The sequence below is a fragment of the Neovison vison genome, chromosome 3 (genome assembly GCF_020171115.1).
Source record: "Neovison vison isolate M4711 chromosome 3, ASM_NN_V1, whole genome shotgun sequence".
Taxonomy (NCBI): domain Eukaryota; kingdom Metazoa; phylum Chordata; class Mammalia; order Carnivora; family Mustelidae; genus Neogale; species Neogale vison.
In genome coordinates, this window is record NC_058093.1 from 151,310,909 (window position 1) to 151,382,434 (window position 71,526).

Here is a 71,526-nt window from a genome sequence, read left to right on the forward strand (position 1 = left end):
GGATTCCACACATAAATGAGAACATATGGTATTTGTCTTTCTCTGTCTGACTTATTTCACTTAGCATAATGCCCTTGAGATCCATTCATGTTTTTACAAATGACCCTGTTGTATATTTATTCCACATTTTCTTTATTCATTCATCTATCAATAGACACTTAGCTTGTTTCTATGTCTCAGCTTTGTAAATAGTGTTGAAATGAACACGGGGGTTCAGATATCTTTTCAAGTTAGTGTTTTTGTATTCTTTGGATAAATACCCAGGATTGGTATTGCTGGGTCATAGGGAAGTTCTGCTTTTCATTTTTGGGGGATCCTCCTTTCTGTTTTCCACAGTTTCAATTTCTGCCCACAGAGAACGAAGTTTCCCTTTTCCCCAGGTCCTTGCCAACACTTGGTGTTTTTTGGCTTTGATACTAGCCATTCTGAGAGGAGAAATTATATCTCATTGTGGTTTTGATTTTCATTTTTCTGATTATTAATGATGTAGATCATTCTTTGGTTTTAAACCTTTTTGGCCTTAAATTTCATTTTGCTTCTTTACAAAATTTTTAAAAAGATTTTATTTATTTTGAGAGAGAGTGAAAGAGAGCATGAGCAGAGGGAGAAGCAGACTCCCCACTGAGCAGGGAGCCCGATGCAGGGCTCGATCCCAGGACCCTAGGATCATGACCTAAGCCAAAGGCAGACGCTTAACCGACTGAGCCACCCAGGCACCCATTAAATTTCACTTTTCAAAGACCTAAACTTTCTTTTGGTCCATATTTATTTATTTATCTTATTGGTTTTTTTTTTTTTTTTGTACTTAAACATTTATATCATTCTGTTTTAAATGCTTTTCTTGTGAACAGCAAATTGTGTAGTCTTTTTCAAAAGCACCACCGAGGGTCTCTGTCTTCCAGTGGTTAATTTAATAGTTAACATTTTTTCATTCAATTATTGCTTTATTATGATGGGTTTCTACCTTATATAAATTTTTTGTACTTACTATTTTTTTTTTTTTTGGTGGGGGAGGGACTTTTTCCCCTGCTCCTTTGCTGCTTTCCACTGGAAAGGTGGAATTTTCTTTTAGTTCAAAAATTAAAATTCTTTTTTTTTTTAAGATTTTGTTTATTTATTTGACAGACAGAGATCACAAGCAGGCAGAGAGAGAGGAAGGGAAGCAGGGTCCCCACTGAGCAGAGAGCCCCATGCAGGGCTCGATCCCAGGACCCTGGAATCATGACCTGAGCCAAAGGCAGAGGCTTTAACCCATTGAGCCACCTAGGCGCCCCCCAAAATTAAAAAATTCTAACTTTGTTCTCGTGGTGGTTGCTCTTATCACCCTTCTGTTCCTCCTCGTGGATTTCTTAAACTTGTCAGTTTCTATATAAGCCGAGGACCCTAAAGGCTCTTTTGCCTCTTTTGTCCACCCCCGTCATTTAATACTCCACTCTGGACAGTTACGGGTACTTTCTTCTATTTTGGTCCTAAAGAACAACAAACATTACCACGGTGTTCAACCTCCCTTCTCTTCATGTGTCTCTTGCAATATTTCCTGGATTTGTTCTGTATGGATGCTTCCAAGGGGTGTGTTTTCAGTGTTGAACTCAGAGCAGGTCAATCTTCTGAGCTGTTTTTAATGCCTGAGACTATGCTTGCTGTCCTGGCAGATGCCTCCTGTGTGTGGAATGACATCTACGTGATGTTGCTGAATCGAGTACCCCGTTTTCTGAGCCTCTGGTCTGGAGCCCTATAGTGGTTCCTCCCGCTGCACTGGCCTGGCGGTGGTATGCTGCTAAGCCAGCTGTCTAGGGGTCGGGGGATGTTCAGAGTTGTAGTTTACTGACTTCTGTGGCGGAAATGCTACCTCCCACAGCTGATTTCAAGCCTTAGATGTGGTGGGAGAGACACAGTGGCTTGCACAGCCGACTCCTGGGAACTTGTGGGAACTCTGTCCTCTATTGGTGCCTAATAGAGGTGCTGATGCAGACTTTGGAAATCCTGTGGCTTTCGTACATTTTCACAGGTTGAATTCTTTTATCCCGTCTATTCCCACCTTGCTTGCTATCCTGGGCCAACCCAAGTTGCTGTATACATGAGGATATTGAAATCCTTAGAACAACTGAAGGGATTGATTAGTGGTCACTAAGCAGAATGGTATGTGTGTGGAGGGTTTCCTGCTCTTCATAAACCCAGATTATAACACTTGGGTGGAAAATGCACAGAAAAGTGCTATTTTAATGGTTTGATGTCATCACTTAAGGGTTCTGGGGCAGCTGAGTGAACTGTGAGCAGGAATAGCCATCTGGGGAAATTCCTGGATGCCTGATCTTCAGAGAGCCACAACTCCATGGTCGTTAAAATACAGCCCGAGACCTTCTTGGCCTCAAGGTGTGATCACAAACTCAAAGGTAGCCTCCGGAGTGTGACTCATTCCCCTTTCCCATGTGGGGGATTTGCTTCCAGCAGGAAGTGTTCCGTTTTCCTGGAGAAGTCATAATGGCTAGATTTGATCTGGTAGAGAAAGAGGCAGCCCAGGGCTCTTGGGCTGGCAGAAGATGGCGGGGATCTCAGGGCAGACAGAGGAAAGAAAACATAAATGTAGACACTGGCTTTTTCCAAATAATGGATTTTAATCAAATGTGATTCTTTCCTTAAAGCTGCATTTATAGAGGGTGTTTCTCCTGCCCCTTGCCTTCTTCCCGCATCTTACGTCCTCACCCCATCCAGCTAAATTGAGAGTGTAAGATGGGGGGAGAGTGTCCTACTGAGGAGCTGGGGGAGGATTATTCCCATCCTGTGGAGGAGGGTTGGGAGGGCTGAGCTACGTGGCTTCCCACAGAGGGGTCCTGTGGTTTAGGAGCTCAAAGCTGAAACCAGAGTAACTAAGTAACAGGAGTTACTGGCCATTCAAGAGGGGCTGCATCTGTAATTTGGAGATGCAAAACTAAAAGACTATTCCCTGAAAAGTAAGGTGTGTTGTTAATAACCCGTAATTTTACTCAAACAAAAAACAATGACCGTCATTTCTGTATAATTCCCTTTGCAAGCAAATCAGACCCTCTTCTGATGATTTGTAACCTGTCCTCACCTTTTGTCAGACACTTGCTTGACCATGAAAAACTCCTCAGATGGGTGATGTGTGAACACGGTAGGTGAGCCCCATTTTAAGAAAACCCAGTACCATCTTGCGAACTTAACTGTTTAATACGGGAATGCTGTGAATACTACAAAAGAAGATACATTTGTTTAAAACATGATTTGAATGTTGAAAAAGATCAGGTTTCCTCTTATGACATTTTCAGAAACATTTCTACTATGCAAAGGAAGGCATGTTGGCATTTCCAGTGAATTTAATTTCCTAACACCAAGTCTTCTCGTGACTCAGGAACAAATCTCAGAACATGAACATTTTCTTGCCTCTTCTCCAGGTAAGCCCTCCATCTATTACTGAGAGTAATAACTTGATGGTCATGCTGGTTTTGTCAGTTTATGGGAGAGAGAGAAGAGTTTATGGGGTGGGAGATACAGTCCCTCCCTGTCCTGAAACTAGGAAGTCAAGGCTCAGAGCAGGGATGTGTTCACTCAAGATGGCGGGAGCTCACTAGAGGCAGAGTTGGGGCAGAACCACCCCATCACCTTCCAGGCTGATGCATGTTCCCTGGTACCAGGCATGGCTCCATGACATGCCTGAGTTGGAGGCCCATGCTCCTCTCTGTCTCCTTCTTGATGAGTTCTCTTTAGGGACATGACTTATTTTGCAGAAGAGGGCAAGTCCCATCAAAGGGAGCTCTTCTGAGTGAGCTATGGGTATGAAGTCTAAACTAACTGTATCTTTGATAAGTATTGTACATCTTAGAACTGAGAGGTCCCTAAGTGGTGGCTATACACGTATATCTCTATGTGGGGGAACAAATAGGGTGTAGGATTGCTTGAGGGGAAAATCACAGAACAGACAGAAGGGGTGGTTGCATGGCCTTCAACTTGGGGACCCAGACAACCTGCTGAAGGCTGAATGTACAGTGACACGTTTTGGAAAAGGCAGCCTAGGAGACATCATAGGCCTGGTACTTTGTTATGGTTGATGCTCTTCTGTTTTTCTCCTGGGATAGGTAGTAGATGCGGTTGGCCTCCGGGTAGGTGACTTTGCTGAGCGGAAGCTTGTAGATGGCCGGGTTGTTGGTCGTCAGCAGCAGGAAGGTGAGCGCGGAGAGGCAGAAGGGCCAGGTGCATGGTGGCAGTCCAAACTGAGCAAGGGGTAGGGGTCACACAAGAGAAGCCTGGTTATATCACATGCTTGTGTCTGTTTCATCAGCCTTTACCAACCCCCTATAGCCCTAGGTATAGGACAGGAGGATTTGTGGGCAATGATAGGAAGAATACTTAATTCTTAGCCAATGTAAACACATGTCAGTGCTCTCCACCTGATTGCAACAGGTGGACGAGCATTCTTCAGAATGCAGCCACTGGAACCCTTTTATAATATGGCTTTATGTAGAAATCCTGTTTTGTCTTAGGCTGTCTGGCCAGGCTGTTCCTCTAACTCTAGGAATATGACCATTGTCTGCCTTCTCTCATAGCCCCTTTGAAGGAGTGGCATTGGCAGCCATTTTGTAGTTCATGACCTTTTTCTCTTTGGTCACAGCTGATTGGACTAGAGCAAGTCACTTGACCCAAAGGCAGCTTCCACAGGCAGATGGCCTGGACATTGGATCCTTTTTTGAGAATTGAATTAAGACAGACTGAGCACCTGGTCTGAAAAGACTAGAGAACCAACCAGTACTGGATGGTCACTAGGGTCTGTTTGCACTGCAGAAAGACAGAGGGAGATAGAACAGACATTTGGAAAAGGCAGAGATGTGCCGTCCTTGTCCCAGGGGCTGGAAGTGGAGGGCAGCCATCTCTCTTCTCAAGGGCTCTCCCACTCCCAGCTCCCCTTCTTATGGTGTTGACCTATTTTTTATTCCTCAGATTCCCTGAACCTTTTTGCTATGTTTCCCCAATCTTCCTTGAGATCACTTGAGTGGAGAGCTCGCTGACAAGGAGCCTGCAGACTCAACTATGAGGCAGAACAAATCATGTTCCCCCGACCCCCAACCTCACTTCATTATAAGCAGTAAAGACCTCAGGTAATACCACGTGCCTACAATGTGTGTGTTCAAAGATGGCGCTCCCAGATGGGACTTGGGGAAGAAAAATGGCAGCTAGAATGGCCTAAGAACACTCAGGCATAATGAATTACACCCAATGAGTGTCCCCAAAGCCCTGATCACACTACACAGTGTGTTTAGGGAGGCACCCCCTGAAGCCCCATAGTGGGAAAGGATGAAGTCTAGAGTCCCACAGGCCCAGATCTACATCTCAGCTTCAACCAACTTGTTAAAGGCATTTCAATGGTCTGAGACCTATTTCCTCAAGTCAAGTAGGGAGAACCATGTCTATTCAGAGAGTTGGTACCTCGTGCCTACTAAGGACCCCATAAATAGCCCTCAGCACGTGACCATGACCATCCAGCAGAAGGTGGCACTGTGGAAGACAGGCCACGCGTGCATACGCATGCCAGCCAGAAAGCAGAGGAACGGAGCTCCCAAGTGCTCCCGTCTGTGGAGGGCTTGAAGGGGCTCAGAAATGTCACTCAACATTTTTATATCCCGTTCCTCAAGGAGATTAGAAATTCCTTCAGAGTGAGTAAATAGCCTGCCCTTTTTCGTATCCCGGAGAGTGATCGGCACAGTGTCTTAAACATTATAGGCACACGGAAAGTAACCTCGATTAAAAAAAAAAAAAAAAGCCTGAATCAAGCAGCATAACTTCTAACGCCTCAGCACCACACAGAAGAAAGGGCCAGACATCCTGTAAGTGCCCACGATCAGGAACAACAGCCCCGTGTTTGACATCCCTTTAGGACCTTGCCCAAGGAGGGCATGTGACACCAGGCCACTGGCTGGACACTCAGGTGTAAAGACAGGCACAAAGAGGATGTGAGAGCCGGGGGCGCCCAGAGCCGCCGAGCCCATCCTCCAGGTGCCTGTTACCGTGCGTGCTTCTGGTGGCCGACTGTTCAGCCCCAGCTCTCACGCTCCCCACGGCCACGGCTGGCGCCCTCAGAGTTTCGCTCATTCAGCATTTCCGAGCACTGTCTGTGCCGGGAGTGGAGTAGATGCTAGAGATGAAGATGAGAACACGACCAGCCTTGGCTGGGAAGGAGCGCGCCGGCGGAAGGTGAAAGATGGGAAACGGGTACGCGCTCGTCACCCGGCTGTGTGCCCAGTGTGGCCGGAGAGGCGCGGACACAATCGGGGGCGCAGAGGAGGATTTAGTCCACCAGGGGACATAGGATGGTATCAGAGAAGGCCAATTCTCTTGCTTAGAAAATTCCTTCCTAGGCTAAGTTCAACCTGCCCGGTTTCACTAAGGGTGAAGAAGGGATTCAGACAGGTGTGGCTCTAATGCCCACTGTCGTCCCCAATTTCAGGACTACTGGGACTTTTTCTGGTTGCTTTCATAAGATGTGCCCTTGAACCCTTATCCAAAAGGGGGGGAGGCATTGACTGCGGGCTGAGCCCTGAGCCCTCTGCCCCAGGCTGTGGGCCCTAACCCAGGGTATGTGGGGGCTGGGGCTGGCCAGGCAGCTCCTCCCAAGTGCGACATCACCGCACACCAGGCCTCAGACAAACAGGGCTGCACGTGCTCATAGCCCCCAGCTCTGACTTCTATCAGGTACGGCTATCAGGTACGGCTGGGGGCTTGGATGCTTGTCTTCCCTGAAGGCTACCCTCACGACCCCCTCAGCGCTCAGTTGCCAAGGGATGAACAAAGACATACACTGGCCCATAAGCTAGTCGGGAACTTGATCTAGACACACACACAAAAATTAAATAATAAAGTTTTAAAGCTAGATCTAGAGGATGAGGCCACAGAAAGAATTTGATTTAAGAGATAATGCTTATCCAGTTGTCCTTCTGTGAGAAGCTCCCCTGGCCCAAAGCTAATCTGACTAGACCAACAGTGGACATTTAAACTTCCACAGCCCAGCTCCTCCTGTCTGGCAGGTGCCGAGGCAGGCCGCGTGATCTCAGACGAGAGGGCAGAGCTGGGGAAGGGCTTCTGGAGGAGGGTCTCGCACTGGTTTCAGGGAGTGCTGTGGCACATGATCAGGCCATGTCGACTCACCACAGACAGCACGTTGGCGAGGGCAGCGCCCAGGTAGGCCGCGAACAGTGCTGTGAAGAGAACCAAGAAACGGGCCAGTGACGAGCAGTGTCTCGAGATCAGTCCACACCCCCCCCCCCCGCCAAGACATGGAGGTCATAAATGCTATCTCTCCGAAAAAAATTGAACTTGAGTTAGGATTCTGTGACTTGACAGCTTTGAAATGTCTTCAATTCCAGGCAAATGTCAGCACAGCAAAGACGGCAGATGAACTTTGTTAGGAAGGGCCAGAATGGAGCCGTTATGGTTCTCTTGGGTCCCACCACCTTGCATTCTAGCAAAGGAACATTTAGCAGCATAAACCATACATGAAGATTGTACTCCACGGCCAAAGCACGCGGATCCCAGAACTCCCTGCTGGAATATTTCATCACAAGTTATTAACAGAATATGGATTTCCAGGGAGGAGCAGCACCCTGAAAGCATGAGGAAGACCATGGAGGCCCGCTGCCTCGTCTCCCGGGCTCCGCCTGCAGAGGGCACGGCCAGGCTGGGCAGCTGGGAAGAGCCTGGTGCTGGTCAGAGGTGAAAATGCGCCAGTGGAATTGGGCTTTGCTTCTAAAGCCTGTTTCTCAACTGAAAACATCGCAGTTGTCCCTAGGATATTAACAACAGCAGACTTTTATTAGAGAGTCACTGAGTACCCCTACCCTTCAGCATTCCTGAAACACAAGCATTATTTGAAGATCCCATGATCAGTGTTTGGGTGCTTAAGGTTAATTACCATAACTGATGTAAATCGCCTAATTCTATACATAAAGATTAATTTGTGGAAGTGTTTTGCTCTGTTGGTTAGCTTCAGTTGCCAGCCGGGAGAGCAGCTATGACAGAGACAGCCCACGGACAGCAACCAAACAACTACCATCTCAAAATTCGGTCTTCATACTGGCTGAGCACGTGTGTTCCATGAAAATAATTTTTACTGGGTGAATCATTCAGCAACCATTCAAAAACAGTTTTATATAAAACCTTTTTACCAAGCAAACAATCCTCCCATTTATCTTTGGAGGAGCCACAGAATTTTCAGGGCAGCTTTCCCAGCAGGGACAGGCATGGGTAGGGCGTGCAAGGTGCAGAGGGGTGTGGTGGTGGTCCCTACCGCAGGCGATGGCCAGGACATGCGTCTGCCAGGTCAGGACGTAGAACATGCCTCCAATGGCGATGCAGGCCAGCGTGCTGTTGAAGCCGCACAGGCCGAAGTAGATGGAGTCCAAGGGCGTTGCTATAGTGAGGGCTATGAGAGAAGACAGGCATCGGTGTTGAGTTTGGGGGGTGCATCTCATGGGGCTCACCTGCCGGCCCTGAAAACCACACAGAGCTCAAAGCCCGGACAAGCCATTCTCTTAGGCATTTGTAGAAAAGATCTTATTCAGTGAAAAAAATAACTAAAAAGAGCAATTGGCCATCGGGCCACATGAGTGCTAGTGTGAAGCTGTTATGGGTAGAAGAGAGCTTTCAGAATAAGGACTCTCTGCAGTGCTTCTAAGCGATCCAAAGAAGTTCTTGTCAAAAAAGAGGGCTTTTCCTTCTTCACTGATATCTTAATGTTCTCTACTGGAGTATCATCCATCAAGATAAGACATAAAACCCAAACATGCCTGGAATTGATTAACTTCTCTTAGGCTTTAAATTTATACTAAGGTGTAAATGGCTAACCACCAAAGACTTTCTGTTCTCTGTTCGCTGGAGGGCGGCTTTTGCTCAGAGAAGTATGAGGGCACTGGCACCCGAAGTGGGGAAACAGGATATAATGGAAGGAGCAAAAGTTGGCAGGAATCAGCGCAGGGCAGTAGGAGGGGACGGGTATTGAAGACGTGTCATTGCCTTGGAGCTGACTCCAGATATTAACAACCTTATGGCTTTATTAAGGGGTGGTAGTGACACTAACCTGCTAACATCCCCACGGTGGAGCCGATGGCAGCGTGCAAGCAAATGAGAGGTGACGAGATGAACAGTGCTATGAGGAAGATGCCTCCGGTCCAGGGGTTGTCGCAGCCGTAGACCTGGCCGATGCCTACAGGGATGGCTCTCAGAAGCTGCAGCGACAAAGATCACATGGGGTTGTAGGGTGAGACCAGAGACAGCTGGAACCTTGGCTAGAAAAGAGTTGTGCCAAAGCCTCTACACCAACATTTTGCAACAGATTTCCAAGATACTTGTATCCAGATAGATGAGCCCTAGAAGGAACACAAGCTTTTGTGTTTTAATCTGGAGTTCTTAGAACAATAGGAGTTTATAGGATGTCAAGTTTCCTTTATTGAGGAAACTTAAAATATTTAGAAACCTGACTGTAAGATACTGAACTTACAATATTTAGAAACATGAGGGTAAGATACTGAAGCCCCAGCGAAGAGAAACTAGAAACTTAAAATGAGGGTCTTATTCATTACAAAATTAAGAGATGCCTGATCCAAGTTGGTGTTTAAAAACTCTCTTGTAACTTAAAAAAAAAAAAAAACTAAAATTATGACTAGAAGGCTGAATATGCTATGAAAAAATGGTTGTTCATGTTTCTGACAATAAGCTATCTTGGCTGTGGTCACGTGAGTCTGGCCTGGGTGAGCAGCTGGGTGCACAGGAGAGTACCCGAGGGGGTAGGATCATAGTCTCTGCTCTTCTGGTTGAGAAACCAATGCAGTGATGGCCGACAGATGAGCACCCGGCTGTGTGAATCCCCTCCAGCTCAGGGGACTGGGGCCTATCTGGGGAGGTGAGGGGCTGGCTGAGGCAGGGTCCACGGCCAGCGGACGCTTGCACATGTGCTCTCGAGTTCGAGAAAAGGATCCTGGGCAGGCAGCCTTCCCCAGCAACTGGGGTTGGGTCCCATGGTTTGGAAGGTTGGCCAAAGGCCCTTGAGTTCGGAGGGCCCATAGGGGAGGGGTCTCCTTGCAGGGCACACGGGTTTGTCTCGCCCCTTGGGCTGGGAGCTGAGAAGAAGCAGAGTCCTGGGCCAGGGAGTGCATGTATTCCAGGGAGACAGCTTTTCTCTCAGCCCATTGCCTTCTGGGGAGATGCTGCCCCTGGAGGTGTGCAGAGATAGGAAGACACTGCAGGAGCCTGTGGCTGGCCTAAGGGGTCCTCCAGATGCAATCTCCCATGACCCCAGGAACAGAGACCAAGATGGGGGCTCCGGCATTACCATGCGGGTGTGGACGGCAGGTGGGACAGGTCAATACAGAGCCCGTGGTGGGGGGTGGTGGAGACCAGCTGGTGACACCATCCAGGGAGCCCTCTGGGGGCCAGAAAGCAGAGGAACACGGGGCTTCGACCCTGCTGGGAGCTTTAGACTCTCCTTCCGACATTAACTCGATTTCTTAACACTCAGGGCTCTCATGAGTGATCAGAAAGATAAAACATATTAGTCATTAACATAATCCATTTAATTGGCTAGAGAGTTACTTTTTAAAAGGCAACCACCCAAGACCGAATTTTTCTTTCCTGGACCTTTGGGGTTCTAAAGTATTTGTTCAAGATTCCTTGTTTTTCATTTCTACAAAATGTCTGGATATGTTTTTCACTGAAAATGTGGCATAAAGAACGTATAATGTGTTCATCTTGACTTCTCCAGCACCATGGCCCCATAGCTAGTTAAAGAGATCGTGCCTTTAAAACTGATCGACAGGGTAAAGACCAAGAAACAGGAGCCTATCGAGTAAATTGCCAACATTTTCTCACCTCTGGTTCATGAAGGTCCTCACACACACACACACAAATCAACCAGGATGAGGCCAATGGGATTATTTCTTTTCCTAAGTAACGTTTCTTAGTGCAAACACAGGACCTTTCTACGATGCTATCGTCTACTATGAAATGCTTTAAGAAATGACACATTGTTATTTCTGAAAGTTCTTTCAACAAGCCCAAATGGCTTTGTGGTTAAATGACAGTAAGAAAGTTCCAGGGATGCCTGGGTGGCTCAGTGGTTAAGCCTTCAGCTCAAGTCATGATCCCAGGGTCCTGGGATCGAGTCCTGCATCGGGCTCCTTGCTCAGCCAGGAGCCTGCTCCTCCCTCTGCCTGCTCTGCCTGCTGCTTCCCCTGCTTGTGCTCTCTCTCTCTCTGACAAATAAATAAGATCTTAAAAAAAGAAAAGTTTCAGAGCAAGCCCCCAACCGGGGGGGGGTAGTCTAGTATAATGGAAAGCAAGGAGAACCTCAGCGAAAATGTGTCTTGTTAATTATCTTGGCTAACATGCAGTAGGCCAGCATTATAGACAATATACTTGAAAACATATGAAAAGCTCTGCTATCTAGACGTTTCCTTGCGGAGGAACACCTGTGCTTTACGGTGTCACCATGCTTCAGAGAGCGAATGCAATTCACTCGGGGTGGCAACAGAGACGTCGTTTGCCCACAGGTGGTCGTATGAGGTGTGTGTCTTTCATGATTCAGTGAGGCAGATGGAAGAAAATATATAGCATAAGCTGGAGGAAAATAGGAGAAAAGCATCAAAAAGACTTTTTTGAGAAGGAAGAAGGAAGGGAGCCAGGTGTAATCGTCAGGGGGCCAAAGTGCTGAACTTGACTCTGCACTTCACTGATTGGCTGTGTGACCTCAGGCCTCGGTTTCTGCCTCTGTGCTAGGACCTGTGGGACTGAAACAGACCTGTTAGCTCTTACAGAGAGGAAGGAAAAGGATGGTGGCCGAAGAGAGACCACACGTGAGCCCCTTACACTGTGTGATTGTTAACAGCCATTCCCCGTGGAGGACCCGTAAAGGCCTCCACTTGAATGTTGCCTTTGGACAGATGCTGCCCTTCTGCCTTCCCCGACACCTACCAAGGGCACTTGGACCTCTGACCAGGTGATGTTGGGCGTGGAGGACGCAGGCTGCAGCAGCATCGTGGGGAAGAAGAGGTTGTAGTGGCCGGTGGCCGCCAGGTACAGGGTCACGGCGATGTTGAAGGGCAGCGTGAAGACCGGGAGGTCCCACTTGCTGAAGACGGTGCCCAGGGCACTGGAGAGGATGGGGCTGTGGCAGAAGCACAGGAGACTGTTCAGGAAGCTCCAGCTCTGACGCTAGGCTGAGCAGGAGCGCTTTCCTCAGGAAAAGCAGCCCGCCGGGTACGTTCTTGGAGCCCGGCCCGCCCGGCGACCGTCTTCCCCGGCCTCCCTGGGCCTGGTGCACCGATAGGGTGGACAGGCTCAGCTTCAGAAAGAGGGCTTTCTGGGGCTTTCTGGAGGAAGACTTAAGGCAGAGAGCCACAGAAGCTCCTTGGAAAGTCCGACAGCTCCATTTTCAGGCATGAGGAGAGTGAGGGAGTGACGGGGAGTGGAACGGTTGTCCTCCCTTCCTTCTGTCAACAAATGTTTGCAGAGCAGCTGAGAGCACCGAGCCTCCTGGCCAGAGCGCCCCGTGGCTGATTTCTGGAGGTGAAGGGGAGCCGAGCCCTGGCTCTCTGAGGGCTCAGCCCAGGGCTCCTTCAGTCTACATAGGAGGCTGTCTTGTGCAGGTCAGGGGGTCCCAAGGATGGGGGAAAGCTGGGTAGGGGGCCGCAGAAGGAATGAGAAGTTTTCTAGAGACTGACAGGAGGCTGCGGTAGGGCTCTTCACCTACATATGGGCCTCAGTTCCTTTCTCTGTGCTCTGGCTGAGTAGGACCAGAAACCCTTTTACATCTTAAAAAAAAGCAGAGTGAAGGATGGCGTGTACGGAGATCTTGTCCCCAGACCACCTAGCACAGTGCTGTCACTGTAGGACATGAATCATTATTTCCAGTGGATGTTTCTGATATGCCAGCTAAGCCAATGCCCCCGTAAATCTGAGTTTAGACAGACAGGGAGCTGGGGTGAGAAGGTTGGCAGCCCCAGGAGCAAACTTACCACGACATGGACATCACGATGACGGGGAGCAGAAGCCACCAGTAATAGTTGCCTTTGTCTGAGAACACGGCCATCAACAGCCCCACCAGCACCCCGTTGTAGCCATGGAGTCCTGCCATGATGGCAGACCTAGGGGCACAGAGGAGGGTTGGTGGAGTGGGGTCTACCCAGGGCCTCCGGGGGGGGGGTACTGCCTCCTTGACTTCCCTTCTGACCCAGATTGTTCTCCACTGGGGCCCGTCTGCACACACCTTCCCACAGATGGCCCCCCTGGGAATGGGAAGGGAGGACATCAGCCCTTCGGGTTCCCCTGGGCCATGTGGAGCTGTTACCAAGTAATGAGGGAGTGACTGTTGTCAGTTATGAGTGTCCGTAGCCTGAGGAGTTTCTGAGCTCAGAGGACAGCAGTGAGGGGATGGGAAGGTGGCACAGGGTCCCCGCAGGAAGCGACCTCTGACCTCATTCCCGGACCCTGGGTGTCCCGGAACTTACCTGTCCTGGCTCAGGATGAGGGCTGTCAAAGTAGACACCACAGTGCCCAAGCAGCCCGAGATGGCCCACCAGGGGTTCTGGACGAAGAGGCCGAGCACGATGAGGATGCCGCTGAGGGGGTTGTTCACAAACATCACCTGGGACGTGCCCCGGAGGACCCAGTCGAGGAACTGGAACACCGGGGATTTGTCTGAAAGGTAGCCAGCCAGGGCAGGGAGTCAATGTTGGGGTGCGCCGGGCCTGCGCGGGACCTGGGTAGGTGGCTGGGGGGTGCGGGAAGTTTCGCTTCTGAAGTGGGTTTGCAGGATGCCACGCCCTCCCGTCCCCTGCCACACGGGGTCGGGGGGGGGGTGGTAAACTGAGAACCCAAGAGGGCATGTGAGGCCCAGAAAACTCTTCAGACCCATCACCAGCTGGCTGTGGTCTTCACGTTGGTTTTTTCAAGGAGTGGGGGGATAAGGTACCCTGTGCTAGCCGTCCCCTGTGAGCATTTTCAAGGAGACCATCAGAAAATGCTCTTGCGGCACAGAGGGTGTTTAACCCGTGGGCTGGGCTCTGGGAGGCTTGCGAGAGGGAAGACTTAGTCCTCCTGAGAGTCATCCATAGGGCGGGCATTTTTAATCTAATTTAATTTTTTTTTTAGAATGCCGATTCTAGAATCCCAGGCCTAAACTCCCAGCGGGATACGTGTGAGAGCGCGGCCGCTTGGTCCGGCAATGAGGGCTCGCACACTGCCACGTCCTCACATGCCAAGAGTCTGCGTGTCTGTGGTGACAACAACACTCTCATCCCTTCTGAAAGACCACAGACACGGTCTTTGCCTCAGTGTAACCTACCACGGACCGTGTGCTTCGGGGGACGGTGGGAAGTGACACTCTAGGAGCAGGGTCACGGGCTTCGCTCGCAGGACCTCTACCTTTAAGCCCCTCGCCACACTCCTTCATCTCCCCTGTGATGTAACTGAGGGCTCTGCCGACCCTCTTCCCGCTGGCAGCCACGTGGCTCTGGATCCAGGAGGTCTTGGACGTATTCGCTTCCACCTTGATCTCAGAGCTGTCCTCCATGGTGTCCAGATCCTGTCCGGGAGCAAGACAAGGAGCTCCCACATCCTGTGCTTCCCACGCTTAGAAGCCACGTCTGCGCTTGCTCAGGGACCGAGCTAACGTTTTCATTTGGTCTTTAGTGAATCATCTCTGTGTTTCCATAGACAGGAATAACTTTTATTTTGTCTGAGGTGTTACCGCATGGACTACGGGCAACAACCCCGCAGTACGAGACCCAGTATTTATCCTCATCCTGGGGATGAGGGCTTGGTCCTGAGTGGAACTTCAAGGTCAAGGTCAAACAGTAGAACTGATATTTAACCACAGATCTTTAGGCTCTTTCTTTCAACTGTGACTTCCCCCATACCACATTCTTTCCAGAAGAAATCATTCCCCGCACCTCACCAGCATGTCTGGTCTTCAAATTTTAACTGTCCATAAAATTACACATGTAAAGATTCTGTGTTTGAAAATGGGCACCAGCTTGTTTCCTAAATTCTTGAATGCTAGATTTAGGGGAAGACAGATAATAACTAATTCAAATCAAAGGAATATGAAATTCTATAAAGTAGACTATGAAAAACAGGCACTTTTATCCCAGGTAATAATGTTTCTGGATATATGAATTCAAAAAAACTGCCTACATCAGAGGGCATCTTTTCCAGACGTCCGCTCCCTAATCTGCCGCAGGCTCCGTGGCTCAGAGCCCTGCCCGAATTGGGCCACTCGTGACTCACCAGCAGCTCAACCGTGGGCTTCCGGTACTGATAGGGACAAGGGTCCTTGGTTTGTTTCTCCTGGTGGTCGCCTTTTCCAAACACTGGAGTTGAAGGAAAGCACGTCATCAATTAGGACACCTCTAACCTGGCACATTAGCAGCAAATTTCTTGCAGCTGAGTTGATATATTCAGTATTTCCTATTCCACTTGAGGAAGCCCAGAACTACTGTGTCTTGCAGCCGGAAGGATCCATTTGATTTTTTACTGGTCAAGAACCCATTTAGGTAAAAAATGCACATCTGCCTGTAAACAGGACATTTTACAGGAATTTAGGGAATTCAGAGACTTGACTGACCTTTAGTTAGGAGCCTCTGATTTAGCTCAGTCCCTCTATTTTTTAGATGAGGCAATAGTGCCTTGGGCGTGATCCCCAAATCTAGGGTTCTTTCCTGCACAAACTTGTAAGTATAGAAAGAAATATTCCTAAAGTATTAAGCTGCCTGCACCATGTAAGGTCTGGGTTTGAATCTGACTATGACTCCAACTGGCTGACCTCAGGCTGCTGTGGTCTCTTTTTTTGTATGTATATCTGGGAATTTCTGGTATTTTAGCAGCAATTGCTGGCTGGATTAAATGATGTCCACGTCATGCCTTGAAACAGATTTTGGCATGTTCTGGTAATTCTAGAAAACTCTTGTAAAGTTGCCATAAACATATTTTTGTTATTACCAGATAATTTATTTTTAAAGATGACCAATTTTAGTAGGGTTTTTTTTTTTTAGAATCTTAGCTCTTTGCTTTTTTTTTTTTTTTTTAAGATTTTATTTATTTGACAGAGAGAAATCACAAGTAGGCAGAGAGGCAGGCAGAGAGAGAGAGGGGAGGAAGCAGGCTCCCCGCAGAGCAGAGAGCCCGATGCGGGGCTCGATCCTAAGACCCTGGGATCACAACCCGAGCCGAAGGCAGAGGCTTTAACCACACTGAGCCACCCAGGCGCCCCTTAGTAGGGTTTTAGGCATCTTAAAAGACCTTTGGAAGTTTTGGTCTTGGTGCTTTGGTTCCCTCTTGTGGTCATGTGTGAGGATGGCAGGCTGGGCTCTGAACACCTGGTATTTTTAGACCGAATTGGGCCTTCCCACTGCATTCATGAGGTTTCACAGTACCTACGCACTAGAAGCGTCAACAGCATTGCGCTCCCATTTTTGAAGAGACAGGGGCTGCAAATACCTGTGTGGTTGGGAAGCTACACTATGCAGGACAAATTAATTTTGGAAGCTTTAAAAGAAAGCGCAGAGCAAAGATCCCTCTAGATGCTGAAGCCAGTGTGCGTGGTGTCCCAGTGGACCCGCTGCTTGTGTGTGAAGCTTCCCGTGTCCCAAGCAGTCGTGCTCTCACACTTATCCCCCTGGGAATTTAGGCCTGGGATTCTAGAATCGGCATTCTAAAAAACTGTTAACCTTTTGAGGAAAGCCACACTTTCTTCTTGCCCTGCCGGTGACCTCTGACAAATACAAACCCCTGGGCCAGAGGGTCCCTTAGATGTCTCCATGTCCTCTCCCCTTGTATGATGTTTTCCCACATCCCCAGCCCCATTTCTCTGAGTTGGCCACTTTTGGTGAGAAACGAGGAGGTTTAGATGAGCTGGAGCAAGAACACCAGGGACACATCTTCTGGGAAGCATGGGGTGTTGTAAAAAGGACTCTCACCCGTCCTCCCTTACCTTGTCCCTTGCAGGCTGTGTGACTCTGGGAGAGGCAGTTCCCCTCCCTGAGACTCAAGGGGCAGAATGAGATTACTCCTCTGCCCTGGCTCTTCACGTGGCTACTTTTGCCTCTATTTGGGGAGGACTCCTCGTGCGTCCCTCCTCTGCCCCTGACTCCTCCCTCGCTTCCCCCCCTTGCTCATTTTGGGTCCCTCATGGCCTGTGGGAGCCGCCTCCCTTCCATGGCTCTCCAGCTGTTTCCTTGGCCTTGACATCTTGACCACTGTGGGCGAGAAATTTCACCTCTAGTCTTGTAAGTGGACTGGTGGTTTGTGGTTGGGCAAAAATTAGAATCTCATGGGGAGCTTTGGAATACCCTTATGCCCACCCACGCTGCCCCCCAGATGAATTAGATTAGTGTCTCCAAGGATGGGATGCAGGTGATTCCAATACATAGTCAAAATTAGAGACCTCCTGAGTTGGCTGCTTGTCCCAGTTCCAGCATCACACCCTCCAACCAGGCCATGGCTATGGTCAGAGGTTGGGTGTGATAAGAATGAGCCTGGCTCTTGTGGCTCTCCCTAACGCCCTAGGAAGTAGGGTACTGTAGGTACTGTAGGTACTGCTACTGTCCCCATTCTAGAGATGAGTAAATTGAGGACCTGGGAGTGAAGGGAAGGCAGCACCCACCTTTGCTCCTCCTCCGAATGGACGACCACTCAATGTGGAACACGCTCCTGGGCTTGGGGGGCCCGGCCTCCGAGCCCTCATGGGCCTTGGGGCTTGCTGTGGCTGGCTGCTCCTTACCGCCACCTAGCCAAGGGCAGAGCAAGACAGGTTAGTGCCTGCCCAGGTGCCCACCTGCTGAGAGCCAAGCAGGCAGAGTGGGGAAAAGTCACAAGCAGAAGCTGGAAAGGCAGGAGCTTCGGCTCTGAAGCAGCAGGTGGGAATCGCATTTGTGTCTGTGTCAAGCCTCCAGCTTCCCCATCCCCCATCATGCCGCCACTGGTAAAACTTGCACTTCCTTTCCCCCCAGAAACTGTCACAGACACGTATACATGTCAAGAGAAAGATGAGCCCTATTTCTCCAGCCGAGAACTACTCGAAGACCTACTCAGCTGGCCCTGGCCAGTGTGGATGGCGGACCCTCGTTGGCCACCGTTCCTGTGCGTCAGCCTGTGCCCTGTCCTCCGTTTGGGGCAGGGAGTGTGTGTGCTGGGGGTCCTCGATGCTGGCTGCACGTTAGAACCACTGGGTGTGTTAAAAGATGCCCAAACCCTATCCCAGACCAATTAAAAACATACAAGTTTTTAAATGCCCGTCATATTTAAAAGACGGCTCTGACAGGCACCTTGTACTGAGACCCACTGACCCAGGTTCTTGCCACTCAAGATGTGGCCCCGGGACTGGGGGCACCAGGCTCATCTGGGAGCGTGTCACTAATGCAGAGTCTCAGGTTCCAGCCAGGCCGACGGAATCGGAGCTCGTATTTCAACCAGATTCCCCCAGGGCATGTTACCGTTTGAGCGGCCCCCATCTGTGGAGGTAAGGGTCCTCCTGGGGCTGTGATCAGCTATAGTACGCTCTCTGCTGGCCTTTATCATTTCAGATTTCCACACGTGGGGAGAGCACAGCGCATATCCCTCGGGACAGGGTTTCTCAAGGCAGGGCCCGAGAATGACGGTATCCAGTCATCTTGGTGGTTCGCTGCCGCGCGCGATCCGTGTTCACCCCATGTCGGTCAGCTGGAGTATGTGGTGGTCCCCCAGGTACGCAGGTTTAACACTTCCGACTCGGGGCTCTAGTTACTCCGGAGCTCGAGGATCTAGCGGCTGCCTGGAGCCGTGGATAGGAATTACACTTGGGCCTTGCTGCCTGCACGAACTGGAAAACTGAGGTTCAGAATGGTTTCTGGAGCTTCCTAGATCCTGCCTGTGCGGAGGCACTGGGCCATCGCTCCCTCGGCTGGAGGAGCTCCCTGATCCCGAGCTTCAGAGACACCTGGAACACCAGCCTGCCCGCAGACTGCCCTGCAGATGGGTTTTGTGCCGGGGACAGGGACTGAGGGGGTGGCACGCATCATCCGACACGGCGGGATATTCTGAGGGAACGCCAGTCCCAAGCGCGCTTCTGCCAGCTAGCAGGGCACCTCTGCTGGCCCGTCGCTTCTCGTTTCTCACACGCCGAGTGTCAGCTGCCCCAGCCACCCCTGGGCAGAGCGACATTCTGACGTTAGCCTCCTAGACTGAGAACTGCACAGAACTCCAAGATCACAGTCTACCTCCTGTGTCCTGAGAAATCAACCGAGTCACGGCTTAGGAATCATGGCACAGCTGGGACTTGCTCCCAGGTCTCCTGACACCTGATCTGAGGCTCTGGAAATGGTGGCAGGAGGACTGGCTGTCCTTTCATGCTCTGGACCATCACTGTTAGCATCCCAGATGGGCTCCCTGCTCCAGGCCCGGGAAAGTGGGGGCAGGGCCCACAGTACTGTGTATTCCTTGGGTCGATGTCCCAGCCACAAATAGCAAAAGCAAAAAGTATTTTTCTTTCCCTTGAACACTTTTTTGGGTCTTTCTTTGGGGAGGTGGCATAAAGAGGGTCTGACATGGGGTCGGTCCCAGATCTCCTGTGGGTATGACTGAAGTGGAGGACAGCAGCCTCACCCGACATGCTGGGCCACGAGTTGAGAAGGAAAAGTGGGAACAGCTGCCACCAAGGACACGAAATAAATTCACAAATTTCCCGTTTTTGAAAATACTTAAAGCAAGGATGCTAGCCGTTTACCGCTACCTTTGGGACAGATTCTTAGGACTTTCCTAATGGAGAAAAGGCGATTTCAAGACTATCATGAACACATCTGTCAAATGTTCTAGAAATAAATATTCCACTGGCGTGGTGGGGAAAAAAGAAAGCGGCAGTAACTCTGGCCAGGAACCAGAGTCACTCATTTCCGCAGGCTGTTTTCACTGCCAGGCATGGCTCTCAGAAAGAAATACACAGACCCCCGTCGGCAGCCCTTGCAAACTCAATCTACAGAATGATGGTGGATATTTTGGAGGGATACCCTCTATTTCTTCCTCATCTGGTTATGAAGATGAGGCAATGCTTGCAAAAGGCTCTGGAAAACAATTTTGCTGGGCTCACATGTCAGATCCTTTTCCAGTGAGGCCACTGCCCTCGGATGGCACATGGCCCACCGCAGCAAGCAGGAGGGCTCACTGTCCCAGTGCACAACTGCCTTCACTGACTCTAAGCATGCCAAGTGTCAATTACGTGTTCTTGTCTGTCACCTTCACAGGACGGTGAGGCCCTTGGCAGCCCGGGTTATTATACCCCATTATCTTGGCTTCCCCAGCACCCAGCATAAGCCTGGTATTCTGTAGACACTCAGAAGTATTTGCTGAATAAATTAATGAGGAATAATTATACTACACACTTTAGTTTCTGAATGGTATAAGGAACAGTCATTGGCTATTTCAGGGTCTGAGCTATTTTTAAGAATAATACATCTCATTGTCATTGTTAAATGCTTGATAAATATTGACATAAAGGTGAGAGCCTTTCATTGGTTGACAAAGGTAATGGCTGAGTCGAGTAGGGTTTTGCGGTTCACAGGATAAGAGCTGATTATTTTCAGTGGCACTTGGATAAAAGAAAGGGAGTTTACAGATGGTGATACAATGCTGGGCCATCTGTGACCGACCAACCAGAAACCCAGGAATCCTGCAAGAGTGGCTGGGAGAACTCAGTTAATGAGACAGAAGAAAACAGACCACTGAAGACAGAGATCTTGCTCCATGGGCTACGGGAACTACATATTACAAGGTCTGTTCTGTGTGGCCACTAATCCCTAAGCACTTTGGAGGTGGGGCTGGGTGTTCTACAGTCCAAGAGTAATTTTGTTCATTATAACTTAATTCCTTGGTTTCCTTCAACTTCTCTCCCCCTAACATCATGGCACACCTGGAAAACAGTGTGTGGCATGGTGCAGTGAACAGGTAATGTTGTTTATGGCCAGAGCGCCTGCTCCCATGGACTTAGGGCCCACCAGGCCCCCCTGGCTCCTTAGAAGGCCAGTGAGGGCTCTGTGAGTCCAGCTTGGAGTGCTCTGTGGCCCATCGTTGGAAAGGCTCTGTCCTTGGTAGCCCATGGGTAGACTTAATGGCTGAGGAACTCCTTGGCCTGCCTGTGGGGTGTAGGAGTCATGATCTCCTTCTCTGATGAGCCTTATTAAGTAACCCAATGCATGTGGCTTCCCACTGCCATTTCAGGGGCATGGTCCTTGCTGTTGAGGACTGCCACCACCCTGTGTTTTTAAAGGCAGGGGTCCAGCGCCTTTCTTCCCACTGACTCACAGAAAGAAAGCCCAGTTACAAGGCACAGTATCTGCTCAGAAATGCGGCTCCTGGAGAATTGGGTCCCATCGTACTCCTGCCTCTTCTGAGGTCAAACATACAGAAATAGTCAACTGTTCAAATCCCAGGGGTTAAAATAGATTTTGTAGAGGGTCCCACCTGCCAAATACAATTTTGAAACCTAGTCCATTTTCTTTGAAAGAAACTAAACAAACCAAACCATGTATGACATCGTTCAGAAGAGGAAAACTGACCTAGTCCATCTTACTGAAAACCGTTCTTTACTTGGACAGGCCCATGCTTAAATCCTTTCTGTAAGCGGTCTTTCTCAGGTTTTGAACAGATGTAACTGTCTCTTGCAGGTGGTTCAATGCCATCCATACACCGCTTGCAACGTCCAACATATGGAGCATCTGGAACCCACTATTAAGACCCATTTGTCATCCCTCCCCCCAAAAGAGTTGCCTCCCCCAAACCCCACTCCAAACCTACTTGTGTATCATTACATTTGTGACACCCAATAAAAGGCCAAGGAAAGTTCTGGGCCATTGTACACTAGCTCCTTCTCTGGTAGCATATTTCCGTATTCCCTTTCCCTACATCCTCTTCCCTGCCCCTTTCCTCTCCATTATCTATGGCAAACATAGCTAATTAGTGATAGCCTCAGACTCCTTCTTAACCCACTGCTCAGACAACCAATACTAATTAGATAGAGTTAGCATTTGAAAGTACACTTGAAAGTATCCCACCCTTTAGCCTTAAAGGAAGGTGTAGTCACTGTACACATTTGAGAGAAGGGATGTATCAAGGTCAAGGTGTAGCTTTCCAGCAGACACCAGGCCACAGGACCTTCAAGCCTCACGGGATAGCCTTTTCTCAGCAAGTTCACCAAAGATCCTTTGGTGCCAGTTTTGGAGGAGATCACATATCACACAAGGTTATCCAAGGAGATCACATACTATGAAAGGTCTTTCTCTGATCAGATAACTTCAATATCTTGGAATGTTCCAGAAACATCTACTCTCTGTAGCTACACAGAATATGTCTACAGTAATCCAAGTTGGCTGTGTAAGAGAGGGGCGCCAAAGAGAAAGGTTGTTAAGCTGGGAGGTTAAGATGTTTGTAGATGCTCAGATAGTTTAGTTCTACTGGCACGTCTGAGGAAGGGGTACAGGACCTGAGAGGAAAGGCGAAGATGCCTGGACCAGGTACCTCCACCTTGAAAGCAGCAGGTAATGATCCCTAGGAAGAAAGTTTTCAAATTCACTGCATTAGCCTCCCACAGGTCAACTCCACATGGTGCTGCCTTGGGAGCCATCCTGATGTCAGAGTTGTGGGTTACAAAGTTGTGGAAAGGATGACAAATAGTGTGAAGACTGACCCAGAGAGAAGCTAGCATGGTAAGGGGATTTGAGGGCTGATGGATTAAGTTGGTTCCATCATCAGGTGAACAAGAAGAGCTCAGAGCTGTAAGTTAGGACCCCTGGACTTCTGTCCAGGCTCTTTTTCACCTGGACAAGTCCTTGGACAAACCATGGCTTCCTTATCTACACGGTAAGGGCTTTGAACTGTATCTATTTAAGATACTGTATCTATTTATTTGGATCTATTTAAGATGTATCTGTTTAAGGTTAGATATTATGATAGAGATATAGATATATATAACGTATTAAGATACATTAAAATGTATCTATTTAAGAACTGTATATATTTAAGATGATCTCTTCCAACTAGAAGCTTCCAGAATCTAAATTCACTTTGGAGTTCTTAGTAATGCTCCCTGTTTTAGGATGAGCTTCCCCAGACACCACAGTGCAGCAGAAGAAACAGAAAAACATCAGCCTTTCTTTTTTCTCTTCCTCTGAAAAGCCAGGTGGTCCATTGGCTGCGGGGAGTGAGGGGGCTCTGTGGTTCAGGTCTCCCCCGCAAGACCTCTTACCTGGGTTCCTTCTGATTTCCTGGAGGAAATCCACAGGGCTGGCTGGAGGAATCTAGATCATCGGGATGTAGGAAGAAGCTTCTTTCCAATTAGGTGGCGTTTCTGATCCTCAACTCTGGATGTCGGACTGATCCCTAATCCCAAAGCCCTTCACTTCCTGGAGCTGTCCTGTCCATCTTCTTGCTGTAGGTTCACTTTGCATTCCCTGACCCTATGCCTGGCACACGTCTTCCAGTTGAGAAAGGGTATCATGGAGGAAGAGGGAGAGGAAAGGCATATGTTCTTTCTGTGGCTTGTTCTCACTCTGGCCTTCCTGACAGAAGATTCTTTCTACACTCCCTGAGGAAGACTGGCTCTGGCTACCATGGTTCCCCCACCTGGTTTGATCAGCAGGTTTCCTTTAAAGGGCCAGAGCCAGAGATCCTGTAGTAGGAGCTTCCCTGTCCTCCCTCAGTTACTCTTCTCATTAGAAATTCGCTCCAGCACTTGCCTTTAAAGCATCATCTAAGTGTTGTCTCCTCAGGGGGCCAATTTGCCTTTCAACCTCAATAAACTCCCTTAATTCCCTATATACACAGGGCACAGACTGGGGAACCCTTTTGCCATCTCCAAGGAAATTTCTGCACAGCCCGATACTAGATGCTGTCTTTCTGATTCTGTGGAAATTTTCAGACCTTTCCTCCTTCTCACTTATGCTGACAGAGGTCCTGAGGACTCACCACTGGATCCTCTCCGAGCAAGAAGGTCATGACCTAACCACTGCCTACAGAAAGGACTTGAGGTTTATATATTAGGAAAGGTGACCCTCCCATATCTCATGGGGCTGTGGGGTCCGGGGGGCTGGACCAGTTTGAGGAGGGGGGGCAATCTAAACATGTTTTGTTTGGCTTTGTGGTATGAGGGGTCAAGCATCACTCCCCCGCCTCCAGTCCATCCCAGGTTTGTGTACTTTCCCCCATACACACATGCATGCACACATACACATCACGCATTCATTGATGGGGTGTGAGGCAGCCTACCCAGGTTTAGAAACAAAACCTCACATTGAGGAAATTAGCTACACCTGAGTAGACAATCTCCCTACTGACGTCAAAGGCCCCCTTCCTACCATGCCAGGTGTTTCCGAACTGCCAAAGAGGGGACCTGATCACAGAGGTCCCTCTGAAGAAGGAAAGCAAACAACCAGGGGTGGAACTGGGGGGCCCCACATTCCAGGGACAGGTGGAGCTGAGTAGAGGTCAGTCCCCTGCACAGGGTCCTTACTTTGGTATTGCGAGTTCAGGGCCCATGGATGTCTGCCAACCACACTTTTCCTTGTCCCCCAGCAGGCAGCTCTTGGATCAGTTCTGTATGCCCTACCCCTTACCCTCTTGCCCTGGTCTTTCCTGAGGGTTCCTGAACTTCTTGTGGTGTGTTTCATCCAGCCCCCAATCATCCATCTTCCCTGGGAGTGACAGGAAAGATGCCATCATGGAACCAGTTTGAAAAGACTGGAAATAAGTCTCCCTGACAAGTTCATATGCAGCCCAGGAGCCAAAGTAGACAAGTAGAGTGTCTGTGATACACACCAAGGGTGGGGCAAGCACGTGTTGTCCTGGAAGAGAGAAGATCAAGATGGAATCTTGTCCCAGGTGAGTCTCACTGAAGGCTGCAGCTCATATAACAATGGCTCCCCAAGACATCGGTCTATGCCTACAGATTATTTCCTTGAAGGCTCAGTCAGAATTCACTTCAGAAATGAGTTTTATTCACAGCCTCCTGGTTCCCTTCAACTTCACATTACCAGTCTTATAGAAGGAGGAGGGCTGCATTGACCACTGGGGAGGTGAGATTTCTCCAGAATTGGTTAGAGTTCAGGTGGAGTAAGTGCATGCTGGGCTAGATGTTCTCCAAAGAGCTATGACGTCCTTTACTTCTGTTCCAGCAGCCTGATCAGCGGTATGAGGGGGCTGAGGACCCCTATTTATCAATTTATAGGGGGCAAGAAACACTTTTCCAGCAATCCCTCATCTCCCTCCTTGGGGCCTTGCAATTTTAGTTTCATTAGGGACAGAAATGTTCCCTATGGGTTCTTCTATCTTCTCTGAATGGCAAGAGGTGTGAAAAGCCAGGCAAGTTAAAAAAAAAAAAACTCACATAAAAAGTGAATGCTTTTCAAGTTGCCAAATGAGAATGTGGTTTATTGAGTAGAAATCACACCCTCACTGAAACTGCCAACTCCTACCTAGTTTAGATTATAGTTGTCCCCAGACCCTCACAACCTTTACGACCCAAGGAAACAAAGCTTGGACTCATGTAAGAAGCACAAACAAACTGGGGCACATGGGTTTAATGTAACCACAAATAAAGGCCATGAAGGTTTGAGTTTCCAAATGGGCAGATCTTAAGAAAACTGACCCAAAGAAGAACTCCCTGAGAGGGGAGCGTGATAGAGGAGAGCTGTTCAAAGACAAGGCATGGTTGAGTGATGTTGGCACCTCAGGCCAACTTGTGTGGACAAGTATGTTGAAAATTTTGGTAAACTGTAAGAAAAGCTGTAAAGACAAGAGTGGTATGCTCTTACTACATTTGAGCTCCATGTTATTAACTTTTTTGCCACTTCCGTGATGCCTCCTTCCCATTCCTCTGTAGGGATTCAGGGCCAGAGTATCAGTGAAACTAATGTTGGAAGAGAGAGGCCTGCTGGTCAGCTGGTCTACCCCCGGCCAGAGCGAGCATTCCCAGCAGGCCTCTAGCCCTTGTCCCTGCACTGTCAGAACAGGGGACTCAGGGTCTCACAGGACTGTTTCTCAGTCAACTTCCATTATAGAAATGTGCTCTTCTCCACGGATTCCAAGTCTACCTGCTTATCAGTCCCACTTAGTTACTCTTGCTCTATCCTCCGAAGTACTACTGAGTAAGCTGACTTCTTCCACATGCTTACTCCACACAGAAGACGGCATTTATGGCTACCTTTCTTTCTCCAAGCCAAATATAACAGTGTCATCATCTTTCCTGATGAAACAAAGGGGCTTCAGACCTCATTCACCCAGCTTGGCCTCATCTAGCATGTCCTCCATTGCCAAAGACTCTTTCAAGGTATGCTACCCATTTTTTCTCTTTGTACTTTCCCCTCCTTTTTCATCTAACCTATTCTCGGAAATGACTCCTACAACTTAAGATGCAAATGATTGATCATGCTTACTGTGTTACCTTCCCAGCACTGTTTACATTTTAACAGGTTCAAAGCCTTGAACTGAAGGGATGGCTGGGAATGTTTGGGTGTCAGGTAACGGCAAGATAGAGGATAAGAGACAAGGTACAGAAATTTTCCTGGGACCCTTAATGTCATGCTTGATACTTTTCCTAAACTGAAGACCAATCCAACCAGATAATTCACTCAAAATAATGAAACTGGTGCTGTGAACTTCCATGGTTCAGGCAATCTGTGCTGTTACCCCCTTCTTCACCTCAGGTGAGACTACTGGCCAGATGAATTCCCATAAAATGAATTCCTTGAAGGCAGGAACTGAGCTGATTCTTTCCTGGCCAAGCAGAATCCTGAGTAACATGTTAACAGTTCCTCATACATGTCTTCTAGATGAATGAGTGAATGAGGTCAGACAATAAGGCAAAGTTTCCAAGGGGCTGGCTCATGAAAATTGGCAAGTGGCCTTGGGCACAACAAAAGAATAATATAAACAGACATGGAGATTCAAGATTCAAAATCCCAAAGATTTTCTGAAATGAAACACATGATTTTTGAACTAAAAAATTCAAGTTATCTCTTGAATTGAAGAAAAGAAAGGTTACTGTTGGGATCTGAATTGGTGGCCTGGAAGATCAAATGGAGGAAGTATCTTAAAGCAAAGCAAAAACACAAATGGTAAAAATTGTGAAGGAAGCAAGCAACTTGGAGCAGAGGTCGAGGAGACTGAGTATGTGGATAACAGGCATTCCAGAGACAGAAGAAGGACAAGATGGAGGGAGAGCAATAATCAGACAAATGTTAGAAGAAAAGCTACTGAGGTGAAGAAAAACTTGAGTTTGCAGACTGAAAGGCAGGACTGCTGAGACAAGACACACATTTAGGCTTGACTTAATAAAATTCCTGAAATCCACTGGAGAACATCTTATGATCTCTTAGAAAGAAAGAATATTCTATTTATAAAGGAAAAAGAATGCGATTGACATCAGTAATTTGTAACACCTGGAAGCCAGAGAATGGAAGGACAATGACTACAAACAGCTGAGGCAAAGTCTGTGGCCCAGGGATACTCCCCTGGCCAAAATGTCATTAACTTGCAAGGGAGAAACTTTGTGGATGTTCAGAGTCAGAGAATATGTCCCCCATATTCTGTCATATAGTATTTGAACAAAATACTCAATACTCAAACAAGAATCTAAACAAGTACTAAATGAATCAGAACAAAGACCATGAAATAAGGGAAGGTGAAGAATAAAGGAAATGGTGATGAAAGGTAACACATCCACTCTACATAGTAAACTCCAAATGAACAATGATAAAATTACCGGGAATCTGGAGCACAGGGGCCCCATAAGGATTTTGGCAAAAAATAAGAGGCAAGGGGAAAAAATTAAAAAATGATAAATAATATCAGCAAGATCCAGGGGTGGGTGAAACTGGAGAAGTGAGTTGTGATAGAAGTAAAAGTGGGGGTTGTGGGAAGGAGAAGAGTGAATGTAGTATATAAGGCCTTTAGTTCCTCAGGGTGGGAAAGGAGCTTCAGAGAAATGGGAACTCTTGTCACAGTAAACTATTGACATCTTGTTTTTATATGATAGAGAAACATACTTTTGATCATGAGCATTGGGAGAGAAGCTGGAACAACTAGTGAAAGGGAAAAGAATGGTAGACTTCCAAAATAAACAAAGGGAAGAAGAAAAGAGGTAGTAGCATGATCATACTTGCAAAATGAAGAAAGTCAAAAGCCAAAGTAGTAATAGCTGATACATAGTAAAAAATAAAGCAAGGCGGAAGAAGTAAAACTAGCATATTGAAGGTTACACTAAAGAGAAAGTGGCTAAATTACCTATTCAATTACAGAAACACTAAGATTAGTTTAAATATAAAACATTGCAAAATGCTATTCTTTTTTTTTTTTAAAGATTTATTTATTTATTTATTTGACAGAGAGAGATCACAAGTAGGCAGAGAGAGAGAGAGAGGAGGAAGCAGGTTCCCTGCTGAGCAGAGAGCCCGATGCGGGACTCGATCCCAGGACCCTGAGACCATGACCTGAGTGGCTCAGTGGGTTAAGCCACTGCCTTCGGCAAAATGCTATTCTTAAGAAAGATAGTTAAAAGAAAATGATAAAGGTTGAAACAAAGGGTTAAGAAAACATTAGGAAGAAAGTAGGTATGGCAACATTAAGACCAGATAAGTTGGAATGAGGTTAAAAGCATGAACAAGGATAAAATAGGTAGCATGTAATAGTAAAAAATAACATTAATGAAAATCAATGATAGTCATTGAATAGGCACCAAACAATATAACTGATACATATATGAGACAAATGTTACAGAAATGCAAGAGAGTTTCATGAAACTCTACATTTATAGTTGTTGTTTTTTTGTTTTTTTGTTTTTTGTTTTTGTTTTTGGTATGCTCCATGCTGGGCCCAGTGTGGCACTTGAACTCATGACCCTGAGACCAAGATCTGGGCTGAGATCGACAGACATTTAACCAAACTGAGTCACCCAGATGCCCCATAATTGAATTTTAATAAACCCTTTTCAGAATTAAGATCCCACAGACAAAAAAATAAATAAGCACATAGAAGAATTGAATAAGGCAATTAACAAATCAATTTAATATGTATTTCCTTCAAACCAAAAGTTTGCACTTTGCATTTCCAAAATTGACCAAGTACTTGTCTACAAAGAAGAATTCATATAATTCTAAAATAAAGGTTTTACAGGCCATCCTCTCTGCTCATAATAAAACTAGATATAGAGAGTTAAAAATATAAAAGATCCCAAGTGCTAGAAACTAAGAAATCACTCTTAAATAATTTTGGGGTCAAAGAGGAATCAAGACTAAAATTATAAACTGTTCAAAACTGATCAAAGCAGAATACTTTATTCCCAAACCTATAGCACACAGCTATAGCTATACTCAGAGGAAAATTAATGGCCTTAAAATGCCTTTGTTGTTAAAGGAGAAAAATCTAAAATGAAGAAACTTTACATCAATTTTAAACATGAGGAAAAAGGAACATTTAAATTTGAGAAAACATGAAAAAAAAAACAGAAAAATAAATCAATAAAATAGAACACAAACCAGAATTGTAGATAGCCAGTAAAATGGATGAACCCATCACAAACTTGATTAAGGAAAAGAGAGAGCCAAATTCCATGAATAACAGTAGGGTAACAATGTTTTAAATCTAAAGAAAATGGATTATTCCCTAGGAAACATACTGAAGTTTGACCAAGAAGTTAGAAAACTTGACTATGTCAGTTAACATAGTAGAGATTGAAATATGAGTCCCGATTGATGATTTGAAAGTACAGCAGGACAGCATCACTTCACGGCCGACAGCAGAACTCATCCATGGAGGAAAGCAGATGGAAATGAGTGGGGGGAGATGATGAGGTCAGAGGGAAGAAATGAGAAGATCTGGGGAGGGGACTGTGGAGAGAGGGAGAGGATGGTGTGATAGGGACAATTTCAGACAGTACCTCCTCTACTGCGCCCTGCTGCCAACATATTCCTACTCTCTTTAATGACTATGTTCAGCCATATTTATGTTCAGCTACCATTTGTACAACCAGGAGCTGCTATCCAGAATCTGGGGGGAATCACAGCAAAACAGCCGGGATGTGTACCCCAAAGCTCTTCTCCTTTCTTTCCTGGTGGCTCACTCCTGTGCAACCTCATGTTGGTGGTGTCTCTCTGGTTAAGATTCCTGCCCCTACATATCTATCCTACTCATCAGTGGGATGGGAAGGCTCTGGTGAAGGCAGGACAGGGTCACTCCAGGGAGCTCTCCAAACTGCCTACCACTATTTGGGCTACTTCAGAGGACATCTGGGCATCTGTCCATGGCCCATGGGCAGGGTGAGCTGTACAGGGCTGACTTTTCTTAGACGGGTGGGGATTTTCATTTCCGCCCCACCCTTGTCCATGCCCACAAGAGAGATGCTGCATCTGCCTGCCAGATTGGCTTAATAAGATTTGTTCTGCTGCAGAAGGAGCTTGTTTGACCACATTTGGGAAATACCATCGATTTTCTGCTTCTTAGCCCCAAAAGATGTTTTTTAAAAATACTTCCTTACTCCTGGACAACATCTCTTGGCAAGTGAATTCAGTGATTGACAATACTTCATCCAGGCAGTTCTTTCTTATTTCGAATTAGTAGATGTTTTCCTATTTTTACGTAAATATCTGGCCATCTTGATCATAATGCATTATAGAATTTCTAAGGCCCTGTGGTTTTTCCAGACTTGCTGGACATGCTTTTTCCTTTTCCTGAATCACTTAGCTTTTATCCATTTTTCTTCCCATGAATTTGGCAGCTGGCAATGCAGTTAACCTTTAATTTCTACAGGGATGGAAGTGGGAACTTGGGAGAAAAAAAGCAACCCAGACACCTGTGACCAAAGTGGGACCTTGTTAATGACAGAGACGTGGGGTGGGAGAGAAAGGCAGAAGAGAGGAATCTTGTCCAAGTGAACGGAAAGGACTTTTTATATCCAGTTTTCCTGTCCTGGAAATCCAATATAAAGCATGGTTAAAATCCAGCTTCTGGGTGCCTTGGTGGCTCAGTCAGTTAAATGTCTGCCTTTAGCTCAGGTCATGATCCCAGTTCCTATCAGATCTACTTCTTGGGGTGGAGAGTCTCATGGGCTTAAAGGAAAGGAAAGTAGACTTCTGGGCACAGTTTGTCCGTAATGAATGAATGGGGCATCTAGTTCTGTTAACTCTTATTAGAATATCTGGCGGGGGGGCATCCCCTCCCTTTTGGGTAATTGAGCCCTGTCTGGAAGGGCTGACATCCCTGTTCTCCGCAGACCACCTGCCCTTCACACTCCCCTCTAAGCCTGGGGTCTAGGAGCCTCCCTGCACACTGTGTCTGCGCACTGAGCTCAGTTTTTCCTTCCTCTCATGGTGGTGCAGCTGCCCGCAGAGGTGGAAGCAGAGGGAGGGCACTGGGTTCCCAGACACTGCTGGGGAAGGAGGGCCTGGTTGGAAATGGCGGCACCAGGTCAAGGAACCTTGGAGCAGATCTTCCTGATTCTAGTCATACTAATCTCTCCTTCCTAAAAATCTTCCACTGTTGTAAAGAACTTGGCAGCGTCCTTTGGACCTGTCCTCTGCCCACCAGCTCCGAACCGTTACTGTGGCAGGCATCTGTGTCTGGCACTGGCACACCTGGGCTTGTGGGCCGAATCTAGTTCCTTGTTTCATCAAGTCTTGGAACACAACCATGCTCATTCACGTATATGTCATCTAAGGCTGTTTTATGCTACAATGACGCAGTGGAGTCTTTGCTGAAGACACTGTAAGGCCTCCAGAACCCCATATATTTACTTTTTGACCCTTTCTAAAAAAAGTTTGCTGAACCCTCATATACATATAAATGGAGACTGAATGTAAGTTAATGACTGTAATTGGGAAGTCAAGTCATGAACTTCATGGATAATTGTCCTTCTACTCAGGTTAACCATTTGTTTCAAGTATCACAGAACCTCATAAAGCTTCCAACACCCACAGGCAAATAGGACAATGAGATACACTTCTCCAGCTTTTCACACGCTGAGCTCAGATACTTTTCTCAACTGGGATCTCTGCACAAAGTTGCTGGTTTGACTTATACTGAGAAATGCTTATCCTTCATATTTTTATCCTTTATAATAAAAGTCATATATGGGATTCTCATTTTTATGAATTGTTTCCTACTATGAGATATCATCTTGCCGCTACTCTGACCACTGAATATTCGAGACTGCCTATTTACACAGTCCCAGTGCTCTGTCCCTGTTCTGATTTTAAAACTCTTATTAGTGTAAAATTCTTCTCTCTTATGTGACGCTGGGTATCCTCATCGGCCACTAAGTACCTTCAATTCTTGGCTTGTATCCCCTGAATTCCCCTGTATCCCCTGAATTCCCAACCATTCTGGGTCTGCTTGGGAACCCCTCAGCAAGTTCAGTGTTACAGCATCCATTATTCAGCTAAACATGCCATGAAGACCATCTTCCCAAAAGACTAAGGAGAAATGTTTTTGTTTGAAGACAATGACATTGATGAAAGTACACGCCTTACTTCTAACTCCACAAGCTCACGCCAACTTCCTCTAACGTTGTACGTGGATAGTTACGGCCACTTGGGCAGAGAGAGAAAATCAGCACGAGGGAAAGGGAGGTACAGGTGTGTTTGATTCTAACAGGTGCCAGGAGAGCCATGGAAGGGGAGTGCTGCAGCCGGCTGACCCAGAGCTGAGACCACAGGGAGCAGAGACTAGGTGCAGGCAAAGAGCGTTTCTGCCTAGAAGTGGGCTAGTCACCGCTGGGGGACTTCTCCTCTTCACTGCTCTTCACTTTTAGGTAGTAGATGCGGTTGGCCTCTGGGTAGGTGACTTTGCTGAGTGGGAGCTTATAGATGGCCGGGTTGTTGGTCGTCAGGAGCAGGAAGGTGAGGGTGGACAGGCAGAAGGCCCAGGTGCCCGGTGGCACACCAACCTAGAAGAAGAAATGCTAGGGTCTGAAAATGGTCCTAGGCTCCAGGAGCCCTGAGGGAGAAGGGTGTATAGGATGTGAGGATGGGGATCCTTCTTCCCTAGTGATGACATTGGATTTTGGGTTCATAACATCTGAGGAGTTGGTCTAGGAGTTTGAGATGTTGGTACCTTAGGACACAGTCAGAATCTTCCAATGATGGAGCTGAAAATCAGCCTGGGGATCATTTCCCACATCTGGCCACACACAAACACCTCCATCCGTCCATCTAGGTTCTCCACCGCTGGCTGTATCATTCTCTGGTGCACACACAGCCAACCCCAACATACCTCAGAGGCACAGGCGTGCAATTGCCAGTCCTTCTCTGGACAAACCTGGATAAACCTTGACAGAGGCATTGGGTGGGTACTAGCCACCATAACGACTCAGGGTTCTTCCAGAAACTGCAAATGTCCTAAAGCCCTGGCTGGGAAGGGACATGTTTGGGAGAATCCAAACTTACCACCGACATGATGTTGGAGAGGGCTGCTCCCATGTATGCACAGAATAGGGCTGTGGAAAAACAAGGACCACAGAGTCAGCTTCCCAGGGTCTGCCCTCACGCCTCCCCAAAGGTAGGGGTCCCGTTCTGTCTTCAGCAACCTCGACAGCACACCCTGATATCTGGCATAGCTGCACAACATGGTTATGGTAGTTATCTATGTGGGTAGGTGTGGCCAATCTCCCGCCAGCCCGTTTGTTCCCAGGGCTGCGATGAAATCCTTCTAGCCCTTCCCCACTTCCATGGGGAGTCCGCACTTCCATGCATAGTGTCAGGGGTCAGTAAGCATCTTTTGCTTGTCCAAACTGACACTGGGGATGGTCTGGGCCCAGCTGGGTGGCCGGATTATTATCTGTCTCAGGGTTGAGGGGTCAGATTATGTGAGCCCCCAACAAGTCCCCTCCCATCCAAGATTCTGAGCAGCTATGATAGACCTTGTTGGACCTGCACCAAGTCTCACCAAGGCTGGACCTTACTGGTCCGTGATCTTGCCTTCAGGAGCCAGGCATCTGAGTTCACCTTAGGATGTGGGTCCTAGGACAGTGAGGGGAGCTCATCCACACCCCCGTGCCTTTGGACAACCTCCTTCTGCCCCTTCACCTTTGTTCTTTCTGTTCCTCTGTCCAGAACACCTTCTCCGCACCCCCTCTCCCCTGTACCTCCCCAATTCCCGTCCTGGAAGTGTTGAGATAAACCCCATCCTCCCCCCGAAGCCTTCCCAGATGGTTCTAGCCACAAGAATCTGCCACTTCTCTGAAGGCCAAAGGCAGTTACGGTCTTAGCCTCAAAATATCTGGCACTTTTGACTTGACAAATATTTACCAAGCCTACTGTCTCCCTGCTGGCTGCTGAGGGGAATACAAGGGACATGGACGTCATTTACAGGCTCCACACATGAGAGAGGAGAAAAACAAACAAACAAAAATGTTCTGCCCTTTACTTGTCTCTAGTTTTGCTTGTTAAAGTCCTGCTGTTTCCAGAGAATATAAGCAACTTCAGGGTGGGAAGATGGGGGCTGGGGTTTGAATCTTGCTTCTGCCCTTAATAGATGTGTTCCATGCCAAGTTCACAAGCCCTTCTGGGCTTCATTCCCTCTGCCATAAAATGGGCCGACAATCTATGCCTGGTAGTGACCTTGGGAGGACTGAGCTCCCATGTGGTGCTGGGGTGCAGCTATAATAAGACCCCTAGCCCATTTCCCTTGGGACAGCACGCTGTTTACTCCATGGGAATCAAGCTCCCACAGTCCGATTTTCTGCAACCTCCCTGCTCCCAAGCACATCATCTCACTGGGTCTTTCCAACAATCCTTTCAGATGCCACAGCCTTAACAGTGGTGTGATTACTTCTCTTCTGCTGGATGTGGCTTCATGAGGATGTGGTCACCATTGCATCTTCTGTGTCTAGCCTCGGGCCTGGCACTTAGTGGTGCTCTGTAATGGGTTGTGTGATGAAAATATATTACACCAGGACACTGACACTAGCACATGAGGAAATGCACGTGTGATCTCCTTGTAAACTTCCAACACTGTTGTAATAGCAGTAAGCATGGTTGTGGCTCTATATGACAGAAGAGGAACCTCAAGGACCCTGGTATTGGGACCCAAGCCACAGGTCCTTGTATCCCTGCTGTTGAGTTCCGATTCGTGGCTCCATGGGTTTCACATAACCAAGTAGGGAGGGAAGGAAGGAACAGCAGAGTGACATGGCTGCCATCTTTCCCCAGATACCCACCACAGACGAGGGCCAGCAGGTGGGTCTGCCAGGTGAGCGCATAGAACATGCCCCCGATGGCGATGCAGGACAGGACACAGTTGTAGCTCCAGAGTCCCATGTAGATCGTCTTGAAGGGCGTGGCCACCGTCAGGGCTGTGGGACAAGGTGTGTTGTTTCTAGCCAGTTCCTAGTCCCAGCACAAAGGCCACCTCATGGGTGGTGTCAGGTCTCAGGGTGGCCTCATCTTGCCATTATCCCCATCCTCCTCCCTCCTCCCATCAAAGAAGCCTCTACAAATGGCATCTGGTCTTCAGGAACCAGCAACCAGAAGACAGCAGTGGTTTCCAACCTGTGTTTTGGAGATTTCATACAGAGGTATGACTACTTCCAAGGTGAGGGGAGATGAAAGTGTTGGGATTCTAGGGCCTTCCCCACTCCTTTGGACACAGGAACTGCATTTTTAGCAAGAAAGCTTTCAGTTGAGAAAGGTCTGCTTCAAACAATTGGGGAAAAGTATGTATGTACACACATAGGCACAAGGAGATAGAGAAATATTACAGTGAGAGGGTAGGAGGCAAACAACAGGTGAATCAGGTAAAGAATGTATGGGGTGCTTTGTGTACCATTCTTTTTGTAATTTTTTTTTAAAGATTTTATTTATTTATTTGATAGAGAGAGATCACAAGTAAATGGAGAGGCAGGCAGAGAGAGATTGAGAGAGAGAGAGAGATGGAAGCAGGCTCCCCGCTGAGCAGAGAGCCCGATGCGGGACTTGATCCCAGGACCCTGAGATCATGACCTGAGCCGAAGGCAGCAGCTTAACCCACTGAGCCACCCAGGCACCCTTCTTTTTGTAATTTTTTGATAAGTTTGAAGTTTTCAAAGAATTTTTTTAAGTTCTGCTTCCAAGATGTTTTTGACAAATATTGGAATGAGTCCACTGGATCCTGGTCCCATACGCCTAATGCCCATTTCTGGGGCTCTGCTGTCCATCTAGCCATATATAGGTGCGTGTACATACATATACATACATGTAGAAATAGTAAGTCACATTTGTCAGATAGCAACACAAATTTTGAGAAATTATTTTCCTTTAGTGTCCTTGACATTTCGAAGAGTTGGGCCATTTATACCCCTTGGTCTGCTACTGCTCTCCTCCTCTCTGAGCTCCCCTCCTGCCAGCCACCAGCTCCCAGGGGCTCAGTAGCAGCCAATCAGGTCTTCGGCCGCTTGTGTCTCTCTACATATCCTGCTGTGGCAGTCTGCTCCCTTTGGAGACTCAAGAAAGGGAAGAACACATCCCTACCCTTGACAGTGTTCACAAACGTCGGTGAAGATCATAGATCTAGAACATTTGCCACATGCAGGGATGGAATGGCCTCAGGAAGATTACCCCAAAGCCCTCCCTGCAGAAAGGGGACCGTGTCCTACCTGCCAGCAACCCCACGATGGAGCCAATGGCGGCATGCAGGCAGATGAGTGGCGAGGAGATGAACAGAGCCACCAGGAACACGCCGCCCGTCCAGGGATTGTCGCAGCCGTACACCTGGCCGACTCCGACGGGGATGGCTTGTAGCAGCTGCAAAATCAACAGAATCGGGTCACTGGAGCGTGGGCACAAGCTGCAAAGACCAGTCTTTGGGGTCAGGACGGAGCCATTCCTGGTGGGGCTAATGGGATGGAACCGGCCTGGGGCAGCGCCGGGACACCCACCGGTAAGAGAACTTGGAAGGAAGGACGCCAGCTGGAACAAATCACTCTGCACTTCACCACCTAGCAGGCATCTGGCATCCCCCATGCGAAGCCAGGCAGGGCCCCCCAACACAGGTGCTTCTGAGGGACACATGGCTTCTGCCCTGAGGGGAGAAACTTTGAGGGGACCAGAGGGCACCTCCTCTCTAGACTGCCATTGGGGGTTTCGGGGCACTAAGATATTTCCACTAGACTTTCTGAAATCTTACAAGTATTCCAGGAATATTGAAAACATTTTTAGGTCATTTTGATGATTGCCTTAATCTAAGGTCTCCCAGCTCACTGACAGCCAAGGCCAGGCTAAAGCCTCTGAACTTGACCCATAGTCTACGGTGGTTGCTGTAGGCTCAGTGCTACCTCGGGTGTTGTGGGGTTTTGGGAAGGAGGAGGGACTTCCCCTGCTCCAGGAGCCTCTAGCACTGCAGAAAGGAACATGTGCAACTTTGGAAAACAGAACAAAGCCAACATCCCTGAGCCTGAGTCCTCTGCTGGGGGGGTGCGGTCAATGGAGATGGTTAGCTTGACAGCCTGGTGGCCCTTTTCTGCACATGCTGAACCATCCCCATCCGACAGAGGAGGGGAAGAAGAAAAGGAGGGAGACTGGCGGACGAGGCAGGGCGCTGGCCTGGGAGCCGCCTTCAGGGGCCTCTGCAGGAGCTCACGGCTTGATGGCGAATGTGTCACTTCTTCCTGCAGGGCTCTGGTGTCTGCCTATCTAATGGGAGGACGCTGCCTTAGCAGATGATCTTCCAGCTTTAAAATTCTGCCGTCTCCACTCCATTACTAGGTGATGTGACCTCTTTGAGGGCGGGGCTTCTTTATGGCTGGGTGCATGCTAGCCTCATATATGTGTACTGAGTGGCCCAGGGGTTTCTAAACCTGGCTGTGTGGTGGAATCATCTGGAGATTTTTTTTTTTTTTAACATATAATGCATTATTTGCGCCGGGGGTACAGGTCTGTGAATCATCAGGCTTATACATTTCACACTCAACATTGCACGTACCCTCCCCAGTGTCCCTCACCCAGCCACCCTAACCCTCCCTCCCCCCAACAACCCTCAGTTTGTTTTCTGAGATTAAGAGTCTCTTATCACCTAGAGATGTTTAAAAAAAAAAAAAATGATGCCTGGCTCCTCCCCAACATTGTGACTTAATCGGTATGGGCCTGACCAAGGCCTCAGGAGATTATCATGGGCAGTGAGTTTGGGGACCCCCGGGTTAGTTCCACATGACCTACTGTAGGTGCTGGGAATTCATTGGACCTCTCCCTTTGGGTGAAATTTTGGACTCTGTAACAATCTGACTTAATTCTGGAGTCAGTCTGATTTCTTTAGAGGATCGTGTTTTGAGCTTTTAAGCTTTACCCATCCTTGTCTCCAGATGGGTGGCCTTTCAGTCACCAAGCCCCATTTGGCCAGAGCTTATAGCCCTGGGCCGGCATGACAGCATGGGGGTGCGGCTTACTTAAGGGAGCCCCGAGAATGCTTTGTGCAAGTTCAGGGAACAGCTTCCGGCGGGGAAGGGGTTAGAAGTCTACTCAGTAACTGCTCTATGAATTCCCCACGTCTGAGGAACGCAAGAGGGGGTTCCAGCTCCCCCCTTCCCCCTGGGAACACAGGTTTGAAAGGCAAGCAGTCAAGAATGAGAGGAATGAGGGACAAGTAGCCTCTGAATGGAGCCTGGGTTCAGAAAGCTGCTTCCTCTGCCGGATGCCGGGATCCGTATTTTAGCTTGGTGAACTGTGGCCCCGGGGCTGCCTCCCTCCCCTCCACCTGCTTTCCAACCCTCTGGGGTGAAGGTGTGAAGGGCAGTCGGGTGTGCATGGAAATGTACTGAGCACCGGCCTCCTTCCTACTTCCTACCCTGGACGCTTCTCCTGTAAAGACGACAGTTTGGATGAACAAAAAGGAAGTCATTCTCGTCATTATTTTAAAGAGAAGGAGGGAAGGGGTGTTGGGCTGTGGATGGTTTGGAAGAAAAGGAGCCGGGGGTCAGAGCAGTGGTGTGATGGGGAGCTTGGATGGTGAGCTTGGATGGATTTGTGGATTTGTAGATGACGTGGATTTGTTGGCCTGCCACTTTCTAGTTACGGTGAAGATGAACAAGAGGCCCCTCTTGTCTGTGGCTCTCCCCCATCAGCAGTCTCCTTGCTGCCGGACTGCGGAGCCTCACAGTGGTGGGGTGGGGCGCCGGGGCCCTTCCCTTTGGCAGCGCCACTTGGAGCCCACCTCGGAGTCCACCTTGGAGACACAGCAGGTCTGTGTCTCTAAGGCAGTGTGCCTAACTGTCGGACGAGGACCACTGACGATCCTATCAGAGTTAGGGTTTTGCCCCTGCTCCCATCCCTGCTGTTTTCCACTGGAGAGGCTGGGCTTTCCTTTGAAAGCCGGCTCCGTGCTCTGGCCCCAGACAAAACTTTACAAAGACAACATCTTTAAAAAAGGTTTTGCGTGGTTGGCAGCAGCATCTGTACCAGGGGCCTGGGAGCCTTTCCTGTCCCGAGAGGCCGCGGGTCAGAATGTAGCCCAGAGCCGCGCTCCCCGCCCTGCCCTAGAAGCTGTGGTCCTGGAGCTGAGCGCCCTGGGGGGTTTCAGTACATCTAGACTACAGTCAGTACATCTGGACAACAGGCTCGGCCGGGTGGTGAGGGCTCCGAAATCAGGCTGTCCCAACAGTACTGAGGACATGGGGTATGTCTGCAAGCATTCAAAAGGCAACCATGGAAAAGATATTCTGAATGACTCTAGAACATCAAGCCAGAACCAATGGGGGAAAGATGGAGGGGGCTGGATTTTGGGGGAAGGTAGAGAACACCCCAGCACTTAGTAAAGACACCAATGAAGGCCGGACTGCACGGGGAAGCAGAGGGTTCCCCTCACTGTGGGGGCTCCGGCCGAGGTGCCCGCACTGCCTGGGACAAGGCAGGTGGCAGTTCACAGCCTGGGCTCTGCAGCAGGCTGCCTGGGTTTTACGCTCGGGCACAAGCTGCGGTTTGACCCTGGGCCACGAATTGGCTCTGTGCCTCTGTTTTCTCATCTGGGAATGGGGATAATGACAGTACTTACAGTACTGGGCTATCATGAGGGCTGGTTAGATGAGTTCAGAAGCCGAGGGTTTGGAACAGTGTCCGGGAAGTAATAAACCTGCCCTCGTGTGCGCCCTTAGCGTTCTCTATTGTGCATCCACAAGGCCAAAAGTTACAATTCTATATCTTTAATCTTATGTTAGATTTTTGTTACATCTCTTTATCCCCAGTGTCTAGACATCAGTAGAATAAATAAATATGTACATTTACGATAGGTGGATGTAAAGCAGAGTTTCTCAACTTCAGTATTATGGCATTTGGGGCTGCGCAGTTCTTCGTCGTGGGAAGAGCTGTACGTAGCAGGACATTTGACTGCATCCCTGGCTTCTACCTGCTCGATACCGGGAGCACCCCTCCCCCCAGTTTACACAGTTTAAAAAAGTATCTGCAGACGTTTGCCCTGCTCAGGAGGAAAAATCAGCCCTGCTTGAGAGCCACCGAGATGGAAAGTACGTGAAAATTCATCCCCATCTTCTACGGATAATATCTTTAAAATCCTAATTTTAAATACTCATTTTGGTGTCTTGCCCCTCCCCTCAGCCATTTAGTATTTTTCCCCGAACCCCACTGCTGCATAGCATCAACTCGGCACTCGTCTGTGCACTTGTTCACTGTCTGTGTCCCCGCGGGGAGTGTGCACTGCAAAAGGGCAGAGAGGCTGTTGTTCTTTTACTCCCCGTGTACTCCTCATGTCTGATAATGTGCCGGCACATATCGGGTCTTCAGTGAGGGTTTGGTGACAGAGTATAGGGAGCTGGCATGGCCCTTCCCTGTCCTGCCCTTGTCCAGGGCCGTCATTTGGAGCTGCATCTGGAGAAGCGGAGAGCCTGGGTAATCCACAGGCTGGTTACGGAGAAGCTGTATGATGGAAGCCGCTGGGGAACTTACCAAGGGCATCTCCATCTCTGTCCAGGTGATGTTGGGCACTGAAGACATGGGCTCCACCAGCGTCGTGGGGAAGAAGAGGTTGTAGTGGCCAGTGGCTGCCAGGTACAGAGTCACCGCCATGTTGAAGGGCAGCGTGAAGACCGGGAGGTCCCACCTGCTGAAGATGGAATTCAAGGCACTGGAAAGAAGTGGGCTGAAGACGAGAGGGACAAAGGTTAATCTGTGCTCATCCTATCCTTAGGTTTATACCGTCTTGTTGGGTCTGGCCACAGTGCCACCCATTGTCCCCTCTCCTTGGCATGGCCATTCCCCACTCCTTTGAGACTCTAGTGGTCCAACTCATCTGGAACTGGGAATAAAGTGTTTGATTTAAGGTGACTCTTTGAGAAGCAAAATTTTAAAGTGTTATAATTTGTTTTGAATAGAAACATTTATAAATTAAATATCTCCTTGTTTCTTAAATCAAGAAAACCAAACAAAATGTCATTCTTAGAAATACCATGGATTGCCTTTGGATCATCAGGATGGACAACAGCTACTCTCTTGGGCTGTGATAACATTGTAGAAGTCTGTCCTTGTGGGAGGCAGCTGCTACGGCACGTACAGGTCATGTGCGGGCGTGGATTCAGCTCAGATGTTCTGAGCTACTCTGGAAGCCACCCCATGAAGACAGAACCTTTGGTCGTTTGTGTCCTCTCTCTTCTTGGCCTCTTCCTTGGGAAGATCATGCATTTTGGAGGCAGACAGAGCTGGGTCCAAATCCTAACTATTACACTTACCAAGTGAGCAGCACCAGGCAGTGAAGCTCCCTGAGCTGTACTTTCCTTGAAGGGACCAGCCACCGGAGACCCCTAACCCCCCGTATCTTCCACACTCAGCGAGCTGCTGGACCAGACATGAAGGAGTCACGTGATCTGGCTGACTGGTTTCCCTTCACGACCATGAGTCTCCAATGGGCGTTTAAGACTGCTTGAAAACCCCACCACACAGCTCTAGCAAATGAACCCTCCCGCTTGCTGAGACAAATATTTCACATTTTCTCCTTTTTCCTCAAAACTTCACTGCTTCCCTTTAGTTTCAGCTGAGCATCTTGCTTTACTTCTTTGAAGGAACAGAAATGATGAGACGGGAAATGCTTCAATTTCCCAACCACGAGCTCCACACACTCCAATGGCCTGGCTCCCACACCTTCTTCCTCTCTGCCTTTGGCACATCATGAGAGTGTCCCTCCTTTATTTTGCCAATATATTTCAGGATCCAATCCGTCTTCAAGACTTCAGTACTGCAGCTTCAGTCTCTCCTCTTTCTCTGGATCATTCTCGTAAGTCTAGAGCAGGCTTTAGTATCTTCTACCTGTAAACATTCTCCTCCTCTAACCCTCCTCCTTTAGTATCTTCTACCTGTAAACATTCTCCTCCTCTAACATTCTCCTCCTCTAACCTCCTCTCCTCCTCTGGATGTCCCCTCCAGAGAGTTTGCCCCATTTCTCCACCGCCCTTCACAGCAGTTACTGCTCAAAAGATTGCTGTGTCCCATCTTTCTACCCCCTTTCTTTTCTGAACCCACTCCAATCCTGTGTATGTTCTCCCCATGCCACAGAAGTGGCTCTGGTCCAGTTCACCAATGACATCTATCCTGCCAAATCCATGGCCATTCCCTGCTCCTGTCATTTGACAGCTGGACACTCCCGATGGGATTGAAACACCTTCTGTTTGTGCTACCACGACTCTGCCCTTTCTTAGCTTGCTTCATGCTTCTCCAGCCACTCCTCATGACCTCTTCTCTGTGATTATTCCCCTCCTCTGCCAAAGGGCATCCAAATATTAGAAGATCCATCCTGTGGCTCTGCTTTGGGTCTTCTCTTTCTTAATTTTTGCTGGAGGATATCCTTGACTCCCATGGACAAAATATCTTCTGTATGCTTCTGCCCTCCAAATCTTGACCATATCACAAAGTTCTGGATTTGTACAACTACTTCGTAGATGTTGCGTAGAACATCTCCGTAGATGTTTGTAGATGTTACTTCATCAACATCTCTCCCTGGAAGTCTACAGCCTAATATATCCAAAAGGACTCTTGATCTGTGACGTTTCCCACAACCAACCTATTTCTCTCTGTGTCTTGTCCATCAAGCCAGGTGCTTAGGCAGACTGAAGGAGTACAGTGAATCTTCTTTGCTTTCCTACCCCCATACTCCGTAGCCTCCCAGCGAGTCCTACTGCTCACACGTTCCTTAAAATACACTCTAAGCCCAACCATTTCTCCCCACATTCCTGTGTATCACCCTTGTCCAGACCATTCTCAATTCTCTGTGGGTTACTGACGTTGCGGCCAGCATCCACTCTTGTTCCTGTTAAAATCCTTTCTCCACATGGCATGAGTGATTTATTTAGATTTAAGTCATATCCTATCACATCTCTTTTTAAAACCCCTTTAACTGCCGCCCCATGATCTTGTTTCCTGAACACGGGCACTCCTCCAGTTGCGGTCTGCATCAGATCTTCAGAGGGCAGCTGCCTTTTATCATTTAGGTGAAATCACCCCCGTTCCCTCTACATAGTGGCCTTCCCTCACGTCTGGAATCACTGGACTCACTCTCTGTCCCGCTCACCCTGTTTTGCTTCCCTCACGGCACTAATCAAATCTTGACAAGATCTTTTTAATTAATTACTTGGGGACGTTATTTCTATCTTTGTCAAGAAGAACATAGGTTCCAAGAGGATGGAGACCATCTCTTGTTCACAAGTATCTCCAGCATCTAGAATAGTCCCTGCACATAGCAGGCACTCAGCAAATATTTGTTGGCTAAATCTGGAAAATGGCACTACTGATACCTACCTAATGGGCTGGATTTTGTGTTCTACGTGACTAGATTAGCGAACACACTGGAATCACTGCACAGAGTTGGGTGCTGGATGCTTTTTTGTCTGTTAAGTTGGGGCATAGGGGTGGGGTGGGGCACTGTAGAGAGACGGCCACCGGGGACAGAGTGCCTGTAGAACTTGCTCAGAGTTTTCATCTGTGTTGTTCTAACCCAAATGTGTGCGAATGAAGACAAGGTCTGCTACCCCGGACATAGGGGCAGGTGGGGGCATTGAAACCCCCACAGAGATGACTACTTTTTGTTCCAGTGGCTTCAGAAAGATAAACCCTAAGAAGAAACATAAATTGCCCAGAATGCTTAATGTAACTCATTTACAAGCACTGCTAAAAAGTAATAACTCAGTACTTAAAACTAAATTAAACTAACTGGTTTTAGTAACTTTAGGAACCAAGGAAAGCCATGGACTTCTTAGAGACGTTAAAAATTAGTCAGCCTGTCTCGGAGCCGCAGGGTACAAACTGGAGGATGCGGGTCCCTTCAGGCTCCTGCCCTCTGGGGCTGACAGGCCTTCGAGTCAACCCAGCCTCAGGCACCACAGACCAGCGGAGAAGGGATGCGGGTGAGCTAAGGCCTAGCCCGCCCAGGCTCCCCATGAATACTGGTTCCCAAGACCCTTCCTCCTTTTTTATTCCTTTGCAAAATGACATGATTGCACAGCAGGATCTTAACTAATGCTTCTCGTTCAAAGATTCTGTGCTTTCATTACAGACATTCTGCTCCAAGAGTGATTCTGTCCCAGGTGAGTTTTTAGCTTTTCTGTCTTGGTCAGGCCACGGTTTAGATGATTCCCGTGTAGCCTGGAGGCTCTGGGTTCATCCTCAAAAACTTTGTAAAAGTATGACCTGGGGCCAGTTACTTAACCTCTTCATGTCTTAATCTTCCCTCCTGTAAACTGGGGACAATAGTAACCTTACCTGGCTTAGCTCTGTGCCTGGCTTGTAGGAAATCTGCAATAAATGTTAGCCTTTATTATTAAAACTATCATTCAAGGAAGATTATTAGCACCATAAAAAACCTGTGCTCATTGCTGCTTTAAAGGGTTCCTGTTATTCCAGAATAAAAAAATGATCTGCTGTATCGCAGTCACATTCGTGGATCTTCACTGTGTCCTGTGGGACAAGCCAGTCTGACGATGAAGCCCTGGGTTCCAGGGGGTCCAGGTCCCCGTCCAGGGGAAGACGTAAGCACCTCAGGGCCCCGTGGGTCTGTGAGCAGAAGGAATGAGGTGTCTCACCAGGTCATGGCCGTGAAGGTCACAGGAAACAGAAGCCACCAGTAATAGTCCCACTTCTCGGAGAACACGGCCAGGAGCAGTCCTACCAGCATCCCGTTGTACCCGTGGAGGCCGGAGGCGATGGCAGACCTGGGTGGAGGGGGAAGAGACAGTTTGCCTTTTAATTTGGTGGTGCTTGTAGGGCCCCCTTGGGACTCCCAGGAAAAAGTCAGCTTACTCCTGATTCTGGGCAGTCTCGTGGCTGCCAGCACCTTCCTACACTTGGTCTTAACGAAAAGGCCGAGAAGCGATTGCCAGCACCTTCCTAGATATGCCTCTCCCCACAGCCCCGATTACCCTTGCTGTTCTAGAATTAAGTCTTCTCACTGTGTCTGAGTTCGCCTCCTAGCTTCTCAGGGGGGTCTCGGACTGCTAAGTACAGTGGGGGATCTAACAGAAACCTGAGGTATGACACTGGGGATGGTGTGTGTGTGTGTGTGTGTGTGTGTGTGTGTACAGGAGACAGTGAGAGGGGAGGAAGAGAAAGAGGAAGAGAGAGTGCATTCTGACTGCAGACTGCATTGTGTGAGCTGTACTTGTGACCTGCCCTCCCTCCAAGGACGACAGTGTGTCCCAGAGTGGAGGAGCTGAGCCCGCTGGGGATGTGTCCGTGCCACTCCCCTCTGCAGGGCAGGGAGAGGCCCAGAGGAGGGGAGAAGCCGAGCCCAAGTCTATTCTCTCTTCGTTTCATCAGGGAAGTCTATGTGCACCTAAGCCTCTCTCCTGGATGCTAACGAACACTGCCCTCGATCCTCACTATAGCTCTGCTGGCTGGGAGAAGGGAGTGGGGTGACCGAGGGACCAGGCAAATCACTGCAAGACACCTGTCTGAGCTTGAGCCTTGTCTCTATCCTTGACTGGAAGTTGCCCGCTGGAGCTCGTCTGTCTGACAGCATTGTAATAACAGACACCAGTGTCTGTCTGGTGCACAGAGGGCTCTAGGCCCTGCCTAGTCGTGGAATGCACGTATGTGAATGCTAGAGTGAGTTCTTCACCGAGTGACCATGTGTGCCCAGCAGAGGCGTCTGGAAGCAGGAGCTCCCTGAGAGGGAGGGAGGGAGCTCTGGCGAGAGGAGGGCTCCTGCTGGGCAGAGGCCATGGCTTAGGTCTGGAAGGAAGGGAGCTTTCAGCTCTGCAGGGGCCAGGAGATCAGCTCAGCCGGATGAGGGAGAGTGTGAGCAGCTGGAGGGCGGGAGGGGACGTCATTACGGAGTTGCCAACAAGAAAAGCCGAACACATGGCACTTGTGGGGGGACATTGCATGGGACATGGGACAGTAGGTGGCCTGCTCCTGAGGCTATGAACATATGGAGCAGCTGGAGACGGGCGGGGGTTGGGAGGGAAGACCACTGGAGCTCAGAATGTCCCCGGGACTAGAAAATCTATCTGAAAAGCAGAAACTCATGTTTGGGAAAAATACTTATTTTTAGATGTGTTTGCATTTATCTACATTTTCCCATTTCTGTTTAGTGTTAGAATTTAGTACTTTTTTGGTTTTAATACCAGTTGCTTCAGGCAAACTGAGCAAAGACACCTGGCCCCTCCTGGGAGCTGGCCTGTAGCCCTAGGGACAGAGTGTAGGGGGAATAGTGAAAACAAGGGAGTCCAGGGGAGACAAAATCAGGGCCACATCCAAGGGCTCCCTCTGCAGCTGCCCCTCCCTGGAGATGTCCCCCCTCAGAACACTCCTCTACCAAGGCTTTGGTGGCTTCTGGGTTTGGTTGTCAAAAATGAAACCATTACCTCATGTCCCACTCTGACCATCAAAAATATTAAGGTAGGTTTAACCCCAAAGACAAAAAGGTCTTCATTAGGACCACGTTCCATCAGGACAGTGAGGCATTAGTGTTGCTGACCTTGATGAGTTCCTCTCTCTGAAGTGCAGTGTCTGGGCTAGTGGGGATAATGTAGCAGGGATAAGGGGAGACAAGGGGCTAATGCAGGAGGTGGGGAGTAGGACCGGGGAGGAAGTAGGGAAGGTCATGGGAATGGGGGTAGGGGAGTAGGGCCGGTGGTGAGGGGCCGTGGTGGTTATGATTGGAACACGCAGCGGTGTCAGTGCTTTCTTGGTGAAGGCAGGGTTCCTTGGAAGGATGTGCATGTGAATACAGAGGAGGGCACCTGGACCTTTGACCTGATGGTGTAGAACACGGTGCTGACCTATCAGCAACTAAGCTGGGGTCTTTTCTAGGCACTGTAGTAGAATACGGAGCAGTCAAAAGGGACTTCCTGTCCTGAATGTGCTTAGAACATTGCCAGCGAGAGAAGCCTCAGAAAGCAATTAGAGAACCATCCCATATAGTTATTGAGGTATGTTCTGGGCTTGTTCAGTGAGAAAGGAGGGTTCAGAGAGCACTGAGGTAATCAGGGGTGGCTCCCTATAGGAGGGGGGCTTGAAAGGATGGCAGGATTAGATAGGCAGAAGCGAAAGTGCTTGACTGGGAAGAGTGGGATGCTGAGTGGGAGATGTTGGGGGACCCAGCGGAGAAAGCTTTGGAAACCAAACTGGCACACAGTTGTCTTAGGGAAAAGTCTGGGAGGATTAGGCAGGCATGGTGGGTGTCTCCGCTGCAATCCTGAGGTCCATGAAGCAGCTCTTTGAATGGCCTGGCAAGTTGACCAGTAGATTATGGTTGGGAAGAAGGTCAGAGAATCAGACTGTCAACACAGGAAGGGACTCTGGCTCCTTAAAGGTGAGATAATAAGTCGCAGCTCTCACCGATGAGGACAATGGGGCCAGGAGGGGAAGCCCTAGCCCAAGGTCACATAGCGGAAGAGGCAGTGGGTTGGACAGAGTTCAAGTGAGTTTTACCAAACGGTGATGAAGCAGTGAGACAGGAGTTAATCCTGTCTGGGGCCCAGTTCTGTGCGAGCTGCCCGTGACATGATAAGGAGGAATAGGGAAACTACTGGTTGAAAAAGAAACACGAAACTCTGGCTGGAGCCCATTTTTTATGTCACACACCAGATCTTCACCCCAAAGAATTCAGCCTCTCAGCATCCAATTTGGAACGGCCTCCTGGCTTGCTGGAATCAGCGTGGTCCCCCAAGGCCACCCGAGAGGTGCATGAATGGCTTCTCAGGGGAGACAGGTTGACCCACAGATTTGCCTTGGTGGCATCTAGATGTCGGGGGGGCCTGAAGGAGGTGTGGTGATGGTCACCCCACAGTCTCCTCTGATTACATCCCACTCTCTGGGTTTACCAGGGAGCCTGTGGCCTTGCTGTTCCTGCTGTCTATGTGACGGGGCGAGCACTCACCTCAGCCTGGAAGATGCAGATCATGGGTCCCCGCTCGAGCCCTGCCACCCACTGACTGGCACCCTGGGTAAGCGCCTGGCCTCTCCCAGTGTCGTTCTCTTACTCGTGAAGTGTGGACCCACTGCCTTGGGCAGTGGCAGTGAGAATCACATGAAACAAGGCATGACAGTGCTTCTCAATCTTTTTGACAGAAACCCACAGTAAGGAGGGAATATATTTGGTAGCATGACCTAGTTCTCTCTCTCTGTGCCCCTCCATACTTCCCCCCAAACACAACATGTCCCACATTAATGGAACAAAAATTTTGCAAAATATTTACTACATAGGAAAAACTATTTTAATTTATTCTATTTTTTTAATTTTTTAAAATTTCTTTTCAGTGTACCAGAATTCATTGTTTATGCACCACACCCAGTGCTCCATGCAATCCGTGCCCTCCATGCAATCCGTGCCCTCCTTAATACCCACCACCAGGCTCACCCAACCTCCCAACCCCCACCCCCTCTGTTTTTCAGAGTCCATAGTCTCTCATGGTTCATCTCCCCCTCCGATTTCAATGACTGTAATTTTTAAAAATGCTGTTGACAATTAATTCATGATCCACAAATGAATGCATGACCCCCAGATTGAAAAACACTAAGAATGCGGGCAATCCCAAACGTCTATGATCGTCAGGAGTACCCAGAAGGATATTGTTAAAAACACTCCTTCCCAGACCCAGGGAGTGGGACTTTCTGAGGGAACAGAAGTGGTTGGCTGAAGAAGACAACATTTCTTAACAGTCAGTCCAGGTGATTCCAGGCATCAGGAACGTTTGGGAATATTGGAACAGCGTGGGACACAGTCTTGAGGAAATGCTCCCCTTATATTAAATGCTACTTGTTCTTGTTCCTGAATTTTGTGGCCACCAGTATGGGGGTGGCGGGCGGTGCTGCCTCCTGCCTCCACTCTGCGCTCTCTCTTCTCCCTCCCTCCTCTCTCCCAGATCCCATGTTTGCAGCTCAAAGGTTGCCCTCTCTCATCCCCTACCAACACTCAGAGAGAGACGTCTATCTTTTCTGAGCTCTCCAGCATAGGGTCTCTTATTATTCTGGGACATTTCTTGCCTCAACTAGACTGTAGGCTCCATGAGGGAAGAGCCTCTTAAGTGTTGCTCTGCATCTGCCTTCCGGGGAATGTTTCCAGAAGGATCTACAGTCAAAAGAATTCTAGTGCTGTCACTTACTTTAAGCAGAGGAGTAGTTTAATTCTACAGAGAACTCCAGTGACTGGTTCAAAGTTGATCTTTGGGAGACTTTGGGCTGGCTAGTAGGATAAGGTTGGCTAATCACTCACGTAAACACTTCTCTCTCTGTCCACCTCAAGACCCTGCGACCACCGGGTCAGGGACCTACCTGTCCTGGTTCAAGGCGAGGGCAGTTAAGGTTGAGACCACTGCCCCTAGGCCCCCAGTAATCGTCCACCAGGGATTCTGGATCAGGAGTCCTATGAAGATGATGAGTCCGCTGAGAGGGTTGTTGACAAACATCACCTGGGCAGCCCCCCTCAGGACCCAGTCCGTGAACTGGATGCTCAGAGGCTTATCTGAAAGACAGCGGCAGAGCCATCAGCAGGGGCCAGCCTGTGCTTCCCTGCTGGACCACTGGCTGGCGCGGCAACCAAGGCAAACGGGGATGCACGGGGCCAGGACACTTCCTCTCCTTCGGCCTGGCACCCAGCCCAAGTCTCTGAGTGGCGAGGCAATCAGTCCACAGTGGGTGTTAGTTTTTGCCATACAGACTGAGGCACCGTGCTGAGACCAATTTAACGCCGTTCCAGCCATCAGCTTGGTTGGCAAGGAAGCCTCGGGAGCATTCCAAGGGAAATTTATTGGTCCAAAGGAAGGGGTGAGGTGGGAAGGAAACTCTCTTTTTGTGTTGTGCCGTATGGCTCAGTTGAGAGCTGTATCTGAGCAGCAAAGAAAGGAGTCTGGAGGAAAGGAGCTGGGAAGGAAATGCTTTTAGTCCGGCGCTGCAACTGCATTGAGCTAGGACTGGGCCAGGGGCAGGGGAGAAGCCAGGCCTGGAAGAGGGGACATATATTCTACCTCACTCTCTCGTTCGGTTTCCAGGACAGCCTCTACAGGTGTGGGTGAGGAGGATAGGGGTGCTTATTGCAGTCTTTAGTTGAGGGGCACTAGGACAAGAAAGACATTGAAAGGAAAGAATGAATCTTGGAACACGGGGGAAGGCCACGTCCATATCTTCTCGGCACACGGTAAATAGGTGTGGAACAAGGGAAGGAGCGACTGGGGAATGGCTTATATGTTGCTAAGGTGGTTGTCTCGAACCTATTCCGTGTAGGGGTGAAGAATTTGCAAAGAACTAAAATCAGTGAAATACATTTAATTCTGAAACCACGGAAATTCCAAGGTATTGGGGTACCTCAGACCTACACACAGACAACTCGGCGGAAGTACGCCAATGGTGACATTTCTCGCACTGGGTGAGCGAGGCAGCAGCTTCGTCCAGCCAGGTCTCAGGGAGGCTGTTTCTTCCCTGGGTGTCTGCTTACCTTTCAGCCAGGTCCTGCATTCCTTCATCTCCCCCGTGAGATAGCCCACTGCTTGGAGGAGGCTGATGCCCTCCACGCCGGCAGAGCCTTGATGGGCTGCCCCGCTTTCTCTCCTTTTACTCCGTTCACTGGGTTTTTCCATTTTCACAATATGGCTGTCTTCACTGGATGGCCGGAGATCCTTTTAAGAGAAACCGTGACAAACGATCATACAATACAGCAGGAGCTCTTGGGGATAGAGAAGCTTGTCAGCTGTTCTGATAAAGATAAATGATCATAAGACCCCTGTCCACTCTCTACTGCTGCCCAGGGTGGCTGCACGCAGGCCAGTCTTCCAGGACGACTACACATTCTTCACTGCAGGGTTTCGTAAACGTTTGCACTGTGGATCCCTTCTGTCAGTTTGGCAAGACCATGGACTTGTTTTCAGAATTGTGTTTGGAAATGAATAAAGTAAATAGGATTGCAAAGAAAACCAGTTATATTTAAAAAATAAAAAAGTCTGTGATAGACGTGCAGGTGCAGCCAATCCTATACCTGTTATAATTTTAGAGTAGCAATGAGTGAGGACATGGGGCCAGTACAGACCACATGTCAGGCCATAAGATCAATAAAGCATTTTTACAATAAAAAAAGTATAAATAAATTTAAAGGCATTGAAATCATACAAAGGATGTTCTCTCTCTTTTTAAAGATTTTATTTATTTGAGAGAGAGAATGAGAGAGAGAGAGAGAGTACAAGCAGGGGGAGCAGCAGAGGGAGAGGGAGAAGCAGGTTGTCTGCTATGCAGGGAGCCTGACTCAGGTATCCATCCCACAACCCCGGGGTCATGCAGGCAGACAGTTAACCAACTGAGCCACTCAGACATCCCTGTTCTCTCTCTTCTTTAAAGATTTTAATTTTAAGTAATCTCTACACAAAAGGGGCTTGAACCCACATCCCCAAGTTCAAGAGTTGCACACTCTACCAACTAAGCTAGCCAGGTACCCCCAAAGTATGTTCTTTGATCATAATGGTGTGAATTTAGAAATCAAAAGCAAAAGGAAATTTGGGAAATAATGTAGCAATTAATCCACATGCTCCTAAATAATCAATGGATCAAAGAGGAAATCAGAAGAGAAATTAGAAAAATACTTTGAGATGAATGAAAACAAAAACACAATCTATCAAAACTTATGAGATGCAGTTAAATCAGTATTTGAGGGATACTGTAGGTGTAAAGATCTATATGAAGAAAAGAAATATCCTGCATCGACAACCTAACCTTTTACTTTAAGAAACTAGAAAAATAACAGTGAACTAAATCCAAAGCAAGTAGAAGGAAGGAAAAATAAACACTATCATGAAAATAGATGAAATAGAAAATAAAAACTATAGAAAATCCATGAAACTAAAAGACAGTTCTTTGCAAGGATCAGAATTGACCAACCTTTATTAGATTGACCAAGGGAAAAAGAGATGATTGAAACTATCAGAATCAGAAATGAGAGAGGAGGCATTACTACCAACCCTCAAGAAATAAAAAGGGTTATAAGAAAAAGGACTCTAAAGAAATGAATAATTGTATGCTAACAAATCAGATAACCTAGATGAACTGGATACACTCCTAGGTAGATAGGCACAAGTTATCAAACTGACTCAAGAAGAAACAGAAAATCTGAACTGACTTACAACAAAGTAAATGATTAAATTAGTAGAACAAAAACAAAAACAGCAAGCAAAACACTTCCCACAAAGAAAAACCCAAGTTCAGATGGCTTCACTTGTACATTTTGCCAAATCCTTAAAGAATTAAAAAACTAGAAGAGAGGGCAATACTTTCTAGCACATTCTGTGAGGCTAGTATTACCTTAACACCAAAGCCAGACAAAGACATCACAAGAAAGGAAATTACAGATCAATCTGCTTTGTAAATACAGATGCAAAAATCCTTGACAAAATACTACCAAACCAGATTCAGTAATATACAAAAATAATTATGGCCAAATGGGATTTATTCTCAGAATTCAAAACTGTTTCAACATATAAAAATCCATAATTATTAATATTAATGAAGTGAAAGAAAAAACCCACATGATTATCTCAATAGACAGAGAAAAACCATTTGAAAAATTTAACAGCCCTTCCAGATAAAAACATTTAGCAAATAGGAATAGAAAGGAAATTCCTCAACTTAACTAAGGCTATTTACTAAAAACCCACAGCTTATATATAATGGTGATAGATGGAACACTTTCCCTTTAAGATCAGGAATGAGAGAAATGAGAGAAAGACATTGGTTCTCATCACTTCTGTTCAACATTGTACTGCAAGTTCTAGCCAGAGCAATTAGGTAAGAAAAAAACAAACAAAAGGGACCCAGATTAGAGAGAAAGAATTTAAACCATCTCCATTTGTAGATGGCACATTCTGTTTTATGGAATCTTCTTAAAAAATCTATTTAAAAAATTCCAAAATACTATTAAAGTTAATAGACAGGTTCAGCAAATTTGCTAGGTAGAAGATCAACATATAAAAATCAATTTTATTTTTATACAGAGGCAATGAACAATCCAAAAATATAATGAAGAAAATGATTCTATGATCACATGAAAAAGAGTAAAATATTTTGGAATAAATTAAACAAAAAAGGCCTTGTATACTAAACTAAAGATTTTGTATAAGTTTTTTTTTATACTAAAAACTACACAACATCAAAAGTTATTAAGGACTTAAATAAATGGAAATACATCCTAGGTCCATGGATTGGAAGACTTGTTAAAAATGTCAGTACTCCTTAAGCTGATCTACAGATTTAATACAATCCCTATCAAAATCCCAGTTGCCTTTCTCTTCCCTTCAGAATTGGAAAGTCAGATCCTAAAGTAATATAGAAATGTAAGGGTCTCAGAATAGATAAAGCAGCCTTGAAAAGGAAAATAAAATTTGGAAGACTCACAGTCTTGATTTCAAAACTTACTACAAAGCTATAATAATCAAGATAGTGTGGTGCTGGCGTAAGGACAGACACATAAATCAGTTAAATAAAGTTGAGAGATCAGAAATAAATTCATGCACTACGGTCATGGGAATGCCAAAACAGTTTAATGGAGAATGGATAGTCTCTTCAATAAATGGTACTGGGGCAGCTGGATATCTACTTGCAGAAGATTGAAGTCAGACCCTCACTTGACACCATATTCAAAAACTAACTCAAAATGGTTGAAAGACTTACATGTGAGTGTTAAAATATAAAACTGTTAGAAGACATAGGCAGTAATCTCTTCGATATCAGCCACAGCAACTTCTTTCAAGATACGTCTCCAAAGGCAAAGGAAACAAAAGCGAAAATAAACTTCTGGGACTTCATCAAAATCAAAAGCTTCTGCACAGCAAAGGAAACAGTCAAAAAAACAAAGAGGCAACCCACGGAATGGGAGAAGATATTTGCAAATGACAGTACAGACAAAAGGTTGATATCCAGGATCTATAATGAACTCCTCAAACTCAACCCACACGAAACAGACAAACACATCAACAAATGGGCAGAAGATATGAACAGACACTTCTCCAATCAAGAAATACAAATGGCTATCAGGCACATGAAAAAATGCTCATCATCATTAGCCCTCAGGGAGATTCAAATTAAAACCACATTGAGATATCACCTTACACCAGTTAGAATGGCCAAAATTAACAAAACAGGAAACAACATGTGTTGGAGAGGATGTGGAGAAAGGGGAACCCTCTTCCACTGTTGGTGGGAATGCAAGTTGGTGCAGCCTCTTTGGAGAACAGTGTGGAGATTCCTCAAGAAATTAAAAATAGAGCTTCCCTACGACCCTGCAATTGCACTCCTGGGTATTTACCCCAAAGATACAGATGTCGTGAAAAGAAGGGCCATCTGTACCCCAATGTTTATAGCAGCAATGGCCACAGTCGCCAAACTATGGAAAGAACCAAGATGCCCTTCAACGGATGAATGGATAAGGAAGATGTGGTCCATATACACTATGGAGTATTATGCCTCCATCAGAAAGGACGAATATCCAACTTTTGTAGCAACATGGACGGGACTGGAAGAGATTATGCTGAGTGAAATCAGTCAAGCAGAGAGAGCCAATTATCATATGGTTTCACTCATTTGTGGAGCATAACCAATAGCATGGAGGACAAGGGGCGTTAGAGAGTAGTAGGGAATTTGGGTAAATTGGAAGGGGAGGTGAACCATGAGAGACTATGGACTCTGAAAAACAGTCTGAGGGGTTTGAAGTGGCGGGGGGGTGGGAGGTTGGGGTACCAGGTGGTGGGTATTATAGAGGGCACAGCTTGCATGGAGCACTGGGTGTGGTGAAAAAATAATGAATACTGTTTTTCTGAAAATAAATAAATTGGGAAAAAAAAAAAAACTGTTAGAAGAACATAGGATGAAATCTTTGTGACCTTGCGTAAGAAAACGGTTTCTTAGATACGACACTAAATGCATAAGCAATCAAAGTCAATATAGATAAATCAGACTTAGAATCACAAACTTTGTGCTTCTAAGGACACGACCCAGACTGTGAAAAGACAGAGTGGGAGAAATTATTTGTGAATCATATAATGGGCAAGGGCCCAATATCCAGAATATATAAAGAACTGTTACAACTCCACAATAAAAAGACAAACGACCCAACTGAAAAAATGGGCAAAGGACTTCAAAAGACATTTTTTTTTTTCCCTAAGAAGATATACAACTGGCCAGTAAGCACATGAAAAGATGCTCAACATCAGCTTGACATTAGGGAAATATAAATCAAAATCACAGTGAGATGTCAGTTCACATCCACCCAGGCCATTAATAAAAGGACAGCAACAAGTTTTGACAAAGAGGAGGAGGGACACGACGTGTACGCTGCTGGGGAGAACCCACAGTGACCCAGTGACTCTGGAAAACGGTCTGGCAGCGCCTGAAAATGTTAAACGTAGAGTTACCATGTGACCCAGGAATTCCACTTCTGGATGCATACCCAAGGGAAAGAAAAATATGTATTTGCACAACACCTTTTACACAAATGCTCATGGTAGCGGTTTTTGTTGTTGTTGTTGTTTTGTTTTAACAGGCAAAAAGTGGAAACACCCAAATGTCCAACAACCAAGGAATGGGTAAATAAACTACGGTATACTCACACCATGAAATATGGTTTGACCATAAAAAGTAATGATGTACCGATTCGTGCTACGACAAGAATGCACCTGAAAATATTATGCTAAATGACAGAAGCATTTCACCAAAGCCCGTAAATTACATGATTCCACTTACATGAAATGTACCGAAGAGGCAACTCCACGGGGACAGAAAGCAGATGGGAGGTGACAGGTGTGGAGGAGGGGAACGCAGAGTGATCGCTAATGAGTGTTTTGAGTTTCTTTTCGAGGTGATGAAAATATTCTGGAATTCACTGGTGGTGATGTTAGTGGACTTTGTAATTATGCTAAAAACCAGTGAAATGTATATTTTAAAGGGCTGAATTTTACGGTATATTGATTTTATCTCATTAAAAACAAAACTTTAGTGGTCCTGGGTCCCTCTCCACTGTATCAGTTCAGGGAGCATTAAAACTTGCCAATGGACACAGGCCTGCCTTTGGGAGCCGATGATAAGGTAAGTCAAAGGAGCAGGTCTAAGGGGAAGGATCTGGGGGACTGGCTGGAAGACTGGTGCGTGAGTGTGTGTATTCCCTACTTGTCTTTAAAATCGTGTTGCACACAGAACCCCATTTTCCATCATAGGCCAAATAGGACCAAGCAGGGGTGTGAGCCTGTGCTGACTGGGGACAGAACATCGCCGGGCGGTGGCCCTTCCGTGCTATTATGCAGTGTGTGCCCTCCCCCTCCTCCTCCTTCTACCTGGGAGGCGTGCTGGGAGGGACCCTCCTCACCTTCTCTTCGGGCATCTCCAGGAGGGGCAGTGCCGGGTGTGTGTCCTGGGGGCTTGAGGGCCAGCTCGGGTTGATAAACTCTGACTCATAGAGTTTGCATCTGCTGGAAAGAGGCTCGGCCAGGAGAGGTCTGCTGTGAGTATCAGACATTTCCCTCCGGGGGTGGTTGCTCAGAGGTCCTGCAACTGGAGAGGAAAGGGGGACAAGGGTGAGTCAGGATGGGGCCCAGAGGAACTTGGCTGAGGCTGGACGGAGTCCTCCGGAGGCATGGGACCAAGCGCTGTTGCCAGGGGCGCCTGGGGCCAGTCCTCCACCAGGGCGGTCCTACCTTTCAAAATGCCCCCATTCACCCACCTGCAGAGGATAGTCCTTTTCTGCTATGAAGTGTTCCCTGACCACGCAGTGGGAACAGATGCCTCTCTTTTGCTTCTGGTCACGGAGACATTTTTCCTCTACCTTTTCTATTATCCATTGCGCTGTTCTACTGTAGCCATTGTAAGCACACTTTCTCTTGGATAGCCACACACGGACCTGAGTCTTCCAATGGAGTGGGGCTCTAAGAGAAACCCATTTTCTTGCTGGCTGTGGAGCTTAAATTGATTATGGATTATGGGCTACCTCCAGTCCCCTCCCCTCTTCCCTCTGCCGTCAGTGCCCTTTCCAGCACCTTCCCCCTCGTCCTTCCTCAGGAACAGTACTAAGGCAGCAAGCCCTGGTATGATCTACTAGAAGCTGTGGGTGCCAGGCTGGCACCCCCTGTGTGGGGCTCCCTCTCCCTTCGTGACCCGGACCAGAGCTCAGGACATGACCAGCTTGTGGAGCAGCCTCTGCCCGCGGTTCTCCGTTTCCTGGTTCACTATGGCTGCCGCCTGATAGAGCTTACTTCTTCCTACTCGGCCACCGTAGCCGTTCTCTTTTGCAGCCTCCTCCGGCTCAGGGCTCAGGGATGTCTTCATTTACTTTACCGTTTCCTTGACAGGTGGATTTGGACCTTCATGGTCCCCTCTCAGTATGACCTAGAGTTTTCCCTACTGTTCCATGATGCCTCCCCTGAGTTGCAAGACAGCATATCTTCGGACGGTGTTTGCAGATCCCTAACAGGGGTGCCGGCCTTCCTCACGCTTACCTCTGCAGACACTGCTAAGGGACTGCAGGTTTCTCTTCCAAAGTGGAGGAAGTCTCCTTCCTGAGCTTGCATGAGTGCCCTTTCCTGGGGTTATTTCCTACTCCCGAGGATAGGAATTCGTGTTCTTCTGTTTCTTCCAGACCCCTCCCACCCTGCTGGTGCAGAAAGCCCTCTTCTTTGGGGCTTATACTATTCCCTCACTGCCCACTGCTATGTTCCTGACTTCCTGGTCATTCACTCATTCAGTGAAGAATTTAGGGGCTCCTACGAGTCATCTTCCTCTCCACGCCAATAATTTTCAGCAACATCAATGTCTGGACGTTGACACTGACCTCACTGACATCAACTCATCACTTTCTTCTCTGACTTTGCAGACCCTTGTCTTCCTCATCTTCAGTAACCTTCTCCGCCTTCTTCTTTTCAGCCACTAGTTCCCATGGTCACCACATGGACTTGACATCACACAAACCATGAAGTCTCAAAGGTCTGCTTCTCTCTCTAGACTTCCAGCTCACTGGGTCAAGCGTGCCAGCCCAGTGCTTTCACTTGCTGGAGACCTCCCGTCCCTCAGCTCCACCCACCCCATATCCTCCCTGGACTCCTCAACCAACTTAGACTTCCCAGCCCATCATTTTTCTTCTTTCAACACCCTTGCTCTGCCTTCCCCGCTTCCTCTCTCATGCTTCTCTCACGGTGAAATCCCGGCTGGGCTAAACCCTGCCCTCCAGCGGGTCCAGGCTTTCATCAAGCCGCTGAACAGTGCCCCCGAAGAACTGTGTCCCTGGGTAGGCTGCCATCACGTTAGCTTTATGCTTACGTGGGTGGGCTCTTGGCACTTCCCTTCCTGTCTCTGGCCAGCCCAGACCGGTTTCTGCTGCTGCCGCCCTTGTAGTAAGAGCTCCATGTTGGCAAATCCAAGACAGGTTTTGGTTCTCATCTCCTGAGACTGCTCAGGGTGTCCACACAGCTGACCGTGCCTCCTTGACACACTCTCCTCTTTTTGGCATTCATATCGATCCCCTCTCTAGCTGCTCCTTCACACTATCCCTGGCTGACTCCTCATGCAAATATGAGCATTCTCCTGAGCTCTGTTCTGGACCATTTTCTCTTCACTGATTCTCCTCCCCAGCTGACGTCAGCCCTCACCATGGCTTTATCTTCCGTCTGTATACCTATGACTCCCACATCGAATATTTTCCAGCCCAATTTTGAGCACTGGATTCACAGATTTAAGTGTCTTCTTTACACTTGTGTGTGGATGTTCCAGAAACAGCATAAAGTTAATGCAAGGAAACAGCTCCTAATATTTCCTTCTCAGATCCTGTCCTTCTGGAAAGGTGCCCATCCCAGGACAAGTCCTCTCTCCATTCCAAGATACTCCTTATAATACCCCTTCTTTCCTTCCTTCCCCCAGTAATTCTACCTCTAAAATACACCTGGGTGCCCACTATCACCATTTGCCTGCCATTACTCCTCCTGATGCTCCAATAACTCCCAATGAGATACCCTACTTCTCAGATTTCTTCTCCACGCCCCAGGCCCATCAGTGCTGTCCTATCATTACTACATGCCACTCATGTCTGTGCCTCCTTCAGTCCCTTTGATGGCTGCCAGTGGAAAAACAGGTCTAAAGCATGCACACAAGGCTCTGTATCACCATGTTCCTGTTACACTTTAGCCCATCCTGGGTCTCTCCTAACCCTTATCTCTGAGCTCCACACTTGCCTCCTTTCAGTCCCTAGGTGTTGAGCACTTTCTACTTTGGGGCCTCTGCAAATGTTGGTCTGCCTTCCCAGAAGGACTCTCCCTTGCTCTTTGCCTGGGACCGCCTTCCTTCAGGCATAGTCTCCATTACCACTCATCAGAGAGGCCTTCCTGGATTGGTCCCCTACATATTCTCCTGTTGCACACTCTCAAAGTACCCAGTGTGGTTCCTGATAGCATTTCTTCTTTCTTTCTTTCTTTGCACCGTGCAATGAATGATTTATTTCTATACTGTCTATCTCCCCACCAGACCTTAAGATGCACGAGAACAATTCTTGGTTCAGTTTACTACTGTATCTCTAGCTCCTAACACAGGGTCTGGCACATAGCAGATGTTCAATGAATATGTAGTTAAGTGAGGAAAGGAAAGATGGAAGGAAGAAGAGGAGGCTACAGGCAATTGCTAGAGTGGGAAAACTTCCTTGCAGAACTTTATGAATCACTGTGGGTTTCAAGAGTCTTGAATGGTTTAAGAAGGGCAAGGGGCCACCCACCAGTCCTGCATGTTTGAGGCAGAGCTCTGCCATGTCCAGCACCCGTCCTCATTCCCAGGAGTTGCTCATTTAAACTAGAGCTGATTTTAGGTGTGAGTTTGCAAACATCATTCAGATCCAACTCCTCTTTCTCACTGCCATTGCTCTGGAAGAGGGACCCCTCCTGTCTTTTGACCTCGCACGTGGAGGAGTTTCAGTGAGTTTCAGACTGTCCTGGAGGGGGCATGCTAGGAAGGTTTAGGAGAGGGAAAACCAGCGAGCCTGAGAACCAATGGGCTATCTCCCTCTGGTGGCCAAGAGGTGATACAGCATCCAGCTCTCTTGTTTTCGCTCATTGTTTCCAAGCCATCCTGATGAAAAGTGAGGGGCAATCAGATATCTGGACACATGATCTGCGTGACGCCATACATCTGGATGAACAGGAATGTTCTGGAAAGACCTAGTGTTAAATTCAGGGGCTGTGAATTACCTTTAAAAGTCCCGTGGAAAAGTAACTCCCACCCCCAAATGTATTTCATTAAATCTAAGAGGTTATCATGTGTAAGATAATCACCGTTTGGTGTACCATGAAGAAGAATGTGCTGCCAATCAAAATGGTCAGATGCAGACTGATTTGAGAAATGTTAAAATATGAGAACGATGTATATCATATAGTCAAGGAAATATTTTTTAGTGATGGGACTCAAGTATACAGGAGCTGGAAGTGGATATATTTTCTAGACATGAAACCACACACACACACACACACACATTTTTGATGCAGAGTTTATACATGATGAGTCCTTTAAGAACAGGGCCTTTATCTTGTTGACTTCTGTATTTGCATTGCCCAGCAGAGAACCTGACACATAATAAGCCCTCAATATGTGTTTAATGATTATGTTAAGAATGGATGATTGTACAAGGGACACACTCTCTAGAGACATCACCAAAAAGGTACTTTCTTCTCTACCTCTGAGTCTCTCCTGTATGCAGACAACATTTACATTTCCAGATGGAGAAATTAACACCCAGGAAAGCAAAATGAGAATAATTTCTCACATGGATTTACCTCTCTGCACTTTCTAAAGGAAGCTTATCACCTTGCGATGGAAACCAGCAACTTGCTGCAAAGTCAAGGTTAGACCTGGCTCCTCAGCCTGGGCTCCCCACCGTTCTGTTCCTCCAACTGCCTTGTAGGGCACGGCTGGGGGATGCAGCTGGGAGGGGTGGCTGCCCTGGAGCCTGGGTCCCGGCCTTCAGCCCAGTTCTATTTCATAAGCACACATAACCTCAGCAGGAACAACGTGATTGCATCTCCTCTGGGGAACATAGCGTTCCTCTGCCATGGGAATGTTTATCCTGTTCAACTGGGGGAATTTTGGCTTTGGGGTAGGACTGGGACGTGCAGCAAGAACGGCCTTGTAAAGAGAAGGTCGCCGTGTCTGGAAGGAGCACAGGCTGCAGAAGCTAAGATGCCCAGCCTTGCTCTCTCTCTGCTGCCAGGGGCTCTGTGGGCCTCTGTCTCTCCCTCTTCAAAGGGCAACGTGGGACTTTTAAGGCAGAGGAATTGCTGACTTGGTTTTTGGCACGTAGTGGGTGCTCCGTGATTTCCAGTTTCCTTTCTTCTTGTGCTCCCACGTTGAAGGAAAGATGGCTCGAGCAGCCAGATGAAGTACAAGCTGGCTGTCCTGAAACAGAATGCCTTTCAAAAGTTTCCATAAGGCGTTGGCCACTTGTTAAAACTGGACGGTGGAATCCTTGCCTGAGCCACGTCCCGTCTGCAGGCGGCAGGCCTCAGAGCCCATTCCCAGCTCAGCGCTGAGCCAGTGCGTTAAACCAGCTTCCAAGAACACATAATTCTCTGCCTGGCGGGCGGACGCTCTCCTTGGCGGCCCGCGCCTCCTCTTCTCCCTCAGAAACAGGGATGGAAAGGGCTGTTGGATCAGCATCCTCTCTCTCCAAAAAGCCAGGTCTTGCGTGTTCCCACCAGGGGGCGCCCCAGACACGAACGCCTCCGTCTCTTTGTTGAGTACCTACTGTGTGCCCTTGGACTCCCGAGAAGCGTCGGAACGGCCATACAGCACGCTCGCATTTGGGCCTGGGCGTTGGAGGCCAGGAGAGGGGAGCGAACGGACTTTCAGCGCAGAGGGAAGGCCACGGCAGAGTGGATGCGAGGCCAGCTGTGGGAGTACAGCGCCGCTCTCAGGCGCAAAGGGACTGGGGCCCAGGCATTCACGTCGGGACTTGGCTAAGCAAGCCAGAGCGAGGAGAACACTCTAGACTGAGGAGATGCCTAAGAAAACACATGCATGGTTTGTGCCAGGAGACCCCAGTTCTAGAGCCTGCTGGAACACAGGGAAGGGTGTCAGCAGGATGAGGGTAGGAGGTCCGAAGCCAAAGGGGGAAGGGTTCTCAGTCCCTATATTTGGACCCCAATTCTTCTTCCAACATGCATTTATTTATTTATTTTTTCCCTAACATTTAGAAACCATGGCTCTGATTCTATTGTACTAACTTTGAAATGCTCGCCCTGGCTCTTTTCTCTAAAAGACTATCTGTCCGTGGTAGCAAGGCCAGAGCATGCCCATGGTCAATGAGGAGGGGCTGTGTCCTCTCTAGCACATTCCTGGTGTCAAGGGAGAGCAGGGACTTGTGACGGGAGGGGTTTCTTGAGTTGCTGGTGTGAATTAGTGCAGAGTCAAGGCTCTTCCCCTACCCCCATCCCCGGTGGCCTACTGGGTGTAAGTATGCCAGAGAATGTGTCACCAAGGGCTGAATCTAGAATGGGTTCATTTATGTCATCATCTATCCAGCTGAGTTTATGGAGGTCACAGCAGCTCTACAGAAGAAAATGTGATTAGCAGCTTTCCCAAAATATTTGCTGACTTAATTGTGCTCGAGATTTTGCAATTGATAGAATTATGGAACACTGTTTCCATATATTTCTACAACTTCAGGACCAAAAAAGATATTCTCTGTCTCTGTTCAACAATAAAGGAATCCACTTTTTAGTGCTTCTGAGAGTTGGCCGGTGTCCCACAACCCCACGAGGTGGGCTGCTCTCATTGTGAATGTCTCTGTACTACAAACCCTTCGATCCATGGAGCTGACATCAGTGCCTGGGAGTTTTACCCAGTGCTGGTTCTAATTCTGTCCCTCCTATCTGCAGAGATAGATCTGTACTCCTGTCCTACACAGGAGTGCTTCAGAGTTTGACCTAATCTTCCTTCCTCTGGGGCAGAACTCTTGGTTTTCCTTGTTTGGCTCACCCAACAAGGCCCCCAGACTCTCTGCCAACCTGCTAGTGGATCTCAGTGGGTCCACTTGCTAGTGGATTCCAGCAGGATCAGAGGCAGAGACATGAGTCTGCGAGGACCTTGCTGAGTCAGGCTGGGTCCCCAGGCCAGGGGTCTGCTGATCCCTGAGCCGAGTGGACAGCTGCTGAAAGGGGGGAAATCAGCTGTTCGGGGCCAAGGAGATGCTGGAATGGGGGCAGAACGGGTCCAAGGATCGTAGCTCGCGGAGGCCCGAGAGGGGATGAGGCCAGGAGAGGCCTGGTCCCTCGACAGACAGGGCAGGGATCAGGGGAAGGGACCGGCCACCAGCTGGGCTAAGGTGAGAGGCGCCTTTCTCAGAGCTGGCTTGTGTAAGAGGTTGGCTGAGAGCTGCTGCTTATTAGGGGGCTCGGAGTTTTTCTTGGCAGCTCAGCCCAGCGAGTCTGACGTGGGCTGAGAGGAGCCTGACTCACAGGCCAGAGGTCAGGACGGCGGGTGGGGGGGGTCGGGGGGCAGCGCAGTGTCCGCCGGACCACCTGCAGCCTGTCAGGGAGACAGGCTTGTGGTCAGCGCCACGGGGGCTCTGTCTCTCTGGGTTCTTCTGAAAGGCCAGGGCCGGTGCCTGTAGCTGGGGACCTGACCAGCCCCTGGGTGGGGTCGGGGGAGGAGGCCGGACCTGCTTGGATTTCCTCCTTAGATCTTGGGTATTCTTGTGTTTGGAAGGGCATTCGGAGGGGGTCACCACGCCCTTCTCAGTGGACATTCTTTCAGTGGGATGACCCTTCGACACGGTGTACAGTGAGCTCCTGCCTCACCGCATCCCCAAACCAGCAATCACCGAGCCGTCAAATTTCACGTCAAGGGCCTCATCTGCGTGAGTCTATTTTGTCCCTCTGGGCCAGGCCCTTTCCTGCCCAGGTCAGCTCCTAGCTGGCCTCCCTGACTTCAGCTCCACAGCTCCCCTCCACCTTGCCACGGGTGATGGATGAATTACCTTAAAACATGACTTGGTCATGCCAGTGCTCAGAAAGCTTCCGAGATACTTTGTCTCCTGTCTGAGTGGCTTGCTACTGGAACTGGGTGCTTACTGCTTTTATGTTTTTGTGTTTGTTTATGTTTTAAAATTTTATTTATTTTTAAGAATTAATTAATTAATTAATTTGAGAGAGAGAGAGAGAGAGCACACATGCGCATGTGAGGGTGCAAGGAAGAGCAGAGGGGGAGGGGCAGAGGCAGTGGAAAAAAGAATCTCAAGCAGATTCCCTGCTGAGCGGAGCAGGATGTGGGACTCGAGCTCATGACCCTGAGATCATGACCCAAGCCAAAACCAAGAGTCAGATGCTTAACCAACTGAGCTACCCAGCCAGGTACCCCTACTTTTTTTTTTTTTAAATAAAAATTTCAGGGGTGCCTGGGTGGCTCGGTCATTTAAGCCTCTGCCTTCAGCTCACATCACGATCCCAGGGTCCTGGGATTGAGTCCCACATCGGGCTCCCTACTCAGCAGGGAGCCTGCTTCTCCCTCTCCTTGTGCCTCTTCACCTGCTTGTGCTCTCTCTCTCTCTCTCTCTAATACACGAATAAAATCTTAAAAAAATAAAATAAAATAAAGGAAAAATTTCTAGGAGGACATTTTGACTCTGTAGGTGACTGCTTTGGGGGTGTCCCCAGAGGGCACCCTGGCACTGATTGGGGCTGCCTGGGGGAAAAAGGAAGGCAGCCGTGTTCTTGCTCTCCCACAGCTCTGCCTTGGGGTGACAGGGCCCCACCTGTGCGGGAACCACTCCCCTGCTTCTCTGTCTCATGTGCCCCTGTTCTGGGCAGGAAGCCCCCCTCTGGGCCCAGGGCTATCTCAGGCTCCATCTGTTTCTATGTGTGTCATTCTCCATTAGGGCCTGACCCTGCCCACGTGCCCCAAGCTCTGTTGCTGGCGGAACGCCTTCCTGATCCTTGGGCAGGCAGTGCTTGGGTCTACTTCCCACTGTAGTCATCAGACACTACTCAAACTCATGCACACTTGCATTCCCACATAAGTACACACACTCAGATATGTGCATGCATGCATACACTTCTACACACGCATATACACTACACACACTCATGCTCCTACTCACACACACACGTATGTGTACACACACACAGGTACACATACTAACACACGCTCATACACACACACGTGTTTGTGTACACACATGCTCATGCACACTATACACACTCATGCTCATACTCACACACACGTGTATGTGTACACACACGCTCATACACATGCACACACAATGAATTCTGCGGATCTGGCACTGCTCTAACCCTTCGTGCATATGGTGTTTCTTACTCTACAAGTACTCCCCGGTCAAGAGCTGCATTTGTTTCCCAAAGTGATCCATGATGGGGAGAGAGGCAGGGGGTGCATTTCTCATTTCACAGGCCCAGGGAAGGGAGGGCACTCAGGGGAGTCACATGGGGAGTGGACACAGTGGCTGGGACTGACTTGGCCTCCTAATGCTCAGGCCTGGGCTCTGTCCACAACAGTGTCACTGACTCCCTCGCTGAAGGCCATGGGCTCTGCCCTGAGGACGGCTCACGCGGAACCCTGGGGGCCAGCGGGTCCTCCATTCTCCCTGGGGCCTGGCTTTATGTCGTTGAGGTTCCTGGTGTTTGGCTTTAATGTGGACAGACACATGCCTCCTTTCAGGACCTGAACGGCGGCATAAAGCTGGGACTTCGTGCTGTAACCTGGAGCCATATGCAGCCCGGGTCTTCCACTTGACAGGGACACAGTTTGTCTGCACTTGACCTCTCTAAGGACTTAGTCTGTTACATCCTTTAGGCCCTAGAGCTACTCCTTTCTTTTCAACAAAACCCCGATCATGTTTTCCCGGCACAGATGTTTATTTTCTAGAACTGACACCGATTAGAGCGGGGAGGCAGGGCTGTCCCTGGGAGGGTGTGGAAACTGGGATAGATCCCATCAGGCGCTGTCCCCGGAGCCTCTACTTCGGGTACATCTCAGAGTTAGGTGACATCCGAGGCCTTCTGGGAGACGGAGTGGAGGCGTTCTGAAGGGGCTGGGGGTGGTGTCGGGTGCCGTTCACGGGATGCTAAATCTCAGGTCCGAAGCACGAGCCCGGAGCCCCAGAGCTGGGTTCTCCCTGCGCAGCCTCGGGGGGCCCCGGGATGGCGCGTCTCAGTGTTTTGTAACGGGCTTGGGAGGGGGAGGCAGGGCTTCCCACAGTCACCTCCAGTCTTCAAAACTGACCTCGTTTTCTGCAGGTGCTGTTGTGATCTGGTTTGGTGGGAAAACAGTTGGGCCAGTAGGGGGCGCTGCTGTTCGCAGAGCACGGCCCCTTTCCCCTTCAGGTGAACCCTCCTCCCTTTAAACCCCAAGGGCAGAGATTCTCATCCTGGACAGCGCAGGGCTGTCCTCCGCTAGGGCTCCTCCTCCAGGGAGTGTGACTTCCGTGGTCTGGGGTGCGGCCTGGGCACTCAAAGCCTGAGGAGCTCTCTAGGTGATGCCCAGGGGCAGCCCACACTGAAAGGCAGTGCCCCGGACCTCTGGGGATCTGTCTATGCAGCACACTTCTCACTGCCTTGCTAAGCAAGGTACCTGTGGGCTGAGGACCAGCTGCATTTCCAAATGCAGGCTCTGGGCCCCTTTCTCAGAAGAGGAATCTGCATTTGAACAAGACCCTCAGGCGTGGGGGTCTGGGGGGCTAGTGCCCTTGCTGGGGGCCGGTGGGGGGGGGGGCTCTGGGTATGGAGAGCTACGATGGAGAACGGAGCTGGAGTGTGCGGGGAGAGGGCCTGGGAACCATCTCCACTCATTTTAGAACTTTGGTTGAATGGTCAAAGCGTTCAGTAAACAAGTGAAACAGATTTAGATTTAGCAACAGGAAAACCAAAATGAAACCAAAGCTAGATTTACGACTTAAATATCATTCGCTTTCTCTATCTCCAGACGAAAGGAGGTGGTGAGCGCCCCAGTCCTTTCCAGCACGTGCCTTGGCCTGTCGAAGCTATATCCCTGCTTCTCACGCACCCCGCGCTGGGTCCTAGCCACAGCGTGCTCCCGAGGAAGCTGGCTTGGACGGGCTGCTCAATTTCTGAAATAAAAACGGAGCACTTGTGGAAATGGAGGCTGATCCCATTGTTGAAAATACTTAAATCAAAAGCTCATGTTTGCCTTATAAATTCCTACAAGACCATAAAGAGGAGACACAGACTGGTCAAGGCTGTGAATAGCCCCAAAGAGGACGGAAGCATGGACCTATGTTGGGGCGACTCAAGGTTAGGAGGCTTTAGCTACGACATGTCATGCAGCCCTGCTGGGAACTCCAGTGGGAATGCCCGGGTGGGGGCCTGGGGGCTGCAGGAAGGAAGGGCACGAGTAAGAACATCCGTAATCAAACAGTGAGTTTGTGCCGTATCAAAGAAGACAGAATAGAGAGCGCCCCGCCTGGCCTGGAAGGGGACATCCCGTGGAGCTAGTGAGAAGAGGAACACAGCTGGCACTGGGAGAAAGGAACAAGCAGAGGACAGGGAACCACAGGTAGACATAAGGCAAGTGGCGGAGAAGGGGGGAGAATAAGGAGGAAAGAGGAGAGGAAAGGGGAGAAAACTCAGAGTCACAGCACAGTAGGAGGGCTGAAATGCTGGCTGGAAAGGATGTGCCAAGAAGGGATGGAGCTGGAGAGGAGGGGGGCTGGGGAGACAGATGGGAGCTCCTGAGCCTTTTGTCCATGCTCTGAAGGGGCCACAGCCTTCTAGCTGCCAGACTCTCTGACGAGGCCTCTCCCTCCTCCTCCCTCCTTGCATGAATCCTGTGAAGGATGGAGCAACGGCCTTCCCGGAGAAGAGGAAGCGAGGCGACCCATCACACAGCCCTGTGCGTGGCTCCTGGCGCGTCATCCGGGCTCAGAGATAGCCAGCCCCTGGAGCAGCTCCTTAAGAAGGAGAACCAGAGGGAGGCTGGCGTGGAAACGGGGACTTAATTCCAGCTTCATCTCACCCTTTCTTCTCTTTCATGCCTAACCAGATTTACCAAACGAGATTTCCTCAGAACCCTGAAGAAGCCACTTGGGGTTACACCCGTTGACTGTTAAAGAATGTAGGCATTTGGCAAGTGGTCGAAGACATTTGCCAAGAAGCTTGTCCTCTGAACCCCTGCCGCTTGGCTGAGGTAATGGGAGAGATAAGTTGGCTATATTTAAGCAGCCAAGACTCTGCTGAGATGGAATCTGTCTGGACATCACTGGAAAAGAAATGGAGTTTGTTGTGAAATCTCTGAAGATGTGTTTTCTCGAGAGCATCTGAAAGGAAGGTGAGTGTAGATGAGCAAACCCCACTGGGATGGTCACAATGAGTGGAACCAAAAGAGCACGGCCTGGGGAGTCCACCCAAATTCAAGCCCCACCACCTACCATGGCACCACGTGGGACACGGAGTCCTTCTCCTTTGGGAGGCAGGATGGTGGTTACTACCTCATAAGGCAACACACAGAGGGCTGAGCAGCCCACCACCCCACATGTTGTAGGTGTCAACAAATGTCACTTTCTGCCTATGCCCTCCCGGTTTTTCTGGGATTGTTCATAGGCTTGAAAGTCTCCAACTACCAGGAATTTAATGAGAGTGGATTTGCTGATGTAAATACTTAGAAATGTTGACCTTCCTAAAACACAAATAATGAGAATATTGTGCATTCATTCAAATGTGTTTGTTGAGTACCTACTATGTGCCAGTCACTAGTCATTCAACAGTGAGCAAGCAAAAGCTCTTCTTGTCCTCATGGAAACAAAAAGGCACACTGTGAGTGTCCAGGGATGGGATCTCCCTGGTTCCCACTGCAGGAGCCGGTAGGGAATGAAGGTGGAAATGAGGGGAGCATCTTTTGGTTGTCTCAGTGGCTGAGGGGTACAACTATTATTTACTGAGCGAAGGCCCAGGAGACTAAACATGCTGCAATACACAGGACAAGCCTATATGACCAGGGACAGTCCCCCACAAAATGCTCAGTGAGGAAAGCTGGTAGGCCAAGGATGAAAGAAGTCATGAAAACCAAAAACTTGCCTATTGGTAGAATGATTTTCAATATCATTTTCCCAAGGTAAAATTTTTTTTTTATACATATATATATTTTTTTCTTTCCCCAATTTATTTATTTTCAGAAAAACAGTATTCATTATTTTTTCACCACACCCAGTGCTCCATGCAAGCTGTGCCCTCTATAATACCCACCACCTGGTACCCCAACCTCCCACCCCCCCGCCACTTCAAACCCCTCAGATTGTTTTTCAGAGTCCATAGTCTCTCATGGTTCACCTCCCCTTCCAATTTACCCAAATTCCCTACTACTCTCTAACGCCCCTTGTCCTCCATGCTATTGGTTATGCTCCACAAATGAGTGAAACCATATGATAATTGACTCTCTCTGCTTGACTGATTTCACTCAGCATAATCTCTTCCAGTCCCGTCCATGTTGCTACAAAAGTTGGATATTCGTCCTTTCTGATGGAGGCATAATATTCCATAGTGTATATGGACCACATCTTCCTTATCCACTCATCCGTTGAAGGGCATCTTGGTTCTTTCCATAGTTTGGCGACTGTGGCCATTGCTGCTATAAACATTGGGGTACAGATGGCCCTTCTTTTCACGACATCTGTATCTTTGGGGTAAATACCCAGGAGTGCAATTGCAGGGTCGTAGGGAAGCTCTATTTTTAATTTCTTGAGGAATCTCCACACTGTTCTCCAAAGAGGCTGCACCAACTTGCATTCCCACCAACAGTGTAAGAGGGTTCCCCTTTCTCCACATCCTCTCCAACACATGTTGTTTCCTGTTTTGTTAATTTTGGCCATTCTAACTGGTGTAAGGTGATATCTCAATGTGGTTTTAATTTGAATCTCCCTGAGGGCTAATGATGATGAGTATTTTTTCATGTGTCTGATAGCCATTTGTATTTCTTGATTGGAGAAGTGTCTGTTCATATCTTCTGCCCATTTTTTGATGTGTTTGTCTGTTTCGTGTGGGTTGAGTTTGAGGAGTTCATTATAGATCCTGGATATCAACCTTTTGTCTGTACTGTCATTTGCAAATATCTTCTCCCATTCCGTGGGTTGCCTCTTTGTTTTTTTGACTGTTTCCTTTGCTGTGCAGAAGCTTTTGATTTTGATGAAGTCCCAGAAGTTTATTTTCGCTTTTGTTTCCTTTGCCTTTGGAGACGTATCTTGAAAGAAGTTGCTGTGGCTGATATCGAAGAGATGACTGCCTATGTTCTCCTCTAAGATTCTGATAGATTCCTGTCTCACGTTGAGGTCTTTTATCCATTTTGAGTTGATCTTTGTGTACGGTGTAAGAGAATGGTCGAGTTTCATTCTTCTACATATAGCTGTCCAGTTTTCCCAGCACCATTTATTGAAGAGACTGTCTTTTTTCCACTGTATATTTTTTCCTGTTTTGTCGAAGATTAATTGACCATAGAGTTGAGGGTCCATATCAGGGCTCTCTACTCTGTTCCACTGGTCTATGTGTCTGTTTTTATGCCAGTACCATGCTGTCTTGGTGATCACAGCTTTGTAATAAAGCTTGAAATCAGGTAAGGTGATGCCGCCAGCTTTATTTTTGTTTTTCAACATTTCCTTAGCGATTCGGGGTCTCTTCTGATTCCATACAAATTTTAGGATTATTTGCTCCAGCTCTTTGAAGAATGCCAGTGGAATTTTGATCGGAATGGCATTAAAAGTATAGATTGCTCTAGGCAGTATAGACATTTTAACAATGTTTATTCTTCCAATCCAAGAGCATGGAATGGTCTTCCATCTTTTTGTGTCTTCTTCAATTTCTTTCATGAGTGTTCTATAGTTCCTCAAGTATAGATCCTTTACCTCTTTAGTTAGGTTTATTCCCAGGTATCTTATGGTTCTTGGTGCTATAGTAAATGGAATCGATTCTCTAATTTCCCTTTCTGCATTGAACAGAAATATAGAGACAGTCTACAGAAAGAAAGACTTCAAAGGTAACTCGATGTCAATAAAAACGTATCTATCAATAATCACTCTCAACGTGAATGGCCTAAATGCACCCATAAA

The 71,526-nt window shown here is 48.2% G+C and overlaps 1 protein-coding gene across 1 annotated transcript; it reads right to left on the bottom strand.

The window, feature by feature from the left end:
* Positions 1–3,326: 3,326 nt before the first annotated feature.
* Positions 3,327–56,970, bottom strand: SLC14A2 (solute carrier family 14 member 2). Its single transcript, XM_044240995.1, has 19 exons — positions 56,803–56,970; positions 50,902–51,082; positions 49,743–49,932; positions 45,050–45,178; positions 40,932–41,124; positions 36,638–36,785; positions 35,225–35,359; positions 33,453–33,502; positions 32,779–32,953; positions 17,660–17,782; positions 15,286–15,368; positions 14,422–14,581; positions 13,506–13,695; positions 13,014–13,142; positions 11,971–12,163; positions 9,083–9,230; positions 8,294–8,428; positions 7,156–7,205; positions 3,327–4,229 (listed from the first exon to the last, which is right to left on the bottom strand). Exons 1-19 carry the CDS (start codon positions 56,950–56,952, stop codon positions 4,029–4,031), a joined length of 2,763 nt encoding a protein of 920 aa, XP_044096930.1. The 5' UTR covers positions 56,953–56,970; the 3' UTR covers positions 3,327–4,028.
* Positions 56,971–71,526: the final 14,556 nt, after the last annotated feature.

Coding starts and splice junctions, on each gene's coding strand:
- SLC14A2 (XM_044240995.1), bottom strand. CDS start 56,952: ATGTCTGATACTCACAGCAGACCTCTCCTGGCCGAGCCTCTTTCCAGC. Junction 36,786..40,931: donor CAGAGATGGAGATGCCCTTG/GTAAGTTCCCCA, acceptor TTGATTTTGCAG/CTGCTACAAGCCATCCCCGT. Junction 12,164..13,013: donor ATCGTGATGTCCATGTCGTG/GTAAGTTTGCTC, acceptor CTTCTGCCACAG/CCCCATCCTCTCCAGTGCCC.